Raw genomic sequence first — 64,611 nt, forward strand, 5'->3', positions numbered from 1 at the left:
CCAAGCAACACAACAACATGTGGACCGTATGTCATTGTACTAATTGAATGGTGTGCATGTTTTGTTTAAACTAACATTTGGACCTACTGCACATTTATGTTTACATATATGATGCTCAATACGTCCCCTTACGTGTGCGGACTGACTACTCTTTTACAGGCACCAAGCTATCAAAGAATATGTATCCAAGTTTCATCTTTAGCACAAAAGTTAGCTCAAGTTTAATTCAAGTACCCAATTAAGTTGTATCTACACCACAAAAATTAGTTCAAATTTAATTCAAGTCTCATACATTGACCCAAATTTCAATCCAACCCGAGATTTTAAGAAAACTTTAATTACGGAGAAGTCCATGAACCAGTCTAAATTGTCCAATAGGCGACGTACTCTCATAAAAGTCAAACTTGGAATCGTATAATTTTTAAATTGTCTAATCAACTTGGTTTTTGTGGGTTGGCCTGGATCTCAAGATGGAAAACTTTGTTATGCCTATACACAACCATAGATATAAGTATATATATATATATACACATGTACACTTCAAATGGATAGATGCTCGCGCGCTTCTGCATATATTGGTTGGCTTAGGATTACAAAGGGAAGGGAAGGGCACTCGAGTTTGGCTATGATGATCGTCGGCTGGTGATGCTTCCATGAATAATGTGTTTTTCACAAGTTTGATAGAGATTGGCCCCCACCAAAGTGGCTTCACAAGCACTTCAATTCATCATCTTTCAGAGACGAACGTGGGGTTTGGTGCTTCAATTGGCTCTTCTTTAATTAATAATCTACAACATACAATAATGCCCATCATATCATTGGCAATTCCACATTTATGTATACACAGACGACAAGCCTATCAGTCACTTCCATGTGCAAAACAGCCAAAGAAAAGTGCAAAGTATAATAGTAATTGTCATCAACACCAAATTAAAATTCTGGGTTTAATTTGCATGTATACATATATATATCATATATGGTCTGTAATAAAACCAGAATCTATCCCCTCTCGTGCGCTTGGAGCTTTTGTGATCACTCAATAATAAAAAGTGGATGAATATATGCCTTTTTATCCATTACTTAATTACTACTGCAATATTGTTTTTTTGCATGCCAAGCAAAGTCTTCCCCTTTTGCTGATTTAGTTCAAACAAAAAAAAAAAAAAAAACAAAACAAAACAAAAAACCTCAAGTCTTAAATGTAACATGTAAGATTTGATGTTATCATGGCTAGCTACGACAAAAAGAAAGAAAGGAAAGTTAAAAAATTGTTAACCAAGTTGGACCATCGTTATAAATTAAAGAATACAAGTCATTTTCGAATGCAATTGAAGGAATGGAAAGAAAAGATTTTGGACATTATTGTCGATAAACGACTTGATATTTTGAATGCTTAGGTTGATATCATAGTCATGACCATCTTTTTTTAATAATGAGGAAAACTCGTAACCACTACTCAAGTAAATCCTCTTAAATTGTCGAAGCCAATAAGTCATTCAAAAAAAAAAAACATAAGTTGTCAATAACTAACTGACTCAAACCAAAAAGTCGCTCAAACCAAGAAACCATAAACAATTAGAACTTAGAAGGTTTAACTATTTAAGTTACAAATATTTTGGAGTTTAAACATTATATTTTTATTTTAAATTGACTTTGTGGTAATTGGTATTTACTATTTAGCTATTTTTTTTTTTGAGGAATACTATTTAGCTATTCATTAGTGATTTGTTGCACTACTTTTATTTATTAATGTAATATTTTTAATTATGAATTAATTAATAATTACATATTAAGAAAAAATTATTTACAAATATCTCTATACTTTTTATATTTGCACGTTGAGAAAAGGGTCAAATAGACCCCTAAACATTACCCTAAAGGTCAATTAGCCCCCTAAACTTTAAAAAATGTCAATTAAACACTCAAACATGCTAAATTTGGTCAATGAAGCCCAAAAATCGGTAAATGACCTGTTTTTACCGGTCATTTTAATTCCGGCGACGAAATCCGGCCACCGGTGACGAATTCCGGCCACCGGCGAATTTTTCCGGCGGCCGACGAATTAATTTTCTGGCCGTCCGGTCGTCTTCCACCGGAGAAGACGACCGGACGGCTGCCTTCTCCAATGGAGAAGGCGGCAGGCGGCCGTCTGCCGCCTTCTCCAGTGGAGAAGACGACCAGATCTGGTCGTCTTCTCCATTGGAGAAGATGACCAGATCTGGTCATCTTCTCCAATGGAGAAGACGACCAGACGGACGTCTTCTCCATTGGAGAAGACGACCAGATCTGGTCGTCTTCTCCACTGGAGAAGGCTGGAGAAGGCGGCCGTCCGGTCGTCTTCTCCGGTGGAAGACGACCGGACGGCCGGAAAATTAATTCGCCGGCCGCCGGAAAAATTCGCCGGTGGCCGGATTTCGTCGCCGGAATTAAAATGACTGGTAAAAACAGGTCATTTACCAGTTTTTGGGCTTCATTGACCAAATTTAGCATGTTTGAGTGTTTAATTGACCTTTTATAAAGTTTAGGGGGCTAATTGACCTTTAGGGTAATGTTTAGGGGTCTATTTGACCCTTTTCTCTTTGCACGTTTCGTTTCTTATATTTTTTGTAATGGGCCGTTGATTTAGACATACTGGGCCCATCTGGTAAGACTAGTGGGTTGATATGAATGAAGCCCAAACTTAGAGTGCGTTTAGTTCAAACATGGCAAATTATGGATATATGCGCTCTGATGCAAAACGACGTCGTTTCATTTTTTTTTTTTTTTTTTTATAAAAATTTCGCTACTCTGTGTTCGCGATTAATTTTCTTTAAAAACAAAATTTCATGTTCAAAAATGTACATAATTTTATACTAGAATAAACATAATTGTATACATGAATGTACATAATTTTATACTAGCATGTTCATGAACCTTTAATAAACAAACACCTGCACATGTTCATGATCACAATTCGTTCGTGAATAAGAAATAATCTATGTTCATGTTCGCGAACATTATTAAACGAACACTAAACGAGCTTGTTCACGATCTCTTAGCAAACAAGCATACAATTGTTCAAGCTCTGTTCGTTTATTAACTAAGCTCTAATTTTTGTTTGTTAATGATTCGTTTACCTTAACAAACGAACATAAACGAACGCTTACCGAACTCGAACACGAACACGAGTAGTTTGTCGAAAGCTCTGTTCGCTAGCACCCCTAGATAATGGTAATGACTTTAAAATGGGCCACTTTGTTTGGTATTAAATAGAAAATTGAAATCAGAAAAAATAAATAAAATAAAATAAAATAATATTTGTATATATACTAAAATTTCATATTTAATACATGAACAATGACTTTTTTTTTTTATTCCATTGTTCAAAAATAAAGGAGTAAAACAGTAATTGATTTTGTAATTACTAAAAGATTTGAATCCAATAGTATGATAACAAAAATAGGTAAACAAACATAATAATGTGTATCATAACCAATAGTAGAGTGCAAAAGTCCCCAACCAAACATCACCGTAGTCCATCTAACAAACTTTTGGCAGTAATATAATTTTGGTGTTTTTTTCTTGTTATTCTTTGATATGGGAAAACAGTGTATGGCAGGAAGAAAAATCCCCCAAACAGAAATTCAAGGTAGCAGGAAGACCTAACAGTTTTGCGGGCAAAAACAAGATCTTATTAAGGTGCCATGAGTCCTTCAATTGTGTAAGAAAGTGACTTTGCCCAGTCTGCCTTCAACAGCACTGTCTGCAACGTCTGCATTACATCATAATCTGGATCAAGCTTCCGCTGCCAACCCTGCCCAAAACCATGCTCAGCTCTACTCATACCATTATATAACCTCAAGGCTCAAGCATAAAAATGTTTTAAAACCTCAAGATATCAGCAAATATAAGGCATAAAGAAAGCATCTTTCATTAACACGCTGACCCTGTTTGGTCACATAGTTAGCTTATCAGCCAATTTTGACTTATTTGACCAGCTGTTTAAGTGTTTGATTAATTAGCTTTTTTGTAATAGCTTATTGCTCCAAAACGCTAAAATTCAAAAAGCTAGTCAAAGCAGTTTTTTCTATCAGTATTTTGAAAAAGTTATTTTGCATGTAATCAGCTATCAAACATCTTTCTACAATCAGCTAATGTTATCAAGTAGTCAAACCCACTAACTCAATCAGCTAACGGCTATTTACCAAACGACTCTACTAAAGCACGAGTTTTTTGCACTTTTGGTCCCACGACTATAGTGGCACTATCAAAATTGGTCCACGACTTTCAAACCTTGCTATTTTAGTCCACGACTATTGTTTTTTTGGCAAAAATGGTCCTTCCGGTCATTTTTCCGTCAAAATTCCACCGGAAGAAAATTTCTTCAGTTTTAGGAGGACTAAAATTGCTAAATTTGCCTAGTACGAAAAGTGCAGAATATGCTTTTATATAAAGTGTATTGCAAACCTGGAGTATTGATGTTGTTATTGCAAGTGAAATCTCAAATTTAGCTCTCTTAAAAATGAAGAAATTTTCCTCCGATGGAATTTTGACGGAAAAGTGGCCGGAAGGACCATTTTTGCCAAAAAAACAATAGTCGTGGACTAAAATTGCAAGGTTTGAAAGTCGTGGATCAATTCTGATAGTGCCACTATAGTCGTGGGACCAAAATTACAAAAAACTCACTAAAGCACCAACAAGCAAAACCACAGCAGTACTTATCGGTTCACACGAGTGTGTAAGAGCAGAGGTGCGAGAGGAAGAAACTAAACTACCTCCAGGACTAAAGTTGTCACCATCACAGTTGTGGCATTCCCATCAATGTTCACTCTGTGCCGCCTAATTTGCTCCAGCAGTTGCAGCATGCACTCAGCAGGATGGACTGAGTCGCCTTCTGGACTTCCCCAGAAATCAAAAGACTCTTTCACTTCCTGTTGCACAATGTCATATTCAAACACCTTATCATCTTCTTTTTCCTATTATTTGAGTTCATATAACCTTTTTCAATCTTTCGGGGTAAGGGGATGGTGCAATTGGATTCTTGGGATGCCTACACACTAGATCAATTGGCAAAGGTAAACGTGTAGGATATTGAAGTATAAAGTTGCAGAACAGAGTTGTGTTGAAACTGATGTCGCAGACATGGGACTTAAAGAAAATAAAATTATTGCAGATGGTTGATGTTTTCTGATGCTTACTCACTTAAGCCCGTGATTACAAAGCTTGTCCTAAATACCTTTATATAGGTGTTTAAGGCGACTAGAAAGTAGGATCAAGGCACAGAATTAGAATTATGTTGGTCCAACAAAACGTGCAACATCTTGACTAATAGATTCAAGCTCTTGCTTCATTGGTGAAATGGGAAGGAAATAAAGAGAATAGGGTGCCTTTGTGATCACATATTTCTTGTTATCTGACTGAAAGAACTCAGGTGAACATGCAAGTTTTGAGCATCTAAAACAACAAAAAATGCAATATTATATTCCACCTGAATAAAGGCCTCTGGGTTAGGGCAGTTCTGTTTCTTTGATAACCTCAAAGTGCACTCTGCTGCAGTGCGGCCATCTCGATAAGCTACAGCCTTAAATAAGTCCAGTAGGTTCATCTGATCTCTATGAGAAAGCTCTGCAGTCATGCCTACATCAAGGAAAATAACATGAGGCTTTGATTTGAAGATACATTTCCATGAAGACTTGCTCGGGGCTACCCGAACAAGGATGTTTCCAGGATGCATGTCAGCATGAATGAAATTGTCCACCTAAAATAAGAAAGAATTGTAAGAAACCAACTAAGTCACATACTTCATGATCAAGCAGAACAATAAACGCAGATTATTGTTGGGACAACCAAAGTTGCAGTGCAAGACAAAGAAACAAAAAAGAATGTATATATGTATTACCAGAAGCATCTTGAGAAGTGCATGAGTGCCAATATGAGCAAGTGAGGTTTTAAGCCATTCATGGCCCTCGAGATCATCGACATAGTGTGAGACACTTTCCCCTTGCTCAAAAGTTTCCACCAATACTGATGGGTGTACTAGAGGATAAACAGGCTTTGGAAAAGAAACATCCTTCCATCTTCTAAAATTATAAATGAAACGGCTTAAATGGGCAGCTTCCCTTGCAAGGTCCACTTGGGACATCATAAAAACAGCAAACTGCTGGACGCTTTCATCCAATCTTAACCACTTAAGTGCAGGAAAAAGTGCTGATGCCTTTGCAACTAAGTTGATTATCTCGAAATCTCTTTTTATGGATTCACCAACTCCAGGATGTCTAACCTTCACTGCAACGACTACGGGGTTGGTCTCCTTGCCACTGTAACGGTTTGGCAAGGAAGCTCGATGAACTTGAGCAATACTTCCAGATGCTACCGGCTTCTCCTCAAAGTCATCAAAGATTTCAGAAATTTTGCGGCCAAAAGCTCTTTCAATAGTCTGTTTTGTATATGCAAAGCTATGTTCAGGAGCTTTTGTATGGAGCTTTGATAGTTGAGTGCATAAATCTCGAGGGAAGAGGTCTGGTCGTGTAGCAGCCCACTGGCCCCATTTAATAAATGCAGGCCCTGCCATTTCCAGTGTTTTGTGAACAACCTGAAGCCAGATTCTCCTATAATGAGGTCCAAGGACATCTGCAAAGGGAGCCATTACTATGCTCGGGAAAAATAGAATTGCCAAATAAAAGGCTCTTAACAGCAGAACAACACCATCAACCATGGACTCTAATGCCAAGCTAAAGAGAGTGTGCCCATCTTGAGCTCGCATATATAATGTATCATTTCGGTTAACAAAATCTTTTCCTTGCGGAGCTTGTGCCAGTGCTACATTTTTTCCACACGTTAAGGCAAATAGACCAGGAACAACTACATAAGAGCGGTTCAAAGCCAAACTAACCGCTTGAGCAATTCTGTTTATAGCAAGAAAAGTTTGTCCTCTATATATAACCCTTTGTGAGAGCCTTGCCCAAACAAGATGGGCATTTTGTGCAATTGTATTCCTGGTTGGAATGGCAGAATGACTCCTGTACAAGTAGAAATTCTTCTGTATTCTATACATTGTGAATGAAACATGTCCTCTAGTTGGAGATATATATTGCACATGATAGGGAGAACATATTCCAATCCTAGTAAACCATCCATATTTCACTCCTTGTGAATAGACAGCACACTGGCTTCTTTGAATGGATTGTGCAACTCTTTTAACATTTTCAATTGCCAAGAACCTGCAAACACTCACCAATTCAATTACCAACCATGAGGATATACCGTGAAACATCATCTTGCAGCCAAGAACACTCTCATACTTGAAAAGAATAGGAAAATGTGGAGTTCGTCCCAACCAAATTGGTTAGGTCGTTGACTTGGTAACCACAATGTTACAAATTTTACTCCCAGCAAGAGCGGTCAATTGACCTTCTTAATTTGAACAGGTCAACTATGATCAACCTAAATTGGTTTAACTCCTTTGCCGGCTAAAGTTACCCAGTACACATCATCAAGTAGTGGGCCGTAGGTTTCCTAATTCTTTGCATTTTCAAGTTAATAATGATGACTTTATGCTATCAACACAAAATCACTATTTGGTAACATAGGTAAAGCTATTAGCAAACCGTTAATTTATCAAACATTTTTCTACAATCAACTAATCAAACACACTAACCTAATCAACTAACAGCTAACAGCTATTTACCAAACACTTTGCAACTTTTGCCTAGAGAAAACAAGATTAAACACCTCCCAACCAGTAAAAGTATAAGATCGGGGGAAAGGGGCAAAAGGAAACAGATCCGTAAGCATAAAACCGAATTCGTATGAACCAAAGCAGGCAAAGAAAGAATGAGAGAGAAATGCACGGAAAGAGAGGACCTTGACATGGCGGAGACGATCACTGAAAGGGGATGTGAGCGGCGGCGGCGACGCCGACTAGCATTTTCCGGCGAAGGTGGTGGGTGAGTGGGGGGAGAAAAGCAGAAGGTGTCATGAATTCATAGTTTGAGCGTTTGTTACTCCTCCAACAATACAAAGCTTTGGCCTCCGGTTAGGTTGAGAACCCAACCGGGGCAAGAAAGAGTGCGTAGGCCATGACATGAGTCCCTGTGGTGGATAATTGAACACAAGGCCTCTATGTTTAATGCTCTGTTTTCGAGTCAACCTTTTTTTTTTTCTTTTTTTCTTTCCCGGATTAACGGAGTTGAAGCCTTCAAGTTTCTGTTGATGTACTAGGAGGCGGTTAGCACTTAGCAGCGGGTAAATGTTCTCCCAAAATCTCTAATCGTCTCCGCACCCGAGCATTTAAAAAGATATAAATCAGGGTGACTCAATGGCTCAACAGACACTGTCAAATGCCCGTACACATAATAAATCTGTTCACTTTGAACATAATCTCTACACTGTCACCACCAAATTTAAACATATATCTTTTCTCAAATACTGCTTACTAAACCATTGAATTAAGTAGCGGGCAAATCCCGACATTGCGTCTAGCACTCTAACATGCATAAAAGAGGGTGTTACACAAACTGTGTATTGAATTTTTTTGAACTGGTCAACAATTTAAATTAATTTATTCTTTTATGATTTTTTATTGGAGTCACAATATTAATTTCACCCAAAATATACTTTCGGGTAATTGTTAATGATTTCTTAGTAAATCAAATAGTATGTTGCACCCCATTCTAAATTTTTCATGACATTATCTAGTAAAATTATTTAGTACTTGATTACAAGTAGGTAGAGTTAGCTAATTTATGACATCCACCCAAGTCATACCACATTACCATGAGTGAAAATTAGGAAAAAAAAAAATTAGGAAGCAAAGAAAAATATATATTTTCCATTATAAAAAGAAATTTTTTTTTTTCTTTCATAATTTTCGTTCTTGATGTAGATTGTATTCACTATATGCCTATGAATTAGTTGATTTCATCTCATTGTAATCAGATAGTGCTATACTAATTGAGAGAAAATTTATAAGTATGAAAATTCATAAAAGTTTTTAAAATATAATATGAATATGTAAATCTATGATGCATTAAAAAAAATTGTAAATCTATGATTAACATGTGGTCTAACATTTCAAATAAAATCAATTTTCGAGGAATGAACTCAACCTAATACGAGGTTGGCCCAATGACTCACCCCAAAGTAAGCAAGTGCATTGAATTTTCAACCCATAAAGTCCGATTAGAGCAAATTATATTGTGCACCGCGGTGCCTAATCGATTATGCATCGCGCGTCAAAACAACGTCATTTTATTTAATAAAAAGAAACGTCATCTGTTTCGCACCGTTCCGCGCCATTTCGCAAAAAGTAACTCTGTAATTCAATTTCATTTTGTATACACTGTAGTTTCATTTTGATATAACTACAGTTTCATTTCAATATAACTACAGTTTCATTTCAATATTATAACACCCAAATATGTGAAAATGTTACGGAGTATTTAATTTTATTTTATGTACATCATAATTTCATTAAAACACAACTACATGATCATTTCGATACAACTACAGCTTCATTACATAATATACACTCAAAAATGTGAAATGTTATTCAGTTTCATTTTATATACACTGTGGTTTCATTTCAACACACCTACAGTTTCATTTCAATTCAATTGCAGTTTCAGTTGATAATATAAAAATAATATGTAGGCAGTGTCAGTTTAGATACACTGTAGTTTCATTTCAACATAACTACAGTTTCACTTCAATTGAATTGCAGTTTCAGTTGATAATATATAAAATAATACGTGAGGCAATATCAGTTTAGATACACTGTAGTGTCAGATGATAATTAATACACCAAATATGCGTGTTCCGTTAAGTTTAACGGCGACATTTTGACCGCGATGCACACAATATAACGACTGGCAAATTTTACTGTGGGCAATGCTACATGTAGCAGCATGGACCATAAAGCAAAACGACTTCATTTTAATTACATTTCAGTTTCATTTAATTAACAATATTGCTTTATTTTTTAGTTTATTTTTCACGCACACTAGTTTCATTATAGTAACACTAAAGTATTATTATTTTAATTATGCTACAGTTTCATTTGACAATATACATTATTGTATGAACTCTATTTTTTAGTTTAATTTTCCACACACGATAGTTTAATTATAGAGTTAATACCCAAAATCGTCCTCGACTATAGTGGTTTTTCTCAATTTCGTCCTAAACGACTTTGGTGACCTAATATCGTCCTAGACTTTTGTGTTTCGCTCAATTTAGTCCTCCATTTGTTATTCCGTCAAATTAGTGATAAATAAAGGGACAATTCAGTAATGTCAATATTGATATCTCTTTACTTTCAACTTGTGAAGTGCGAAATTCCTCTTTCTTGTACGAATTACACCCAGAATTACTCCCGGACCTGCAAATTAAATTTTATATTCGCAGTTTTAGGAGTAATTCTAGGAGTAATTCGTTAAAAAAAAGGGATTTCGCAGTTCACATGTCTATGAGTAAAGAGATGCCAATATTAAAATTACTGAATTGTCTATTTATTTAACACCAAATGGACAGAATAACAAATGAGGGACTAAATTGAGCAAAAACACAAAAGTCTGGGACTAAATTGAGCAAAACACAAAAGTCTGGGACGATATTAGGTCACCAAAGTCGTTTAGGACGAAATTGAGAAAAACCACTATAGTCGAGGACGATTTTGGGTATTAACTCTTTAATTATAATAACGTTGAAGTATAATTTTGATTACACTTCATGTTCATTTGACAATATATGTTATTGTATGAGTTCTGTTTTTCAGTTTCGTTTTTCCACACACACTAATTTCATTATAACAATACTAAAGTATCATTTTAATGTTTTCAAAAAAGTATCATTTTAATTATACAATTTCATTTGTCATTATACGTTATTGTATGAGTTATGTTTTTTTTTTAAAGTTTCATTTTTCACACACTATTTTAACATTACTAAAGTATTATTTTATCTCTACTAGATTTTCATTTAACAATTGTATTAGACCATGATTCACGCGTAAACTATGATCTACTGTATAACAACTTGTACGATTAATACATTTGAGTCTAAAATTAGTCGTTGTCACGTCTGAGAGACTTGAAATTATTATCAAACGTAGATTTGGGCTCATACTCAGTTTATAAATTGTACTACATATAAGTTGTATCTTTGGTGGCCAGGGCGGTGGCATTAATGACACAATATGACATAACTACTTGTAAGTTTTGCAACAATTAAATCTATTAATAATTTTTTATATTTAATTAACTAGTATTTGTCCCGTGCGAATATGACATAACTACTTGTAAGTTTTGCAACAATTAAATCTATTAATAATTTTTTATATTTAATTAACTAGTATTTGTCCCGTGCGATGCACGAAAAATATGTTATAAAAATATACATTATATGAGGTTTATTCATATATAAAATTTTTGTTATTTAATAATTATTATGTGTGAATTCCTATGATAAAATTATGAACATAAATATATTTACAATTAAAATAATATTTAAGGTGGGTGATTACTACAAATCTTAAACTATATTAAAATTTTAGTACATAGTATTTAATATTATAAATTTTTAAGAAGTTAGTAAACTACAATAGTAATTGAATTACAATTTTAGAGTCATCACAGATCAAAATTTGTACACCTTTGAGATTTCTAACTCTAGATGTAGCAACATACAATTGACCTTTAAAGACCAAAATCACAATCTTAGTTAGAACATTGATTTTTTTCTTCCAAATACTATCGAATTAAGTGTGTAATCAATAAAAGATGAGAACTAATAATTCGAGAATATAATCTTAATGTTACTAAGCCTACTTCACGTCAATTAAGTTGGAGAGTGTTGTTGGATAGTATCTGATGAATCCACGAATAACGCATTTTTGTCTCTGTAGTCCTCAATATGCACATCAACAATCTTAAATATTAAGCTACATAGCTATGCTATATATTAATTTCAAACTTATGAACTTTGGGGTTGCATGCATGCTTCTTAAAGCCATATGACTTTAAGATGTGAAAATTAAATGTTGCATTTAATTTTCACATCTTAAAGTAATTTTCACATCTTAAAGCCCATTTAATTTTCACAAGACTTTCACATCTTAAAGTCATATGGTCTTGTGAAAATTAAATGTAACATTCAATTTTCACAAGACCATATAGCTTTATTATATATAGGATATGTAAATTTCTTTTTCAGTAGTTATGATTTTCTAGTTTTTTTTTTTTTAAACACAGTTATGATTTTCTAGTTATTTATTGATATTTTTAAGCTCTTGATATACTTATTTGTTGATGGTAATTTAAATATAATTATTAGCTGATTTTTTTTTGTGTGTTTTTTATGATCAATAAAGTTTGGTCAAGTTTTTATATTGTGCCAAAGTTGTAACTTAGTAATGATAATATCATGGATTATCGCTGTTGCAGCCGCGTAGCTTGCCACAAAAGGAAAAGAGGCTCAAATTTTTCGGCATAAAAGTTGTAAAAACGTTTGAAATTAGAAGCATCCAAGAAATTTCGTATGATTTAGGAAAAATTAGAGAAATTTCATTGGGATAAAAATTGGATAAATATTCATATATACATTTCACAACACATTTCCTTAAAAAGTCTTATATTCACCAAACAAGAAAGCAGTACATGTTGTGTAATTAATACTACTTTTGGATATAATGGAAGTTAGTATAATGAATATATAATAAGTATGTTTAGAACAAATCTTAGATGATTATTACAATATATGAGGTTTAAATTAGAGCGTCAATAAGAGAATAATTTATTTATTTATTTATTTATTTGCATGCATTAGATTATATATATACATATAGGGATATAATTTTGTGAGAATGACTTCTTAGCAAAAAATTGTGAAGTGATCTTAGCTATTGATTCGGGAAAGATTGACACCCCTATGTCAAGGAAAAAAAAAAATTGAGAAAACATGGCGATATTTTAGTAAATATTTTAAAATTTAAAGTGAATTATGCATAACTAGAAAGTACATCTGATAATGCGTTTATATGCACTCAAAAGGTTGCACTTCACATATCAGTGGGTGCATTTTGTAATATTGTGCACTTTGTATTTTGCAATTTTTACATATGCGGTAATTCTCGTTTGAATATACATATTACTCAATCTAATATGTTCATCTAGGAGGATCAAAAGCAGGAAATTAAAGAGTGACATTTTCGTAATTAGTATGATTCATTCGCATGCAATCATTTGATAATGCATTTGCAGATAACTGACATTGAACTCAGAATCTATAATAGTGTATGTACTAAAGTGTATGCATTATTAGTTACATCTATTATTATGAAAATGTCACTATAATTTTTCTTATTTTATAGTCGTTGATAAACCCAAGATAAATCGATGAAATTAATCCACACTTTTTTATAAACAATTTATTCTCATATGAGCCTTCTGCATGACAATCATGCATGCAACATGTTGGATCAAAACATTGCTTATTTTCAACAATCATAACATTCATATATTAACGTAACCGTTTAGGTAATTACATATTACTATACACAACGTAACGTGTATCATGCTTTGATTTACGCAACATGTATCATGCCGTTATAAGTGTTGATATAATTAATACAATTCAAACTCAATATTAAGAGACGATTTATCACGTAGCGTGTGGACTTAACAATATAATGCATGATGAATAATTTCGATCAATCCCGGCCAGCTTTAACCGTAAGATCTTTGTGGTGTTATTTTGTACATTAATATATAGTTCAAAATCATTCTTTTGTAGTTTACCATAATAATTATGTTTACTTTTACACCTGCGATAGGATCAACTCTTCATTAACTTCGATCACAAAACTATAGCCATCACACTGTTCCATTGGGGGAAACGTGCAAGTAATTCAAACTCCACTTTCCTTCATTTTTCTCTAATTATACACCAAGGCCGGCCATCCTGCATGAAACATGCCATACACTCTTCAATAGTTACATATGCACTTCAATAGTTGAATAGTAATGGATTTAATTAATTAACTCGGGGATCCGAATTATTAAACCCGATAAATTTAAAAATGTGTAAATGGATAGGTAAAATAGGCAAAATAAGTGTTGTAGGGTCACGTCGCGGGATTGTAGTTGCCAAGCTATTACAAGATAGTGTAATGCTATTACAATAGTAGTTTAGGACAAAATAGATAGAACATGTCTAAAGACAAATACAAAGCCTCTTATACATAGCAAACTCCCTAACCGCCCCCCCCCCCCCCCCCCCCCCCAATGCGGTGGGAACGGTTACAACCTCCTTTGACCGCGTCCAGTCCGATCCTGAGACCGGACCTATGGATTGATCGGCCGAGGCCTCATCATAGCCGAGCTCTCATGCCCGAGGCTCCATGGTCGAGGCCCCATGGCTGAGGCCTCATAGCCGAGCCCTCATGTCCGAGGCCTCGCCCTAGGGCGGTCTGGGTTAAGCACGTGGCTCGGGCCCCGAGTCTGCTCAAGTCCTCCTTAGCCTGTTCCGTCTTCCCAGGTCGGTTTGCTCCATTTCTAATATATCCATCAAATAGCTTTACGATTTATCTTCTCCACTAAATTTTCAAGGGGGGAGTAGTGAAAATTCTCAAGATTTTTTTTTTTTTTTTTTTAAATCACTTTAGGGGCAACCTAGCTAGCTAAGTTGGTCGACGGTTGATTTGGTAACCATAATGTTACAAGTTTAATTTGACTCCCACGTGGTATATTCACTTCCTTAATTTGAGTCCATTAATTAGGTATAGCAAGTACCTAATTAACCTAAGTCGGTTTACGTCATTGCGCCATTTCGATTCTTTGTTAGCTAGGGTTACAAAGCGAGAATAGCCTAATGCATGCACACCCTCGAATAGTAACTACGAGTTTCTCTTGTCACTAAAAAAATCATATCACTTTAGATTACCCTATTAAATAAATCTGCACTTAATACATGGTGTATTTTTTAAAATTACATGCATGCATACGTACGTGAAATGATGATATAGCAATATAGGAATACACAAGTTTGTCTTATATGCTATATGATAGGAACTTACCTGGAAGGTTCTTGTTGGCACCTGGATCACAATACCAGAAATTAAACAACACTCCACGCTTCATTCTATAAATTAAGAATATCCAATCGATCCAGCCAATTCAATATCGATCAGATCATATATATCAGAAACTAAAGATCGAAATGATGATGGAGATTGAGGAAGTGAGGAGTTTCCAGCAGCCGCTGCCTCTTCTCTCACTCAACCATGTTTCTCTTCTGGTTAAGGATGTCTGGGATTCTGTCAGATTCTACGAAGATGTCTTGGGCTTCTGCTCTGTTAAACGCCCTTCATCTCTCAATTTCCACGGAGCTTGGTAAACCTACCTACCTAGCTTATTCAATTTCGGATTAATATATATATATGTACTAGGTACAATATAATAGTTATCGTTAAACGTTTGTACATACTATACATAGGTTGTACAACTATGGCATTGGCATACATTTGCTGGAAAATGAATCCCTCCAAGATTGTGACACTGCGAACCAGCCTCGTCCAATTAATCCCAAGGACAACCACATTTCTTTTCAGGTAAATTTTTTTTTTTTTGAAAAGGAAAAACCAGAATAATATTAAATAAGATGTTCAATATATAAAATAAAATCTATATTTTTGGTCTTTCAATTATACTCCATGTATATTTGGTTTTGAGTTATATGTTTGATTATCTTTTATCGATCCCGGATTGGAGCTGCAACTCCAAGGAGAATTGATCAGGCGATTCGTTAGGGTGGCTTGGTGTTTTGTTTGGGTATCCCCCTCCATTCAGATAAAAAAAAAAAAAAAAAAAAAAAAAAAAAACTTTTATGGATCCCCTATTTGTCAAGCAGTAATTGTAGTCTTTTAGGGACTATTTCTGACGGACTTATCCTTCAGGGACTAAACTCAACACTTTGATAATAAAATATAATATTCATAAATTATTCTTTAAAATATAACATATGACATTGTATCAAGTACATATTCTTTAAAATATAATATTCATAAATTATTTAGTTATAGAAATTGATGAAAAGATGGAGTTTAATTTATTAATTTGTTTGGGCATGAATTAAGTGCACGGATGTGGTGGTGGTGAGGAAGAGATTGGAAGAGATGGGGATGAGATACGTGACGGCGGTGGTGGAGGAGGAGGGGATAACGGTGGATCAAGTATTCTTCCACGACCCGGATGGGTACATGATTGAAATATGCAACTGTGAAAACATCCCAATGCGCCCTCTCGCTTCCGTCGCCTGCCCTTTCAAGATTAATAATCCCAACTTCAACAAAAATCCATGCGCCGCCATTGGCGGCGGGGCTACTACTGGGTTCGATGGTCCCTGCCGCAGGTTCATGGAGACAACTCTCATGATGGAGAGCTTGAGCATGGACATGCTCAACTTCTCATTTTAATTTCTCAAATTTAATTTAACGTTTGATTTGATCGTCCTAAGAAAGACCGCAAGATCAAACGTTAAATCACATGTTATGCATACATTAGAAACTTAATGTATGTATGTATGTGTGTGTTAATGTCTCTTGTTTAATTAAGTATTTATGATTTGCCCAGAAGAGTACAAAACGTACTCAATTTCGCATTCCAGATTGTATTGCAAATATCAAAGCTAGGGTGGTTTGGTATGTGTGTGATGGATTATTGCATATTGAATTTGTATAAAGTAATAAATTTGAATTGAAGTAAATAATATCATGTATTCATGTTTGCGTTTGTGTTTTTGTTTATTGTCTTTTACAAACTTAAATAGTTTTCTTTAAAAAAAAATCTTATTAATGTCGTATTATTATATTGTACGTATTTTCTCCCAATTTACTGACTTGGTTTGTATGGGTTCCGCATGCACAGCCCATATTTAATTTGGGGGGAAAAAATTAGGGCAAATTATATTATGCACCGCGCGTCTTTTTTTTTTTTTTTTTTTAATGAAAATAAACAGTGTTTGTTTCCGCCGTTTCGCACCCTTTTGCAAAAAGTAACTCTATTATTCAGTGTCATTTTGTATACACTGCAGTTTTAGTTCAACACAACTACAGTTTCATTTCGATATAACTATAGTTTCATTCGATATTTATAGACTCAAATATGTGAAAATGTTATTTAATTTTATTTTATATACACTATAGTTTCATTAAAACACAACTACATGATCATTTTGATATAATTACAGCTTCATTGTACAATATACCCTCAAATATGTGAAATGTTATTCAGTTTCATTTTATATACATTGCAGTTTCATTTCACTATAACTACAGTATCATTTTGATATAACTGCAGTGTCGGTTTAGATATACTGTAGTGTCTGTTGGGTTTAATACACCAAACAAGCGGACTCCGTTAACTCTAACGGCGGGCCGTTTCAATACTTAAATAAAACGACGTCGTTTTGACAGTGTCGGTTTAAACACACTGTAGTGTCTAGCGCGCGGTGCATAATCGATTATGCACCGCGGTGCATAATATAACGACCCAAAAATTAGTATTTAAAAATAGTTAAAATCCTGTATTTAAAAAAAAAAAATTAAAACCCAAAGATAATATTAAATCATAATATGCAAATATAATCAGGAGAGAAAGATTCTTAAACTAGATGATCCGACCGAAGTCAACCGCCTTTAATTTACCAGAGCATGGACAATTTGGTTATTCATTGATCTACGAATCACACTAAAATGGCAAGAATTAGTAGAATCTAACAACGAAACACAGTCCCGATAAACAAAATAATGAAGATAAGTAAAATCTCAAGTATTCCTAGTTAAGCTTCGGTAGGGGATCTAACAATCTCTTTCTACTCGAACATTACATAGCACATGCATGATAGTTTCTTCAAATAACTCGCTAACCCGAGGGTAAGCAAATGGTTGTTGAGAAGTTGGAACGAGGAATGAGTCTAAAGCCCTTGGACTAAAAGTTCTATAGTGGATACCCAACCTAGCTGGCACCTAGGTTCAATGGGACAACTAAATTATGGAACGGAGCGTGTCACTGTGGGGGTCTCGGACTCCCTATCACTCCTCGTTAGAAACAGCGACTCCCGCACGAGGCTAGCATGTTGATGCTTTAATGATTCGAATGTCAGTTGACATATGTGAGTATGCGGGATACTCAAGAAAGAATCACCTATGTAAGAGAGAAGTGAGGGTCGCCTCAAAGGAGAATTGTTGGGCACAATTCTTTAGAAACTCTCACAGAACAAGGAACGGTGACCCACGACCAAAATGGGCACACTTATGAGAACAGAGCATGGTCGGGAGGTTCCTGTGTGAAATATGTCATCGTCTACACAAACGGCAGTCGGTTCAAAGACATCGCGTTCTACCGTACAACCAGTAGAGTAAACATATCTTCACAAGGGAAGGTTCAAAGGGTATAGTGACTCCCTACCTATCCTATGCAAGGATCGACCGTTTGAACACAGTTTTTTCCGATTTCAAAATACCCTGAAAATCAATTTTTCATTCATGTGGGGGATTGTTGGAAAAATAGCATTAAAATAGCATTTAAGTGGCTATTTTGTGGTACAATTATCAGTGGGGTCCACTTCAGATTTGGGTCGGGTGAAAGTAGATTCGGGTTTTTCGTAGTGAGACGAAGAGATTGATATATTGTACGCTCAAAACGGATAATGGGTGAATGAGATATTGATTCTCAAAGTAGACCCATTGAGTTGGAAAAATGAAGGGAAAAGTGAGTTTTGTCCCACATTGGTTTGGAAAGAGGATTTGACCCCCCCCCCCTCCTTTATACAAGAGCTCTTTCGGAGCTTGTAGAATTGTATAGCATAGAGGTTCTCTTGCGCGGGGGTGGGGGGTGGGGGGTGCAAATCAAATTCCAATTAAAAACGAGATCAAACAGGCTTGATTCAAGCTCGTGTGCGTGGGCATAAGTTATGCCAACTTTCGGTATCATTTTTCCAACCACTAGCTACTTGGGTTGGGCCAAGACCGATTCGGCCTTGGGAGGCCGAAACCTAGATAGTTTCGGCCAGACCGAAACGGAACGGAGTAGCAATGTTTCGGCCTTGGGCCGAAACTTGGCAAAGCTGAAAGCTTCGGCTTAGGGCCGAAACTTGGTGAGGCTGAAGGACAACAGTCCATTAACTCCAGTTTTGAATTTTGAATTTAATTCTGTTAATGGGGTTGCTGTTTCAAATGTTACACAACGTGTAATTAATGTCATGATGAATGCTATTAAGTACTCCTCCCCTATATAAGAAGGGGTAGAGGGCAGAAGTTTTCAACAGACACAAGAAGAACAAGCACAAGAGCCTTACACGAAATTTTGTTTTCAAACTTCAAAATCCTCCTGCTTCTACTCCTTTCTTAAGCCTAACTGTGTTCAAGGTTTTGTTCTAGTTCGCCGGGTTCGTTCGTTTGGGTGCTCAAACGTCGAACCGTAGCGCGTTTATCCTGAGAAACCTAGGCCACGACGCTCCTAGCACTTTTGGGAGGTGTCAAATAAGGTTTTAAGGAAAGAGTGGCCTCTTGACTCACGCTAAAAACCCTATATACCCATACACGAGCCATCTTTCCTTCTTTCGATTTTGGATTATGCTTCTAAGCAAAAATCCTCTCCTTTTGATATTATAGTTTGGTTGGAATTGTAATCTGTGGATTATACGTTCCATTTGGTTGATATGCATATATCTTTTGCGTAGATATTCATGCATATGACCATGGTGATCTGATATATATATATATATATATATATATATATATATATATATATATATTCCAGATATATATCAAATAATATTTTATATACTTGTGTGTGTGTGTATATAAATGTTATTTTGCGATATAAAATCGATTTTGGTTCATTATCACCAACAATCTTAAAACCTTATTTTTTTGATAATGAACAAATCAATGGATTCCAAGAGAATTGGATACGTGAATGTTGCTGGAGGTGCACATTCAAATGGTCAGAACGGAAACGATGTTGCACATTCCATGATGCCAGTTGATTGACAGCAACGTTGAAAATGATATTTCCATGGAAGTTCACTACAAGAAAAATGCACATAGACAACGGTTATTAACCGTTGTCGTAGGGGTATACTTTCTGTTGTTGAAGCCGATGTTGTTGTAAGTCCTGCGCATAGACAACGGTTTTTTAACCGTTGTCTTTTCTAGAAACAACAACGGTTTTTTAACCGTTGTCTATTAAGTGTTGTTGAAGCCGGTGTTGTTGTAAGTCACGCACATAGACAACGGTTAATAACCGTTGTCTTTTCTAGAAACGACAACGGTTTTTTAACCGTTGTCTATTAAGTGTTGTTGAAACCGGTGTTGTTAAAAGTCATGCACATAGACAACGGTTAATAACCGTTGTCTTTTCTAGAAACGACAACGGTTTTTTAACCGTTGTCTATTAAGTGTTGTTGAAACCGGTGTTGTTAAAAGTCACGCAATAGACAACGGTTATTAACCGTTGTCTTTTCTACCAACGACAACGGTTTTTTAACCGTTGTCTATTAAGTGTTGTTGAAACCGGTGTTGTTAAAAGTCACGCAATAGACAACTGTTATTAACCATTGTCTTTTCTACCAACGACAACGGTTTTTTAACCGTTGTCTATTAAGTGTTGTTGAAACCGGTGTTGTTAAAAGTCACGCAATAGACAACGGTTATTAACCGTTGTCTTTTCTACCAACGACAACGGTTTTTTAACCGTTGTCTATTAAGCGTTGTTGAAACCAGTGTTGTTAAAAGTCACGTACATAGACAACGATTTTTAACTGTTGTCTTTTCTTTAAAAGACAACAGTTATAAACCGTTGTCTATTGGGTGTTGTTGAAACACCCATAAACTGTTGTCTTTTATAGAAAAGTCAACGGTTTCTAACTGTTGTCTATTGTAAAATAGACAACGGTTTTTAACCGTTTTTCACCTGCTTAAATTATAATCGTATAAAAAAACAATTTATCCATTCACCATATGTTGCAAAGTGTAGTTACATAATTGTGCACAAGCTAATAAGGTTCAAAATAACAAGTCAAAAGACTTCCATGACCAATTCTAATTATCATCCAAGTCATAATACTACTACACAAAAAACAATTCTCCGAACCAATTCAAGTCCAGATGATCACAACGTTCGAATGACCAAATCATACCTACTCTATATGACTTGATAGAATATCGGCCCATTCAGATCGCACCAGATCAATAACCTCTTTGTCATAATCAACTTGTTGAAACTACATGTAAAAAGTAAGAAAATAAATTAGTATAGATATAAATAATTTGCAATGAAATGAAACTGCCCTCTTACCCTCACCACATTCATACTCAAGCTGTTCATAACAAGATAATGAGTTCGCTAAAGAGAATCATAACAAGTGTAGCCAACAAGTAAAGAAACACACTTGAAAAAGCAATACAAATGCACTCCCCCCAAAAAATGTTAACAGATCAGATACACATGATTCAGGTTCTTGTCTTAGCCTTCAAGTCTTTGGGAGATTACTAGACACCCAAATTTGATAAACAATTCAGATAAAATCTCATGAGAATATAATGCATGAAACTTAAACACAAACGACAAAGAAATCCCTTATTAATTACAAAACATCAAGCACTAAAATGCCCTAAATTTCAAGCTTTCACACGCATTCTACACCCAAATCTCAGAGCAACAAACTTATTCTAAAAAATAAAAAATAAAAATCAAATTTATCATCAATAACTGTCCAAATCAAGTGAAAAAGAGAGAGGCTTAAACCCAAGCTAACAAAGCATTAAAAACCTACAACCATTCTGCAATTAAATAACAGCGAGAAACAAGGAAGAGAGAGTAGAAATGGAATGTAATACCAGTGCTTAAACAGAATTTTTATCATCGAAGTCTGGCATATTCTCAATTAAAGTTTTCATGTACGCCATGACAAAGAAACCGCATTGGTTACTATCCGGTTGACGAGGAGCCTACAAATGTTAAATAATATTTGCATTACAATTTAGCTATATACAAACACTTATATAGTTAAAAATATGAAATTACCTTGACAATTTCCCAAGCAGTTTTACTGCATCCTTTCTTTGCATTCGTAGTGGATGCATGAACCATTTTAATAGCCCTTCATATATATATATATATATATATATATATTGACAGGATAATGGTGCTGACTCCCAACCCGGATCATAAGCAGCACCTGACCCGACACCATATTTAACCCGACATCGTGTGGAATTTCAACTGGCAGAACTCCAACGGGCAGAACACCAACGGGTGGAAACATTATGGTCATTCATTGCATTGAAGGGAGAGAATTAAAGCTGAGCGTCTCATTCATGATTCTTCATGCTATTGCCGTTAGCCTCAGCTCCCCAATTATGACTCTTCATGTTGTTACCGTTAGGACTTAGCATAAATAGAACTCCCCTTAGCTAGCAAGGGGGGGGGGGGGACACACTGTACTTTCTGTACTGAGACAAAAGCAATACAACTATTGTTACTCTCTCTTTCACGTAACGTCATTCTAATATTATATTTCCGGTAACATTATTACCGTCATTGGTGCTTTCATTGAGAGCCTGAGTCCAATACTCAAGCAGGCTACGACACATACAACTCATTCCTCTTTCAACAGCAAGCTTGAAAGAATGGTGTCCCGCAGCTCCCACGGTTCCCGCAACGTGAACAATGACAATGCCTCAGGTGACCTCCGAGACCAACTCACCAACAATCGCGGATGAGACCTCCGAGAACAGCTCAACAACGGGAGGCCCGGGGACCTTCGAGACCAACTCAACAATGGAGGAAACCTTCGAGACCAACTCAACAATGGAGGGGACCTCCGAGACCAGCTCCACAATGGAGGGGCGAACCAAGTCGTGAACCTCCAGGCGACCATCCAGCAAGCGGTGGCGGCGGCACTAAACCAAGTGGCGGTGGGACTACAAGGCCAAGTGCCCCCGCCGCGGCCCCAGGAAATAAGGGTGGAGACCCAGAGAAGTGGACCGGCCAGACGACAACCAGGCCCTTCCCAATCTGCACCAGAACGATTGGGACAAAGGGCGCCCGTGCGGCAAAGATTAGGATCACGGGCCGAGGGATCCTCTACCAGAGGTCCTCGCCAACACGAAAACAGAGAAGCCGAGAGATCACCCACAGAGGAGGTGGGCGTGTCTCGGGAGCCGACCCCACGCCAACACGTTGATGAGTCGGCCTTACGTCGACACTTGGAGGAGCGACGCGTCGAAGAGCTGGCTCCGCGACGGCACTCGGCGGGGAAGCGACGCGTTGATGAGCGGGTTCCACACCGACACTTGGAGGAGCAGCAGTCGGCCCCGCGCTGGCACCCTGATGAGTCGGCCCTGGTCGAGAGGCTGCAGAGAAGAATCGAGGAGTTAGCAAGAAGGGTGGAGGCACGGGAGCAGTCGCCGGAACCCGAGGTACGGATGACAGCACCATTCTCCCCAAGCATCATAGACGTACCTTTGCCGAGGGACTTTAGGTTGCCCGCTATCAAGGAGTACACGGGGGTCACTGACCCACACGTCCACATGACGAGGTACAAGGCTGCTATGGTAATGATCGGGGCAGGAGACGCCATCATGTGCCGAGCATTCTTGTCCACCCTGGATGGAGCGGCCCAAGACTGGTTCAACACCATCCCTGATGGGTCGATCAAAAACTTTGGGGAGTTGTCCAAGAGCTTCCTGACATACTTCTCCGGTAGCATACAGCGTAAGAAACCCTTCTCTCACCTCTGTGTAGTGAAGCAAGATAGAGGCGAGAGCCTCAAAGACTTCCTGATAAAATGGAAAAAGGAAGTCAATAATGTCTACGACTTCGACTCCAAGGCGGCGATCCCGATATTTATCCATGCCTTAAGATCAGGGTATTTCCACAAGTAGTTGAACGCCCACTACCCCCGCTCTTACGAAGATCTGATAAGGACGGCTAGCCGCTATGCCGAAGCAGAGGACGTCGACAGGAAGAAGAAGGACGAAGAGGATGGAAGGAAAGGTGGGAAGCCTGGGAAAGCGAGTCCGCCCAGTCAGGGGGTGACACGCCTGCGGAAAGAAAGAAGTGGAGCCGGCAGCTATACGTGGGAGAAGTGGTGAGTCTTCCTAGAGAAAAGAAACAGAGACAGGAGGCCATCACCTTCTCTGATGATGATCTCCCAGAGGGCCCGTTACCCCATCGTGACGCCCTGGTCATTAAGATGGACGTCAACGATGTCATGGTCCACCGCATCTTAATCGACACAGGAAGCTCAGTCAATGTGATGTATTACAATGCCTTCACCAAGTTAGGGATACCTAGGAACCAGCTCAAAGAAGTACGTACCCCACTCTCTGGATTTACGGGTGATTCAGTGGAGACAGAGGGGTCAGTGGTCTTACCAGTGGAGATAGGCACGAGCCCTAACATTCGCAAACTTGACGTAGAATTCATCGTGGTAAGACTCGCTTGTGCGCACAACATCATATTGGGGAGGCCGGCACTGGAGGACCTCAATGTCATAGTGTCGGTGGAACACTTGTGTATGAAGTTCCATACTCCGAATGGGATAGGAGTCGTCAGAGGAGACCAGGGAGCAGCCTGCAGTTGTTACGTAAAAGCATGCAAAAAGATTGACAGAAAGGATCTACAAGTCCACACCATCTGCAAGGATGATCGATCGGGTATGGAGCTCAAAACATTTAGTTAGATATTATTAGTAATATTTTGTAGTCGTGGTCCGCCCAGACCTGTGAACAATATTTTGTAATCATGGTCTGCCCAGGTTACTTTGCTCAAATAAAAGGTTCTCAAAACCACATTCGATCAACCAAAAGCCCGCTGACGCCGCATTGTAAAAAAAAGATAAAATAAAAAAAGATAAAATAAAATAAAAAATAGAGAACCGAGTCCTCGGCCACGGGTTGGCCGAGACAAAACTCGGGTGACCGAGGCATGCACCTCGGCCACAGCTTCGGCCGAGGCAGGCCGAAGAGCCGAAGTCCGCCTCGGCCGAAGAAAAAAAAAAAAAAAAAAAGGGTCGGGCAGCGCCTCGGCCAGAGGGCTGAGGCCGCGCCTCAGCCACAGGCCGAGGCGCACGTCTAGGCCTTCTGGTCGAGGCGACGCCTCGGCCTTCTGGTTGAGGCGACACCTCGGCCAGATGGCTGAGGCGCGCCGAGGCGCACGCCTCGGCCTCCTGGTCGAGGCGACACCTCGGCCACAAGCCGAGGCGCGGCGCCTCGATCCAAAAAAAAAAAAGAAAAAAACCGCCAGGCGCACGACTCGGCCAGGCGCAGCACCTCGGCCACCGACTGAGGCAGCACCTCGACCGGGGGCCTGAGGCGCACGCCTCGGCCAGGCCAAGGCCCGAGTCTCGGTCACTGGCCGGGGCGGCGCCTCAGCCTGTCCGTAAAAAAAAAAAAAAAAGGCCAGAGCTCGCCTCGGCCACGATTGGTCGAGGCGACGCTTCGACCATGATCGGCCAAGGCGCACGCCTCGGCCACGGTCGGTCAAGGCGACGCCTCAACCGCGATCGGCCAAGGCGACGCCTCGGCCACGGTCGACCGAGGCACACGCCTCGGCCACGAGCGGTCGAGGCGACGCCTCGACCATGAACGATCGGCCGGGGTGCACGCCTCGGCCACGATCGGTCGAGGCTACGCCTCGGCCGTGATCGGCCGGAGGCACGCACCTCGGCCAGCCTAAATCGCAGCCCGTCTCGGCTAGGATTAAAAAAAAAAACATGTGTGATTTGGAAAATAAAATCACATACTCGGGATCAACCGTGATTCTGCACGATATCAAGCAAATTCAGCCTTACTCCCAAGTCAACTCAAACACATTCGTTGACTCAGGAGTAGGGGGGGACTGGTGACAGGATAATGGTGCTGACACCCAACCCGGATCATAAGCAGCACCTGACCCGACACCATATTTAACCCGACATCGTGTGGAATTCCAACTGGCAGAACTCCAACGGGCAGAACACCAACGGGTGGAAACATTATGGTCATTCATTGCATTGAAGGGAGAGAATTAAAGCTGAGCGTCTCATTCATGATTCTTCATGCTATTGCCGTTAGCCTCAGCTCCCCAATTATGACTCTTCATGTTGTTACCGTTAGGACTTAGCATAAATAGAACTCCCCTTAGCTAGCAAGGGGGAGGACACACTGTACTTTCTGTACTGAGACAAAAGCAATACAACTATTGTTACTCTCTCTTTCACGTAACGTCATTCTAATATTATATTTCCCGTAACATTATTACCGTCATATATATATATATATATATATATATATATATATATATATATATATATATATTTGTTGATTATTCAAATTATGTAATAATAAATCGAAAGAATGAAAATAAAAAAAATAAAAAATAAAAACTTACATTTCTACAACACGCTTCCAATCATCATCGAGAATGCGATGATTAAGAGGGTCCCACACATAAACTAAGTCCTTAGTGATGTTGATAACTGTCAGAATCCAATGGAAACTATGCACACACAAACACATAATTATATATTACATCAACACAATATATGAAATTGAAAGTAAATTGTAACCATTCTTACCCTATATTACATGGCACCAAAAGTGTTGCATCACTTGGAATGTCCAGCAGTATGTTTGCTAAAGCTCGTGCCCTCTTTCCAATTGTTTTTTTAGAAAATTTGTATCTGTTCTTTTCGTTGGCAGATGCCCTACAACACTTGGCTGCATAAATCTGAATTTCTCAAGCTTGTTCTCTTCCATCATCTTGTTATACAAATACCTGACATTGGAACGGAAACTGAATTAGAAGAACAAAGCATAGAAGTGATAAGTTATCAAATTGACTCGAAATATATATTAAATCATACCATATGTAGACAGTAATACACGTGTACAATATTGGCATCAATTGACAAAAAGGAGTCACATCTTCGTCGTGCACAAAGAGAGTACATTCTTCCCCGAAGACATTATTATCTAGCAATATTTGTAAACTCTCTCCATTCCCAAGTGCACGCTTGTAATAACAGTAAAGTAGCCATAATGACTTAGGCATACTTGAGGAGTCCAACTCAAGCTTTTTGACTTTCTTGCCCGCTTTCTTCTTAGATGGTTTCTAATTTGCAAAATATACGCATATTAGCTAGATAAATAAATATACTAAGAAAGTCATGTTTATTATATACATACTAAGTAAAATTTACCTCCAAGACATCTTCTTTGTCAATAAATTGCAGCTCATCATCATCGTCCTCAAAATCCAATTTTTGTTGAATATCACCAATTTCTTCTTCACTTTTCTTCGCACCCTTTGCATCCTTTGCAGTACAGCTGCCTTTTGCTTCAATCTGAATATTACAGCCAACATTTTGAAGTAGCATATTTTCTAACTTTGCTACTCTGTCTTCAACTTTGGCTTGTCTGCTTAGAAGAACATTTTTCTCATGAGCAGGCATCATCCCTCTACCCATTCTGAAATATGTTGAGGGATTGACATGTCCCCCTATAGCCCTCACCCGACCTCCATGCTCCTTAGATTCAAGAGCCTGTGTCAGGATGTCCTCATTTGGTCCTTGAAGTTGCAACAAACCATCTTGCTTTTGCTGAATATATTCATCCTGTAATGCATGACAAATCCATGATATAACCACAATCTTTAGAAATACATAAGAGGATAATACCAGTAAAGGTTTTGCTTACAATCTTTGTAAATTTTGTCTTCAAAACATCTCCTTGTATTTCTCCTTGTTTACTAGTTTCCCCTTTCTTCCACAGTATAGCTCTATTAACTTCGTCATCATCACACAACTCCGTCGACTACAGGCAAGAAGATTTATAAATGTCAAACTTAGGGTGAAAATGTGTTGAAGTTAATAATAGTGAAAGTGAAATAATAATTACTTACAATTTCACTAGCTAGCCGGGCATATCCTTTACGAGCAAGCCGATGTGGATAAAGGTTTTTCTTTCTTCTTGACTTTTGTAGCTCGCTCATTTTCTAAGACAAACATGATTAAATAAAAGCTTCACATTATATTTCTGCCATAGCACCATACATTAAGATAAAATTAAGACTTCTTGAACGATACTACATTGAAGTGCAAAATCAAACCAACAAAGAGAACTATATTGCAGTAAAACTGTAGGATATCCTAGAAAGTAGCTAGCGTTTTTCTTTACATTTTCTTTTTGCATATTGTGCTTTAGCCTTTATCTTGTTAATTTTATTGTGTTCTGTTTTCTTCAGTTTATGAGAAGAAATGGATAATGTAAAGCAATTTTGTGTGTTGCTAAACTGAATCTTCTTCTATCTAGATAAGTTTAGGACAAATTTTGGTTAAAGTACTTTGTTAATTTATAATGTCTGTTTGTGTCCTTTCATACCCCTGGAACATAATAAAAGGAATAAGAATCAGATGATGTAACACAAATTTAATATATTCCTTATTTGATATTCCAGAAAAAGAGCACTAAAATGGTGGTCCAAGATGAAAGATACCAGATTAAAACAACTTAATACTCAATCATATCATTTATAATATGAATCGGATTATGCTAAAACATACAGTTCACTGTCCTAAACTAATCTAGGAAGGTGAACAGATTATCAATAAAATCAAAACTAATATAAAGCCCAATTAAAGCATACAATGATACAAATATGTATATAGAGCATCCCAGTTGCTAGTTGCATGTTGTCTGTTAGCAAAAAGTTCATTTATGCACACAAGTCCAAGTGTCAACTATGCTTAGATAATTTTGAGGTTACCTTGAATTCTTCGGACATGCGGGAAATCACAAATTGAGTCCATTCATCTCCCATAATACCATATCCTGTCGGTGGTTTATGTAAGTTTTCTTCATCATCCAATCTTGAATAAATAAATTTATTCGTGAGTTGTGTCTTATATTGGCGCCACTTATCATTCGCTGAGCTCAAGCAATTTTTCTTGAAATTTGCCGGAACAATGAAGCTCAACTACATAGAACAAATTTTGTTAGCATTAAAAGACTAATATGTTAAATATCACAATTAATACAAGCTAAATAAAAGAATGAGAATTTGTTTACATTAACATCATCCCATATCTTTTCTTTAATATCTTGTGGCACATGTTTCCATGTCTTAAAATTCAACTTGACCTTTTCTCTTGCAAGGACACCAATGTAACTTTGCAATTCTGCAGCACTTTCTCCAATCGGTTGTACCAAAGCATTGAACTGTACTGCTTTCTAGGTTAGCTAAGGCTGTTGCAGGTTCTAGAACAAAAGAGAGAGATTTAAATACCACCATACATATTACAGACTTAAGAATACAGTAACTTCAGTAATACCTTGAAGTAAATCTGCATAAGTATACTCTATGTCATTCAACTACAATGTGTAGTCAAAGGCTCAAATACTCATATAACTACAAATTTACTTTCAACGACATGTGAATCCTTTCACAACAGATTAGGCAGAATAAATGAGAACACTTGAATTTCATTAAAAAGTATCAATCATAACCTTAATGTGGCAGTTACCTCAGAACAAATTAAGCAATATAATTCTGCAAAAACTAAGATTTCCTAGTGCCAATATCACATAGAATAGTTTGATTACCTCAACCTCAATAATAAACATGCCATGACAAACTCTAACCATTAAAAAAGATAACTGACCTATTGGAGCACTGGGTAACTGTCCGTCCTTCAAGGGAAGCAGCAACAACCTGCCAATTACTATCACCAAAAGCTTGCACAGCAGCTCTCAGTTTATTATCCTCCTCCTCAGTCTTCCCAGTTCAACCATCTGCAGAATGTTACAAACTAATTACATCAATTTCTATTACTCAAAATATTAATTTAATTACTCGAGTCGCTACATCCGGTCAATTAAAATAGAATCGGGTATATAGGTACAGAACACGAGATTCATAGATTTCTATAATGTAGATTCATAATTTCTAATTTAAACACACACATTGATACAATCAGACCTAGATGAAGATGTTCGCTAGATTATCATTATATTGTCAACTTTCTCTCTTTCAGCAGCTGCATGAAGAAGTGGCAACCATAGCAGACATAGCAGAAGGCACAAGTGAAACTGTAAGCAACTTCTGCTCTAAACTAATTTTCAATTAAGTTCAATTCTTCTTGATGCTCACTGTATTGCATATAAGCATATTGATTAATTGAATAAATATATTACCTATAGTTCATAGTGCATGCACACACAGAAACAACCCACATGATCACAAAAAGGAGGTAAATGCAATAATTAAGTTTATATGAGGATACATGGTGGGGAAACAACAGTGTACTTGGCTGCTATAGCCAGGTGTAAAACTACTGAAACTGATAAGGGGAAAAATGTTGCATTTCATATGCACTTATAGGGTCTGACAACCTCTTGAGAATCATTATCTTCACTCTCTCTCTATGTGAGAAAATGAAAAACTGAATATCTTTTATCAGATTTGAGTATGAACTAAAATGTGCAAACTGCCATTGGAAAGATGATATAAATAGAAGTCCAGATATGGCAGTTGCAGACTTGCAGATTACAAAAACTAAGAAGAAAACTCAGTTCCCCTGAATTAAGGAGTTGAAAGTAGCTAGTCTTAAGCTTCTAAATCCAGTCAAGGTTCTGTCTGATCAACTAGCACTTCCATCTCAAATCTATACTCCCCTTCTGTCTATGCCACCACCAGTTTCACTATAGCCACAAACCGAGGCTGGTTTTGAGATCGGGCATCGCGAATAAAGAAAACATGCTTCCCAAGTCCCTTCTACCCAATGATAGATTAAATTATTATTTGCATTCATTTTGAACTGAATATCGGTATTATTTAAAGTAATACTCTGTATCTGTAAATGGGTGGAAGGGATTTGGGAGGCACGTGAGAGAATTTACATTTCCAAGATTGAAAACATGCAGCAAAATTTTTGAGCAAATTTATTATTTTCAATAACAACCTCGATGATGTGATTCTCTTCTCTCCCTTGATGAATCTGGAGCTATAGGTCAACAGAACCCACTGAAAACCCAAGCAATACAGAAGATGAACTACCGGGAAAATTATTCTCAGAAGGAGATATAAAAGAAGCTTAAATCCACACAATAGTAATTGATGCTTAAATCCAAAATTTTGCACAAATTAAACACACACATTGATACAATCAGACCTAGCTTGGATGTATTTGACAGCTTTGCACATTAAAATAGAAAAGCTAACCTTAAAAGCTAAACCTCAGTTCTTCACGGTGGCAGCGGCTGGACCGACGGCGACACAGGATGGAGGCGGCGATGGCGGAAGAGGTTGGGCGAGGCGACGACGTCGAAGCTTGGACGCGGCGGCGGTAGGCGGTCGGCGGAGCTGGCTAGTGGCGGTCGGCGGAGAACACGGACGAGCAGTAACATAGGTCGGCGGAGATATGTCTGAAGCGGAGGAAATTTTGGAATTGTTACTTGTCTCTGCACAATTTTGTCTTAGAGGGAAGACAAAAATTTCATTCCCAATTTTGTCTTAGAGGGGAATTTTGTTTTAGAGGGAAATTTTAATTTGTCTTAGCTTAGAGAAAAATTTCGTAACAAAATATTATTTTAATTACCCGGGTCACTACATTCGGTCAATTAAAATAGAACCGGGTATATAGGTACAGAACACGAGATTCATAGATTTCTATAATGTAGATTCAAAATTTCTATACAGTATATTTCTAATTTAAATACAGTTGTATAGATTAATAATTTCTCTATACAGTAAATTCATAATTTCTATACTGCAAATTCGTAATTTCTGTATTGTTGATTCATAATTTCTAAAATGTATAGTTATCAACACTTGGGAATATGAACATCGCAAATTATAAACTCAAAGTTCTGTAATTGTGAATATAGATCAGAGTTATTCAATCATTATGAATATGCATTTCAATTCAAAAATTATGAATATATAGTTTGGTAATTATGAACATAGAGCTAATTAAGATCGTGGCAAAATAAATGGGATATAGCAAACTGTACGGCATCGATCAACTACTCTTTCATATCCATTCTCAATGTGTCCCAGGCATGCCGGAGGGGTCGATTACCAACAATTTCAACCTAGCTTGTTAGTCATGCGCTAGCCGGAAGGGTCGATTACCAACATATAGCTAACTTTAGCTTGTTAGTCATACGCTAGCCGTAAGGGTCAATTACCAACATATAGCTAACCTTGTTAGTCATGCGCTAGCCGGAATAGTCGATTACCAACCCCGGCCCCTATCATATATACCGCCCTTAACCCCTACACACCATACCGCACCATTATGAACACCACCCCATATTGTTTTTTATACTTGATAATTATTATTATTTTTTTGAATTCATAGATTGGTCTTAATTGTAATATAATTGAAAATAAAATTTTAATGAATTTACTTTGAAATTTTGGTGAATAATTTTATATTTAAATATGAACAAAAATAGAACTATTTTAGTAATATACTAGATGTTGCCCTTGAATATACAAGTGTTGTTGTGCCTTGGTGGGTTTAGCTTAGTTTATTGTGGTAGAGGTCTTAGGTTTTATTCTTTTTGGGGAAATTCTTTAACTATTTTCTAAAATTGTTGTCTTGGTTTTCACAAACAACACAGAAGCAACCCAGTTATATACCAGATGTTGCACCTTTAAACATAAGAATTTGTGTTGCTTAGTTGGTTAGATTATTTACTTATTAAGTTTGAGGTCATAGGTTCGACTCTTGTTGTTAACATCCTTGTTTTTATTTTATATGCCTGTTAAATAATGATGCGCAACGACAACGGTTTTAAAACCGTTGTCTTTGTAGTGTTGTGTATTCAAATACACTAAAAGACAACATGCCAAAGACAACGGTTAAATAAAACCGTTGTCTTAAACAAATAAAGAACATGCAAAGACAACGGTTATATAAAACCGTTGTCATTTTAGTGTTGTGTATTCAAGTGCGCTTAACGACAACACACCAACGACAACGGTTAAATAAAACCGTTGTCTTTTTTTAAAAAAAGAGCGCACAAAGACAACGGTTTTAAACAACTGTTGTCTTTCTATTGTTGTGTATTCCATTGCGCTTAAAGATAACACACCAACGACAACAGTTAAAAAAACCGTTGTCTTATTTAAAAAAAAAAAATGCACATAGACAACGGTTTTAAAAAACTGTTGTCGTTGTGGTGTTGTCTTTTCACAAAATGCACAAAGACAACACACTTATAACAACGGTTAAGTAAAAACCGTTGTCTTTGACAAAAGTGTTGCATCAAAGACAACGGTTTTGGACGAAACTGTTGTCTTTCTAGTGTTGTCTATGTGCATTTTTCTTGTAGTGGTTGCAAAAACACACGATGGTGCTCCGGAGAACTTTGGTTCACGATCCAGTAGACTAGTGGCTAATGGCACACAAGTGGTACCTATTGTGATGCCTAATGGATCGGCTAAAAGCCACGAAGGATCCAGTGTTTATGTGACCACTACATGATCTGAGGACTATGGTAGTGTGACCAATGACTTCAACCGTAATCGAAGGAAACGCAAGCGGAAGCTTAGCTTTCAAGAAGATTATGAGAAGAAGGAGAAATGCCACTATGAAGCGAACCGTCATCCTGGTGAAAAGGTTGAGGACAATTTCTCTATGTTTAAAACATGTGGATGGTTGGACGAGTGAGGTCACAACCGAGGTACCCCCGATGTGCGCTATGGACCACTCTTCGTGGAGTGGACGGTTGGAAAATGGAACAAGGCACACGGGTTGAAGGATTACTACGAGATAGGAATAAGGAAATGTATTTCTAATGTAATTTTCCTATTTATTTATTTTTGAATAAATGTTGTAGTATCCTTGTGATACATTTTATTGTTGAATAAAATGAATTGTTCCATTTGTATGTATTGAACTTTGTATATTTTAAAATATTCTTGTGTGATATTTTAATATTTTATTATATAAAAGATTCAATATGGATGCCTAGTGCATCAAGTAGCATTACGTGGAAAATGCTAAAATGGCTTAACGGCCGAAACAAAATGTAACAAGCGTGTTACATGTTTGAAATCCCGTAAAAGGACTTCGGTTCTGGTTCATGTAGAACGATAAGGATTTCAAGGATAATTTGTCAAAAAATGGGATAGCTATATAATCGTGAGCGTCACAACTCAATCGTTGAATATTTTAAATAATATTTTGAGTACGATTATATAAGTTTGATTCAACTAGTCAAAAATTTGGTTGATTTGTTTTTGTTAATTGTGTGATAATTAACTTGATCAAAATTCCAAATTATACTAGTATAAAATGTGATTTGAGACAAATTGTTGGGACGTCAAATTAAGCTTGAGCTTAACGTAAAATGCTAATTAATTTAGTATTGTTGAAGTGCTAATTGTAGTGCTTAATAGCACTGGACGTCCAAACATGTTGAATTAGCACTATGCAAAAGGCTAATTAAATTTAGCATTGTAAAAAGTGCTATGTGACTAGCACGAAAGGAGGTTTGGTTAATTGTGGAATTAACTAATAATCCTAGTGCTAAGTAGCACTGGAATTATAAATTAAGCAACTGAATGTTGCTGTGAGTTTATAATTTAAAGAAATAGAGATTGCTTTGGAATCGATGCGTTAGTTTAGAAGCAATGATTCGTGCTTGGTATAGAATGTTTCGTGCTTCATTACTAAGCACTGATTCGTGCTTCAATTTCGGAAGCACTAGTTAGGGTTTGTGGCCTTTCGGTCAAAACCGAATGGATTCGTACGTGCCGACTCATTCACACCTACGAGATGTGCTAACGTGTAGCACATAATTATTCTTTATAAGAATAAAAGAGAAAAACCAATTTAGTTGTGGATTAATGTGGTTACGAACGATCGATGTAGTGAATATGAAACACCTGGTGGTGATTTCTGTGTAAGCGTTGGTATCGTACTCGAGCGTACGACACGGTATTCACCTCAATCGAACGTTGTTACCGAACATAAATATCAAGACGTTGATAAGTTCGGATCTACCTCAAAGTATGTGGGGTGAGACAATACTTTGAACAAGTACCTTTTAAATAAGGTTACCCACATGAAGTTCTTACGAATTGTGGATACGTAGGAGATTTTCCTACTAATGCCTGAAATGTGGGAGTGTCTTGCCAAAGGTGTGTATTGGTTCTTAGTACACGAGTCCTAGAGTTTGGACGTACATAAGAACACGATAAATTGAATCTAGAAATTCATCATTCTTTGAAGATGTATTTTTGTGAAGGTTCAATAAAGGACCTAGCACGTTGAAAGGAACTTTCAGCGTAGCTATGGTTGAAGGGTATGAAAGAGAACCCGAGCTTGAAGCTAGACGTAGCAAGAGAGCTAGGATTGAAAAATCCTTTGGTCCATATTTTCTGACGTACATGTTAGAATGTGGTGTGCATATTCTAACTTGTTTATTAGAAAATAAATTGGATTTTCTGACATGGTTGTTAGAAAACGAGCCTCGAACGTATGTAGAAGCGTTGACTTTTACAAGTGGACCAACCCGAAAGAGGTTACCGAGAGTGAAGTAGATTCTATCTTAGAGAATCAATACTTGGAACTGGTTGTTCTTCCTCCAGGTTGTAAGACCTCGGGATCCTAAGTGGATCACTATTCGGAAGATAAAAACCAGTTGGTTATATTGAAGTAAAATGGCCGGGTTTGTAATTGTAGATTACATGCAACGCGTATGCCACGATTACTTCGATATAAATATTCTCTTGTGATGAGAATGAAATCCATTAGAATGATACTTGCCAGAGCTGTTTAGCGAGACTTGGAAGTTCATCGAAATGGATGTCTCGCTTTCTTAGTAGACATGGAACGACCTGAGGGTTTGTGGTTCCACGATGTGAAAAGAAAGTGTGTAATTGGTGAGATCACTGTATTGTTCGAAACAATTGCCTTTGAGATTTGGCATGTGAGGTTTTGATCATGCAGTGATGACCAACGAGTTTAGTATAAACAAAAGTGAAAGTGTGTCTACGTATTGCGTACGATAGACAGTGATATCACTATTTGTTTATACACGATAAACTCAACGTGGGTAGCAACGATCGAATGATCAATTCTACCAGGAACATGTTAAATTTGATATTTGACATGAGAGCTGTGGGTTCGGCAGATTTAATCTTCGAGATTAAAATCGTGAGAAGACCGTATGGTCTCGTGATTAAGCCAATCTCATTAAGTTTGACTGAATCCTTGTAAAGGATGATAATCAAGTGGCTTGGACACGTTAGATACTAACGTACAACTAGCCAATAATCACGGAGATTGTACTTCTCGTAGAGAATACATTCAGACTATTGGTAGTTTAATTGTATCAAATGGGTTGTACTAGGCCAGATATTGCCTTTGCGGTTGTTACGCACTAGAAGGCAATAGTGAGAGTTATGAGATACTTAAGGTATGCTCGTGACTTTGGACTGCACTACGTGGGATATCTAGCTGTACTTGGATAGTATAGCATGGATATCAAAGGACGCTAAGTCCATTAAAGGCTATGTGTTTACGTAGGCCAGTGTAGTTAGTTTTATGAAAATTCTCGAAACGATTTGTGATAGCTAAGATCCATGACGGGATCTATGCTGAGAGCCTTAAACACGTATCGCGAGCGAGTAGGCCGAATGGCTATGCCATTTTTTTGGGAATATTCCTAGAGGAAAACTCGTACCTCCAATTTGTGTGCGTTGCGAGAGTCAAGCCAAAAGTGGTAAGTACAGAGTTAGATGTGGAATGGTAAGTCTAGACTTATAAGTCGTTGACATAATACCATTAAACAATTTCTCACAACAGGGGTTATCTCTATTGACTACGTGATGTCAAAGGATAACGTAGCGGCCGCTAACTCGCTAACCCGAGGGTAAGCAAATGGTTGTTGAGAAGTTGGAACGAGGAATGGGTCTAAAGCCCTTGGACTAAAAGTTCTATAGTGGATACCCAACCTAGCTGGCACCTAGGTTCAATGGGACAACTAAATTATGGAACGGAGCGTGTCACTGTGGGGGTCTCAGACTCCCTACCACTCCTCGTTAGAAACAGTGACTCCCGCATGAGGCTAGCATGTTGATGCTTTAATGATTCGAATGTCGGTTGACATATGTGAGTATGCGGGATACTCAAGAAAGAATCACCTATGTAAGAGAGAAGAGAGGGTCGTTTCAAAGGAGAATTGTTGGGCACAATTCTTTAGAAACTCTCGCAGAACCAAGAACGGTGACCCACGACCAAAATGGGAACACTTATGAGAACAGAGCATGGTCGGGAGGTTCCTGTGTGAGATATGTCATCGTCTACACAAACGGCAGTCGGTTCAAAGACATTGCGTTCTATCGTATAGCCAGTAGAGTAAACATATCTTCACAAGGGAAGGTTCAAAGGGTATAGTGACTCCCTACCTATCCTATGCAGGGATCGCCGTTTGAACACAGTTTTTTCCGATTTCAAAATACCCTGAAAATCAATTTTTCATTCATGTGGGGGATTGTTGGAAAAATAGCATTAAAATGGCATTTTAAGTGGCTATTTTGTGGTACAATTATCAGTGGGGTCCACTTTCGATTTGTGTCGGGTCAAAGTAGATTCGAGTTCTTCGTAGTGAGACGAAGAGATTGATATATTGTACGCTCAAAACGGATAATGGGTGAATGAGATATTGATTCTCAAAGTAGACCCATTAAGTTGGAAAAATGAAGGGAAAAGTGAGTTTTGTCCCACATTGGTTTGGAAAGAGGATTTGACCCCCCCCCCCCCTTTTTATACAAGAGCTCTTATGAAGCTTGTAGAATTGTATAGCATAGAAGCTCTCTCGCGCGGGTGGGAGGGGGGGTGCAAATCAAATTCCAACTAGAAACGAGATCAAACTGGCTTGATTCAAGCCCGATCTCGTGTCAATTGGCTGGCCTTGCGGGCTAAGTTATGCCAACTTTCGGTATCATTTTTCCAAAGCCGCTTCGGCTTAGGGCCGAAACTTGGTGAGGCTGAAGGCCAACAGTCCATTAACTCCAATTTTGAATTTTGAATTTAATTTTGTTAATGGGGTTGCTGTTTGATAAGTGCATTTTTGTTTATATTTTTACCTCTTCTTGAACCCTTTTTATTTGTGAATTGCCTAAAAACTTGTGTGAATTGTGACTAAGTTATGTTGGTTTTATTTCAAGGTGCAATCATTCACAACAAGTGAGGAATTCAATGATTTGTGGGAAGATACGAGCAATTTTGGGACCAAGAGATCAATCAAAGAGTTTGGAATGCATTTAGGTATTTTCAGCAGCCTCGTACCCCCTTGCGTACGCCTATGCATCAGCCCGTCCAAGATCTCAAAAAAGAAGCAGGTGGCGTACGCCCTGCCATACGCCCGTACGCATGCCCGTACGCCCTTTCCAGTGAACCAAAATTAAATCGTACTGCCTCAGGGATGGCCATCCCTAAGGTAGTACCTTTGTGCTCTGTAAAATATTTATGCTATTTTCTTAGATTTTTGGAGAAGGGAGAACCCTAAATAGCTAGAACTCATTTCTCTTCACTTCCTTAGACTTCCTTAGCTTAGATTAGTCTAGTATTACATTTCTAACTCATCTAGCAAGCTTGTAAACGCGGATTGGAGTGAGATTCAACCACAAAATCTTCATCTTCAATAGAGAAGCTTCTCACTCTTCTTTTAAGCTTTTGTGCAATGTTTATGATATTTTCTTGTGCTTTATTGTTATTTAAGCTTATGATGTGTGAGTAGTCCATTTTTGGGCTCGGATTAGGGTGATATTGCCAACCTAGATGCTAAATAGGTGATTATTGCATAAGGGGGAAGATATCTAACCTAGGTTTCATTTGTTTGTGAAGGATTTATGTTGAATCTTGTTAATATTTGGTACGTAACTCTTATTAACTTGCTTTTGATAGTTTTTCTCCACAATGAAAGTTGGGGGAAGAACTTAAGCCTCTCCTTTCTCTAAACCCATTTTCTTTCTATAAAAATAGGGAAGAATTGGGGGCCTAAATGCTTATGTGCTTTAAGAGCTATGAATTGATACATCATGAAAGTGGGGCAATCCTTGCTCTAATCCTTGTTCTTTAGCTTATGAAAATGGCTTTAAGCTAGGATTTTTATGTGCTTTGCCCTTATGTTCCCTTGGTTGATGTTCTCCCCTAATCCCTAAGTTGTTAAAGCATCTAGAAGGCAACATCCCCTAATTTGAGCCCATCTTTTATCATTGTGTTTACTTGTGTTTAAATTGTATTGTCTTAACTAGATTTTTTTAGCCTTTAATTGTTGACATTACCCAACCATGAATTTGAATTTGCTTGGATTCTTGTGGGTTCCAATATTTTGGTGCCTAGAATTTTAGTTGTCACTCAAGTACGTGCCATAGTCCCAATCCCTTGCGGAACGACAATTTACACCCGTTACTCACCATCTCTTTCCCGTACATCACTGTTTCAGATGTTACACAACGTGTAATTAATGTCATGATGAATGCTATTAAGTACTCCTCCCCTATATAAGAAGGGGTAGAGGGCAGAAGTTTTCAACAGACACAAGAAGAACAAGCACAAGAGCTCTACACGAAATTTTGTTTTCAAGCTTCAAAATCCTTCTGCTTCTACTCCTTTCTTAAGCCTAATTGTGTTCAAGGCTTTGTTCTAGTTCGCCGGGTTCAATCATTTGGGTGCTCAAACGTCGAACCGTAGCGCGTTTTATCCTGGGAAACCTAGGCCACGACGCTCCTAGCACTTTTGGGAGGTGGCAAATAAGGTTTTAAGGAAAGAGTGGCCTCTTGACTCACACTAAAAACCATATACCCATACACGAGCCATATTTCCTTCTTTCGATTTTGGATTATGCTTCTAAGCAAAAATCCTCTCCTTTTGATATTATAGTTTGGTTGGAATTGTAATCTGTGGATTATACGTTCCATTTGGTTGATATGCATATATCTTTTCCATATATATTCATGCATATGACCATAGTGATCTGATTTATATATTTGTGTGTGTGTGTGTGTGTGTGTGTGTGTGTATATATATATATATATATATATATATATTTCGGATATATATCAAATAATATTTTATATACTTGTATGTGTATATATAAATGTTATTTTGCGATATAAAATCGATTTTGGTTCATTATCACCAACATGGAAGGGGAAGGAAAAAAGAGATTTACTAGGGTGCTGCAGTCCCTCTGGGCGCCCTTGTGCGCTCAACACACATGACTAGTATATTTCTATAGCTTTTCTCTTTCTCTCTCCTACAAGGGCCCACAAAAAATTATTCCTCCTGCAAATACAATTTCTCAGAGCAGATATTAATTTTAGTCGCACGAGTATTTACAAAATGACAGTTTTGGTCGACATGTTTAATTCTTATCAATTTTCATCCATGACTATTATTTTAGTACAAATTTTTATCCATGACTATTGTTTTAGTGCCAAAATCATCACGTCAGTCACTCATTCGTTTAAGACATGCCTATATATGAAATTATTAAGGGTATTTTCGTTATTTTCAAATTAAGATCCCAATTTGAGCATGAAAAAAGGATTTAAGCCCTAAGATCTATCTCAATTCGCATTTCACCTCCTCAAATTAAGGTAGGATGAGGAAGAGAACTGCTAATTGGGATCGATCTTAGGGCTTAAATCCCTTTATTCATGCTCAAATTGGAATCTTAAGTTGAAAATGGTGAAAATGTCCTTAAAATTTTTAGATTTCGCTATTTCGGCATGTCTTAAATAAAGGGGTGACCAATATGATGAATTTTGGTATCAAAATAATAGTCGTTGAAAATGGGTACTAAAACAATAGTCGTGGATGAAAATTGGTAGGAATTAAACATGTGGACCAAAACCGTCATTTTATTAATACTCATAGGACCAAAATTGATATTTTGCTCTAAAAAAAAAAAAACAAAAAAAAATCATGAAAAAACCACTATGGATACTCTTATATACAAACTTTTATATAAAAACTCACCCAAAAAAGTGTTGTTTTATTTTTGTTGGACTCATTCTTAACCTATCTTTTTTATTTTTGAAAGAATTAACTTATCTCTTTTTTGAACCAATTAATATTTTTTTGAACCAATTAACTTATCTCTTTTTTTTTTTTTGAAAACAACTTATCTCTTAATATACCTATATTAGATCAAATTTTCAAATTTTAAACAACAATAAACTTATAATCTCGTTAATTCGTTATTAAATGTTGTGTTTTAAAACAAATTAAGAAATCCTTTTATAAAGTCGGGATATGTGCCGGGGGCGAGGATTTCGCCATTTTTTTTTTTTCTAAAGTAGATAATATATATTCTCTGCGTCCGAGCCGTCAGGGGAGGACTATACATATTGGCCTGTGACAAGAAAAAGGATCATAAGCACTGCGATTTGAGTGGCTTAAGAAGAGGGACGATAATCAGATCAACATGAAGCTGACTGCATGTTTCTTCTTCGTCTTCTTCTTCCTGTCATTTCTGGCAACTTCAAACGGCGTCGTAGTGTCCAGTCTTCTCCAGCTATCCTCTGCGGAAAGCAGCAAGTATTTGACCCAGGATGAACTCTGGCTCAATCAAACTCTCGATCATTTCTCTCCTTATGTAATTACTCCTCTCTTTTTATCTCTCTATATCTTTCCGTGCATATTTGTGATTTGTGATGTTCTTCGCGTGCACGCAAAGTTGTTCGAGTAAATGGTGAATGATTTTACTGCATTTTTGGGATAAATTATGTTAGTTTCGATTTGTTATGACTGATTTGTGGAGCGCGTAGTCATTTTGACCCGTATGAATTATGCAGATTTATATGCTTGCAGAAATATTTGTCTGACGCCTCAAGAACAATTTGGAGACTCTATTTGACAAAACATGACTCACTTTTATTACAAAATGCTTATTTAACTATTTTATAGTGTTATCTTATTTTAATGAATTGGAAATTGGGCACTAAATTTTTCTTTGGATCAACTGTTTCTGTCATTGGGGAAATGCATTGAGGATGCTGGTGAACTCCCATATGAAATGAGACAATGTTGGAGTTGCTTATTATGAAAGTTATATAAGTTTGTATTTGCTATTTTGGAGTTGATTATTATGACAGTGATTTTATATTTGTATGGTTGGTTAAGAGAAAAATGGAAACCAGCTTAGTTGTTAAATATTCCTTAATCAATACCAGAGATAGTAGTGTCACTACTTAAGGTTCGGGAAAAATGTGTGTTTAATTGGACAAGCAAGTCTGTAACTTATTAGGTATTATAAATTAAAAATAAAAGTGCGCTGTATTTTATTTGGCAGCCATTTGCAAAACACCCTAATTAATTGAGGGAAAAGAAGGACAGTGTTTGATTATATCCTGTCAGACCAGACGCTGTATTTGCATTGTATTCAAAGATAATTATAACACTAAATCTTTCTGATACTTTTGCTGGATTGCAGGACCATCGTAAATTCAGCCAACGATATTATGAGTTTCTTGACCACTTCCGCATTCCTGATGGACCAATATTTTTGAAAATATGCGGGGAAGCTTCTTGTAATGGGATACCTAATGACTACATCAGTGTATGTTCACAAAACTTTTACCGACTTGATTCTTGTCTTGGGAGGTTTAGTTTTCTACCAAAATTTACTGAATATCCTCTTTTTGTTTGTGTTTAGTGTCATTTTTCATGGAGATGCATATCAATGTTACAGATGTTAATATCCAATAGATTTAGAATGTGGGGGAATAGAACTCATTATTTAACAATGTTTTAGCCAATATAATTTATATGTTGGAATATCCTGCCAAAGTTTTGAATTCTCATGCTATTTGATTTTCTTAGCATGAATCATTTCACAAATTCAAAGGTTCTTCAGATGATTTTTTTTTTCTTTTCCTGTAGCCCTGAATTCTGTATCCCAAAACTTCTAGACACTGTCCTTTTGGCTTTTGCCCGGATGCTGAATTTTTCTCATGGTTCATTTTCATTTAGGTCTAGTGCCGGCTTAATCTGAACTTTCTTTTAGTAATAATTATTATTGATAAATTGATAAATCTCACTGTCTGTAAATGACTATTAGCTGGGTTAAAAAACTATTTACTTCATGGTGTTGGAAAGTTAGAATAAATTCTGGTTATATGGGAATTAGTTTGGTAAACTATTCTTTGTAATTAGATGTGATTTCCTACTTTGTATTGTGATTTGTTGTTTCAGTAGTTAGGAGTAGTTTCTGAATCATGAAATGCCATATAGGTTTTGGCTAAGAAGTTTGGAGCTGCTGTTGTTTCTGTTGAGCATCGGTATTATGGCAAGAGTTCACCATTTAAATCTTTGACCACAGAGAACCTGAAATATCTTTCATCAAAGCAGGCACTTTTTGACCTTGCTGCTTTCCGTCAATATTATCAGGTACCTTGTTCTTTTGTAGCTTGTTCTATGCACTTAAGTGTAGGGTGTGCTATTGCCTTAGAAGATGTGGTATTGAGCATTTGATCTACTGACATATAATATGTGGTTCGTTGTGCACTTTTGTACTTCTATTGACTATTGACTATTGAGGCACTCATCCGTTTCTTTTGATTAATTAGCAAATATCTATCGTATCTAGGAAGGATGGGTTGCTTTCAAACTCAAACATCAGATTTAGATTTTTTCCAGCTTTAGATATATGATGAGAACATGGATGCTTATTTAAAATGATGGTTAATGGATGTACTATTAAAAGTTGCTATTTGTGTAGTGGTGAAATGCTCACGTCTTGATAATACTGCAAGAGAGTACTGTTATGCCTTGCAATTTTTGGGTCCAAATGTGTGCACCGTTAGAAGATATTTCATATTTGATGTATCATGTTTGTTGAACTGTGGACTTTTTCTTTCTTTCGCATTTTATTCTACGAAACAGTGGTGGTTAGAATGTGCTTTTCCCCCATACCAAAGCATTATAAAGTTCTTTTTGTTCTTAACCTTTTAAGCCTTAAACACAGCAAATATTAATTTGTGAGTGAATTTTCTTTTGTGATGTAGGAAACCTTGAATGCTAAGCTCAATAAATCTAATGCTGATAATCCATGGTTTGTCTTTGGCACTTCATATGCTGGAGCCCTTAGTGCCTGGTTTCGATTGAAGTTCCCTCATCTAACATGTGGAAGTCTTGCAAGTTCTGGAGTTGTTCTTTCTATATTCAACTTCACGGAATTTGATGAGCAGGTGAAAAGAATTTCATTGTCAGTTTGTCATATTTGAATAAGGGTGTAGCTTGTCCTTATTAAATTTCCCTATTTAAATTTCATGATAATTCTTGCTATGCATCTCTTTTTCTGTTTTGATTTCATATTGGCACATTTCAGCTCAGTTCCACAACTTGCTCCTGTATGAAGCTTATGATGAACTTTATTTGTTGAAAAATTTGGGAAAAAAATAGGAAATAAAAGTAAAGGATAATACTGAATTTTCCTGCTGCAGGTTGGGGAATCTGCAGGCCCTGAATGTAAAAGTGCACTGCAAGAAATTACTCAACTCGTTGACAAGAAACTTGCATCTAATAGTAAAGAAACAAAAGCCATTTTTGGTGCTGCTGAGGTATAAAATATCTCTGGTGCTTGGGTTGATTGTTATACTTGCTTTCCTATGTTACAATGTTACTTCAGTTTCTGTGGACAATGTCAACTTAGAAGAGAACACCTCAATCATCAGATGGATATATCTGGTTTTAAGAAATTGTTCCCATAATATGTCAGATATATTTGAGCTTCATGCCTTCATAATGGTTACTTGGCAGTGTGAGCTTGACAGGGAGCACTCCCATAGGAGTTGACATTTGATGGTTTCAAAACTATTCACCTCTTTGGGGATTTTTAGTTGATTGTCCCCATCCTGTTTGTTTTAAATTATAACTAAATATAAATGACCTAAATTTCAACAAAGTCTATTCTTTAATCTTGTGCACTTTGTATGGATCCCATAGTTCCATGCTATATTTTTGGACAGTTCATTGGATGTTTATTTCTTTACAGCTAAAAAATGATGGGGATTTCCTGTATTTTCTGGCCGATGCTGCAGTTATAGCGGTAAGTGACTAATTACTGCTTTGGATGTTTATTTGAGTCCATATTGTTTGTAGTCAATTACTATCTATACAAGTTTTGCCAATTTTCAGTTTCAGTATGGAAACCCAGATGTACTCTGTGATCCTCTCATTGAAGCAAAGAAGAATGGATCGGATTTAGTGGTAAGCTCTTATTGCTGCCATAACTTTGTTACCTTGGATTTCCCTTTTGTGCAGAGTGATGGTTCTGATGTTGAATCTGCCTGAACAATCAGTAAGAAAGATGAGAAGCTTAATTCTGGGCACATTGATGAATTAATTGAATGATTGTTATAAGTTTTGGATCTTTGCAATTTAATTTACTTAAAAGTTTAAGAAGATTGTAATTTAATTTACTTTTAAGTAATACCTCTCCGAATAATTAATTGTCTGTTTTCTTGCTTACGAACTTCTTTGGACATTTATATTGTACCAAGCAACCGCATATAATATTGTACGTGTTCTAGTCAATTGATTTCACATTTAATTGACTTTTTGGATTTTTTTTCCCTGCAGAATGCATATGCCAAATATGTGAAGGAGTATTATGTTGAGTATTTTGGTGTTAGTGTTGAAACATACAATCAAGAACATCTAAAGAATACCGCAGTTGAAGGTAATACTGCTGATCGCTTGTGGTGGTTCCAAGTCTGTACAGAAGTTGCGTTTTTCCAGGTGGCCCCTGCGAATGATAGTATTCGCTCCTCAAGGGTGGATACAAGGTATGCTTTATATTTTTGCATATTTATTTATTTGTTATATTTTGTATTATATTTTTGCATCTTGACTTTTGATATTTGTCTAATTCTATACCTGATGGTGATGGATCAACATGGTAAACCAAATTATTTTTTTGCAGCTATCATTTGAACCTCTGCAAGAATGTCTTTGGGGATGGAATATATCCTGATGTTGATGCAACCAATTTGTACTATGGTGGCACAAAAATTGCCGGTACTTTTTTGTTTTCTTTAAATTTTTAACTGTTGATGACTTGTATAAGCAGACTTGTATTAAATTTGTACTATTTGGCAGGTTCAAAAATAGTCTTTACAAATGGATCACAAGATCCATGGCGACATGCATCTAAACAAACTTCATCTCCGGACAGTAAGTTACACAATATCACTAATGCTTGTATAGAAATGGTGGGGGTGGGGGGGGTAGGGAGCGAGTAAATTTTCCATTTTGGCTAGGCGATAGAACAAACATATGCTGCATGAAGTGTTTTCCTGTTCCATTAGTACATCAAAAGATTGTATTTGAATATCAGGATCTATTGAGTAATTAACTGAAGCCTTCCTTTTAAATCTGTCAGTGCCATCTTACATTATCACTTGCCATAACTGTGGACATGGAACTGATATGCGTGGCTGCCCCCAGTCTCCTTTAATCCCTGAAGGTATGCATTGATTTTTGCCACCAACCGGGTCATTTTGAATCTAGCCGGTCTACCACTTGAAATAGTAGACAGCCTGGTGAACACAAAGTGGATCGAACCAGGCTCTAATACCATGTTATAATCTAAGATTAGGCCAATGTCACTCAACTGGGCTATAATGCACATGGGCCAACTACACTAAAAGACTGAATTCAATCAATTAGCTAGTCTAACCAATGGCCTTATAAACTCATATGTTCTCTCTTTATTTTTTCAATGTGGAATTCTTAACAATTTCCATTCCCAGGTGATGCCAAGAACTGCACCTCCCCAGACGAAGTACTCAAAGTAAGAAAACAGATCATAGAGCACATAGATCTTTGGTTGTCTCAGTGTCAATCTTCAGGTAGGAGCGCATGGTAAAAACACCGTGATATGATAACAGCTACTTTAACTTAGAAGCCTTTTTATGTCACTCTAGTACTCTACCAACTTCTAAGCCTGTTATAACCTTTGCCGACAGATGTTTAATTGATCGTCCATGAATAATGACGTATCTACAACTTCGTATGTGTATATCTCTTTTCATGATGACAGTTGTAATGATATGTGTATATTATTCCAATTTCCATGATAATTGTAATGTTGGATTTTGATGCCAGTGCTTATGGTATCTTTGTCAAGACTCGTCTTGTTGTACTATATCATTACACTATTGTAAGACCTATGGGCAATGGCTTTCTTGAGCATATTCCTTCTTTTCTGAGGAGGTTCATTTGTTTGGATTTCTTTTTGAGATGATGATATTATGGAACTTTTATGGGATTAATCCAAAACTACACATTCCAACATCTGAAAACATAAAGTGTTTCCTTGAAACATTGAAACCCCATTAAGTGCATGAACATAGTAAACCGCTAGAAGTACGCGTGCATTATATGAATACAAAAATTATGCAGTTTTTACTTTGCTACATTGCAAGTTGCTTATCATCCAGTGCCTGTGCAGAATTAGTAGGAATATCCTTTGACAAACATGCCTTCCTTGGCCTCCTCGGACTCGCCCTCACCGGTGTATTTGCCAAGCTGGGCAAGAGAGTTGGCCTGTGCTCTTAGGAGCAAAGCATCCTGAGCTGCCTTCACATTCTCTGGTCTTCCACCCCATGTCTTCAGGCATGTGTTCTGGAGGGCACGCGCATATGAGAAAGACACGTGCCATGGGTTGGGAGATTGGTTCATGGCATTCAAGTTGAGAGTAGCCTCCACTTCAGATTGCCCACCAGACAAAAACTATACAAACATGAAAAAGAAAACACTGATAACTTAGTTTACAACAACAGCAGAAACATAAGTACTAGGATTTCCATTTGTGTGTTTCTTGGATACTTGCCATGATTCCAGGGACAGCAGGAGGGATTCTGGTCTGGAGGAGCTTGAGGGTGTAAGCTGCAACTGTTTCAGGGGCAACTCTGTCTTTGCACTCGGCTCCTGGGGTAACCATGCTGGGCTTCAAGAGGATACCCTCAAACATGACATTGTTCTCTGCCAAGTAGAAGAAGACTTCAGCCCACACCTTCTTGGCAACCTCGAAGGTCCTGTCGATTCCATGTTCACCATCAAGCAAGATCTCAGGCTCCACAATGGGGACCAAACCATTGTCCTGTAAAAACAGATCTGTGATTCTCTTGTACGACAAACACCCTTTCCTAGATTTGATTTTTATGAATTCAGAAGTTACCTGAGAAATGGCAGCATAGCGAGCAAGACCCCATGCTGCTTCCTTGACTGCAAGTGCAGTGGGACCATTGGGAATGCTCACCACTGTACGCCTGTGAGATCACAGAGAATAGGTGAATAAAAGCACCAAATACCTTCAAGAATCGAATTCAGATATCAGATTTCAGATTTTTCATACCATTTAGCAAAGCGGGCGCCTTGTTGATAGTAAGCAGCAGAGCGGGAAGCAAGGCCATCAAGACCTTGGCACCAAGATTCATTGTTTGAGCCAGCCAAAGGCACAAGACCCTGCAATTTCCAGACATTATCAGATCAAGTAATACAACTCTGATTTTTCAATCTCACTTTCTCAGAGAACAAGATTCAGAACTGTCCTGTCTTGTATAAGGAAAAGAAGTCAGTACCTTGTCAACCTTAATACCAGGAACAATACCCTGTTCGGTAAGAACATCAACCATTTTCTTGCCCTCAACAGTGGACTGGTAGAGTGTCTCCTCGAAGAGGATGGCACCCGAGATGAACTTTCCAAGTCCAGGAGCTGAAACAAGCAGAGTCCTGAATGCTTGTCGGTTAGCCTCCGTGTTTTCTAGTCCAATGGATGCAAGACGCTTCCCACAGGTAGCATTCGACTCATCCATGGCCAATATTCCACGCCCAGGTGATGCAATTGTTTTCTATACACATATATACTTTCAGATTAGATATCTTTCTTTTATTATTCTTATAAATAATTCTCGATATCTATTAGGAACACTTTGGGCAATTGAGTTTACTAAATGACTGATACTGAAACACTGATGAGCATGCAGAAACTAGAATATAATCTTGAAAGTATAGGAGCTAGCCATAACCATGAAACATAGTTCAACAGAAGCAGACTGATGTATAAATAAGGAAAAACCATGAGAGTGAAATGAGTTGAGGGTTGAAATAGTACCGCGGTTTTGACAAGCTCATCAGCATAGGAAGCACGAATGCTGAAACCCGAGGAGGCTGCAGGGTGGCACCGGACGAGGGATACTGAGGGGTGGCGGAGGGCCTGTCCCTTCAAGAACTCAGTCTTGTCGAGAACTGGAGATGACTTGAGGAGAGATGCAGATGTTGAAGCCATCGTTTTGTTGCTTCTGTAGTAGGAACACCGAACGCTTGGTGAGGTGAGGACTGAGGCTTATCTTTCTCCTCTGCTCTACTGGCTAGCGTTTTTTGTGTTCAACACTGCAGGGGTATGCTCACTGTATTTATAGTTCCTGGGAGATATACCATCTGAGGCCATGATAAGCTGGCCAATCGCCCTGCGCCATGTGGGTTGATAACTTGCTTACTTGGCATGACTCTAGTCTCTAGAGAAGGTTTACAACTTACCCTCTTTGAACACAAATCAGTGGTTGGCTTTGAAAGTCTATGATCTCATTTTTCTTCTTGCTTACACTCAACCACATATTATAACATTTTACTATTTCAAAATTTTGGAACCAGAAAGTGAGAAGTGAGCATGGTGGCTTAAGAAACTCGCTACCAGTTTTGTGTCCAATTAATGCCACAGCATAACATTAGATCCAATGGTTGGCAAAGACCGAATGAGTTAAGTCGAGTATCTTGCCACTGTACAAATGAATGATGTTGCATCTTTGTTATGGACTATAAAACACTTGATTCTAACACGAACAATATCATTCAATAATATCAATAATTGATTCACATTTAACCCCAACCGCCCCTACGACCACCTTGTTATGACTTCACACCAGTCTTTCAAGTCATATTATGAACCCCAACTTCCAAAGGCATTTTCGGGGCCTAGCCTCCCTCCTTAAGAAGAATCAATGTGAAACATTTAGTAAGTGGACTACTAATGGTCTAATGTAACTGCAAGATTAGAAAATTGATTTTTATTTGTCGTGTGCACCATATATAAAGTAAGAGTCAAACACTAGGCGCAATCTTTCATTAAAATTGAGCTAAGATCATAAAATTTCCAAACATGAAAATGTTACACCAACACCATGTTAGCAACAACTAGTAATGGTAAAGCATGGAATTTGGCCAAGTTATTTGTATTTTAGCAAATATGGAAGAGGGCTAATCACAGCCTTTCAAAGGGAAGTTGATTTGAGGAGATTGATGTTTCCCCAGAATGATTCTATGAACAAGAGAGGAACAGCAAACACTTTCCTTTCAACCTGGGTCCTCCTAAAAAACTCCCAACTATCTGCCAGAATCCCCTTCTTCACAAATGAACGGCCTAAAAATAACCCCCATATACACCCAAACATGCAGTCCTTTCTACCACAAAAAGATCTCCCACAGTTTATGCTGACTAGAATTCAGAGAAAAAAGATGAATTTAGAGACAACGAAAGCAAGTCGCGTGAGTGGCCCAAAATCATTAATGCCAAATAAAGTTTCTCACAACCAATGACACAAACCCCCTCTAGTATGGAAAACCAATCTGACCAACACTTTGCCCCTTAATTGGGTCGGTCAGTGTGAGTATAGTACGGGCTTAAAGGTGCCTCTTACAGTTAGAGTCTGCTCAGTACACTTCATGGCCTGACCAAAAAAAGAATGACACGACCCATTCAATTGCATAGGCACAATCGACAACAATGACTAGTATAGGCTGTTGCCTGTGTAACAAAAACTTAAACACCCATTGCAGATCAAGAAACTAAGCATACAGATGTCCACACAAACACAACAATGCACCAACAATTCTTGATCATAGGTTAACTATGTATTGCCTTGATAATAACCAGAAAAATCGAGAATGTGCATTGTCGTTTCTAATCAAATGGGTGGACTCAGTTAAGAAATATATATTTATAAACTGCAAACTTACATTCTGTTTCAAATGTCAGAGGCAGTACCCCCGGTCTTACCTCTATCAACTTACAAAATTGGAAGAAAGTAACAGAACCCTATATGAGATAAGTGGAAGAAACCCACAACAGCACATAGGTTATCAGTGAAGTTGTAACCTCCAAACTCCTGGGGCCTCTAAGTATAGGTGGGATTACCGATACCATCAAGAACGTTCCTAACAGCCACGAGAAAATAAAAGCGCCAACCCTGCAACAAAAGGACATCAGAAACCAATACAGATAGAGGACTTTAAGGACTAAAGGAGTTTCAGGAAAGCATTTAGCACTATCGTGCTTCACAGCTTCTTTTCATAATTAATCATGTGAAACGAGACTTGCTATAATGTTATTACCCAGCGGTGTCAGATTATGCCATGCTAATGAGCAAAAACTCACACATGTGTTCACATTTGGCTTAGACAAATATTTACAGAAATTCAGCAAAGAGAGTATGATAATTAGCATACCCATAGAGAAAAGCGCGAAGTTTGGTCTTTAGCCGGTCATAAATGAAATACACGGTAGTGATCAGGGAAATGGCTACTTGAAGAGTTGGACCTTCATCAGTTGGAAAGAGAACTGTAATAGCTCCAAGAACAATGAAAGCAATGGAAGTTTTCATCAAGAAAGATGTTGCCGGCTCACGGAACCTGCTTGCAACCAACTGCACAGCCTTAGATTGAGTTACTTCCCTGACCTTTTTCTTAATATTTATTTTTGGGTTCTTCCTTTCATGAAACTTTTGCATAATTATCTTATCATGGGCTGATTCAATCGCATCTACACTTGGCTTATGACCAGCATATCTTTGTATTAGGAAGTTTCGAGCTGATTGGATTTCTTCTTCAGAAGCCTCCCTGCTGATTCCAAGTCGTTTGTATGGATCCATTACGTTGATCCTAGGAAAAACAGCTACACTCAAGAAAATTAGAAGGCAAAGGCTATTGACATTGGGTAATAACAAGCTGGAAAGTCACATCCCTTGAGAAAGACAAATCTAAAGCACAAAGTAGCCAAATCAAATATTTGTCCTTATGATTCAAAACCCAAACTGAACAACATCTTTCAAACAAATAGTATTAGTCAAGGAAAATGCTTTAAATCTAAAAGAATAGCAGAATCCAATTTACCAGCAGCATCGCCCATGGAATCACCATAGGAAGCAGACATTGAACACTTGATTAGAGGACTTCGTTGTATGTTACATTTCCTTGTAACGTCAGCCCAGCATCTTCATGATTAATGAGATGAAAACAAGCAGTTATAATATACCCAATCAATTGTAAACCATTTTTAGAATAAAATCATAATGGAGCAAATACCTAGTTCTCGATACATTAGGAAATACCAGGACCCTTTTGCTAGGCAAACCAAGACATCGCACAGGTAGATGAAGGTTGTATCTCAATGGGCTAGCAGTTAACCCAGACATATTCATTGCAGGTTACAAAGCGGTGAAACCACAGACACTATGAAGCTGCAATAAATTTGCACTAGAACTAATTAAAAAGCTGCAATAAGTAAGCAAAACAATAGCTAAACTGAAGGAAGCAAAAGTTGAAAAAGCCCAAAATCCTAAATATGAAGCTAAGTTCTATTAACATGATACTAGTATTTTTCCAACACTATGCAGGTGAAAAATCTCAAAATGGTAATTTGGTATTACCAATGAATACAAAAGGTAATTTATGAAAAAAACATTTTTGTTAAAAAAAGTGAGTAAATTATGCACAAGCAGTCACCCACTTTACAGGAATGGATCAACAGTTAGATAGAGTGATAGACCTTTTAGACCACCAAAAACCTCCTAAGTTCACAAGCATGTCAATTAGATATTAATCCACAGGAAAGTGGCGTTCCATTACAGAACAAGAATGGCTTATTAGTACTCTTACTAAATGGGTTCAGTAACAACTGATGTTCAATTAATTAACTTTCCCTAACTCCACATTCCTCCACCCTGTCGGCCCATCCCTCTACAACCACAGTATGAAAAAGCAAGAAAAATACATTCAAAAGATAAACTTTAATGTGGGTATGATCAATGTTGCAAAAGGCGCTAGTCAGGCGCCGGGGGGGCGCCTAGCGCCTAGGCAGTGCATAGGTGCCTCCTAGGCGGCCGAGTAATCCGAGATTCCGAGTATATGTCTCTACTTTTCCCACTCAGGGCTAGGAATTATTAGACTTTTATAATCCCCCAAACTAGCCAACTGCATATGTTAGATGATTAGTTGAGTACATGACTCGGGAAATATAGAAAAAGAGTAGCCGCGCAGGCAAAAAAAAAACACTCCCCAACTTGGCCGCTCAACTCGGCCAAATCGGCGCCTAGTTGGCCAGTTAATCGGTCAACCGACTAAAAGCCGCCTAGGGATGAAATCACCTCAGTCTAGGAGCGCCTAGCCCCTAGTCCGATTTTTACAACACAAAATATGTGTGAAGTTTCAAGCTACATTGTCTAGTGAATGAAAAATCTTGAATTGAACACAGAAGGCATTCGTGGAAAGCTGCTCAGTCATGAAATAATCTACAAATTACACAAAATATGTTGTTGAAACAGAAATAGCAGACATATGAAAAGGAACACCAATTTTCCACTACACTACTGACAGTGAACACAAAGAAACCAATTTAAAGTAGCAACCAACCATTTCAAAATAACATTCAACCGCACCAGAACACTGCTTCCCTTAGAAATTCTAAAGAAAACAGGAACAAGAAAACGCCCTTTGCTATGAAGATTTCAAGCAAAAATTTATTCATTGTTTTATGATTCGTTTAACTATGAAAATCGTGAAACTGAGATATGAAGAACGCGCATACGTTAAAGAAAATTAGAGCAAAATGATGAAAAGGAACCTGGCTCTGACTCGTTATGCTATGTTCTTCTCCTCTTCCTTCGACTCGCAACGAGCATTTCAACTTCAACAATGGATAGGACTTTGAGAATGTCTCAACCAGGGTTTTGGCGCTTTGGGAAGTTATTTTATAGAACTAATATATAAAAGAAAACATTTTCACCAATTTCCGTTGTAGTCTAGTTGGTTAGGATATTCGGCTCTCACCCGAAAGACCCGGGTTCGATTCCCGGCAACGGAAAAGTTTTAATCATTTATTTTTCTCATTCCGTATATTACTTACAAAATTCTTGAATAGCGTAAGTGGTTGGGTTATTCACTTGTTTTGTAAAATGTAAATATGAAACTCGCAAATTATGCTGTGGACCACATAAATATTTATTTTTAATATGTTAAAAATTTATTATATTTAAAAATAAAATTTCAGTACACAAACAAAAAACACTTAATATATTAAAAAGGAACATTTATAACTGATTTACCTGTAAGGCTTTTTAATGTGCTAAAAAATCATTTTTACATAATATACTTAAAAATAAACTTTCAATACACAAAAATAAGCATTCAATATATTAAAAATTAATTTTTAGTATATACTAAATATAAGTATATGACTCAAGATTTTGGGGTGTAGCTCAAGATTTCTACCGTCAGACATAGTGACTAATCCCCCTAAATTGTAAGCATAGCCCTTGACTTTTGGTTAAAGATGGATAAATCTCTTCCACTTAACCACACCCCACAGGTTTAAGCATACGACTCTATGGTAATGGTATAATGATTGTGGAAGTGCTAGTTGGCTGAATCGGCAAGTGACAGTAGTAGTTAAGGTAATCATAGACTCATAATAATTATGAATAAAGTCCAATGTATGTTTCTGTACGAAAAGATCATTTTCATTTACTAACTAAAAATTGGAAAACATATTTTTTTCGATGTCCTCTAGAAAGCAATCCTCGGTATTATGTTTTCTAATTTAGAACACAGTATCTCCACTTAGGTTATTCAAATTTTCAGGGAAAACATTGCAGCCACATCTCCAGTTCTCCACACTGATCGATTCTTCATTGTAATACACAAACTTGGGTCAGTTAAATCACAACAGCTTGGAGACCATACAACTACAACCAATGTGTCATTCCACATATGTACAGATTTAATCAAATACACAATTTCCCCAGTTAGGTGCTATGATCTTGGCATTAACTATACAATAGAAGAAAGCTGTATATATAGTATATATAGAGACACAGACACTTCCACCGCGATTGCAACCAGGACACCGGGCATGCTTTCTTCTGGAAATCATGATTTACGATTCCAACCCGAAGCCTGCAAACAATCGCAAGTAGCAAAAATCTTATATTGCAATATTTTCCACACAGTAAACAATGAAAGTTCTGCCTGTTTTATCAGACGTATATTATAATATAATTGTTTTTTCCTATGTAAATAAACCCACCATTATAAATCATGACTGAAAGAGCGTTACGGTAGCAATGTGGCCATTCTTCATCACCTGTATATACATCAGCGGAATCAAGTTCCCAGGAAGTTCAAACGTTGTTGGATGCGCATAAACAACGATACTAATGACAAGGTATTAAGTTAAAGTGCCAACTACTATGTAGTGTGATGGCACCTCTGTTACCATTCCAAATGAGTAGTCACAGGATCGAACCCCCAGGTGGGGGCATTGATTATTTGGGCTGAGAAAGTATAGAACAGATACTACCTTGTAAAGAATCATGTGTTTAAAAAAAAAAAAAAAAAAAATTAAGTTGAAGTGGTTCACCTCAAACGCAACATTTGGATAACCATACACAAAAGTAGACCCGAATGGGTTGCTCGTGGAGCCTTGTGTTTGAATAGCCGCTTGACCAGAGTCCCCGAGTATTTCCTGTATCCAAAACATCAAAATCAATGGACCGACTTATACATATAAAGTTTTGAAGCGAATGTTAAGGCCGGTTAAAGATACAAGTTTACAAGCCGTACCAACTGATCACAATAGAAGGATTTAAGATGGCACTAAAAAACTGAAGGATTCGGGCCATAACTATATTATATGAATTACTTCTCAAAAGGAGATTCTGCCTTGAAAAATCCAAACTATGGTTGAGAAGAAAATATTAAATATATAAACAAATGATTCACCTTAACTTGTTCCCACTTTGTGCTGGGTGTAATAGAGTTCTTAGAGTTCACTTCATGATCAAACGAATCCCCAACTGCAGGTAATTTGGAAGAAAATCACAAAACTAGTTCTATATATTCTATATATAAATATAAAGCGGGAGCAAGTTCAAGAAATAAACTTACAATCAGAAGTGTGGATAACAAAGTTGCACTTCATGTAAGAATTAAAATCTGCATGCCCGGGATAGTTGGAGTGCAAGACAAACTTCTTTATTTTATGAGTCTGCACAACAATTTTTTTTTTTTAAACATAACTATATATACTTGTAAACTTGCAATAATAGTTTGAGATCGTAATCTCGTGAAGGTACAAATATGAACAATAAGTTACCTGCCCATCGAATAAAATGTCTAATCCACGTGTAAAGTAATTATAAAAATAATCTCCACAGAGGGTAGTCCGAGGCCGGGGATCTGAAGCCGAATGAATCACCATTTGATCAACCTGTGGATCTCACAAAATCAATCCCCATCCATAGCAAGATCAACAAACCTCGAGGTGCAATGTCTACAGTTTCGAAAGGATAAGTTTGTTCATACCTGTTTTTGGTGAATTCCACAGGGTCGGCCTAATTCAGTCCATATATCCTGCAGAGAAGCAATAAAAGACAAATAACTATGTTTACATTCACCGTTGATCATAATATCCAAATTGGAGCAGATGACAAAATTCCAAACATTTCAAGTGGACTTTCAGTTTGAAATACATGCACAAGTGAAAATCAAAGGCCCGGCACAAAATATAGAAAACCATGAAGTAATCAAACGAAAGACGTAATACCTGTGGTGAAGCACCAAACGGAATGTGTTGGCCACCGACCGTAAACCATAATTCTTCCCCTAGCTGGGCACATCGAGAATTAGCGTGCTCAATTACTTTCAATGGGCACATTAAAGAGCATTTCTATCAAACAAATAACTAAAACTCAAATGGACTTTATTCACACCATGCATCAGGTTTGAGGTAAGACCTAAGTCCCAAGCCGATGTTTTTCAATTTTAAGACTGTTATGAACTAAGATTGGGCCAGGGTTACTCAACTGGGCTATAATGCACATGGGCCAAACCACACTAAAAGATTGAATCCAACCAATTAGCTAGTCTAACCCATGACCTTATAAACCCATATATTCACTCTTATTTTATCAATGTGGGACTTTTAACAAAGACATACAATTTAGCAAGACTAACTCCAAAATTTTCTCTTGGAAACTGACAAAATGCATATACTAGTAACAAAATAAATAGCAACATAAGTCCTGAAAAAGGAAAAAAAGGTTTTAAAGTAACGAACCTTAACACGCACTTCCTCCATATAAAGGCTTCCAGCGGGCAAAGGAGGAGCACAAGCCTTGTCCATCGAGGACCCCACACCGACTTTACTGCCCGTAGAACTATCGTATATCGAGACACGACATGTAACAGGAGTTGTGCCATCAGGGAATTCCAGAGGCAGTTCCGCTAAATATTTAAAAAAAAAAAAAAAACAGACAGATAAGCACCAGAAAGTTCCGTAATTTAACAAATTTTTCAAATAACCCGTCAACAAAACACCTTCTCCATCACGACAACATTCTGTATACTGTGAGGGAATTGGGAAAGCAAACGACAACCCCTGTAAATTATCGTCCAAGAAAAACCTCGTAAGTACATCGATTGACAGATACTATAAGATAGGAAAAGAATAAAGCCTCATTTCATAACTGTCATCAATACGTACCGGGTAAAATAACGTGTAAACACCTCTGTCTTTGTCATACTTGCCAGGATATGTCGGACCAAAAAGAGCATAAACGGCAACAAAAGTGGCTAGGGTGGATGGTCCTCTAAAAGAAAGATGAGAACAAATTAGACTTAGTTAACAGAATTGATCAAATATATATATATAGAAAAGGAGATAAAGAAAAACCTACCCAATCAAAGAGGTAGCATAACGCATTTGAAGCCGTTTCACATCAAAAATTTCAATAAGACGCAGTCTCTGACAGAGAACAAATTAATATCAATAAGTCGTGCTTTGATTATAATCCCATATCAGCCATTGCTATAAATGGCGATATCTTAGTTGAAAAGCTAAAATTGCCATTAAACACCTCAGATCTACATTGTCTAGAAAAAAACTCAACTGCAAAATATAATAGAGGATAATTTCTAGAAAGAGTACCTGTGACCAAGGATCAAAGCGAAGATGAAAGCCATGGTCCGGGAAGCTGATAACAATATCAAGTTTTAAAGGATCCTGCAGGAAACAAAAAATAAATGCCGGAAGACTGTTGAAAGAATTTTTAGATGTCAAAGGCATCACAGAGAAAGTTGTAACTATAGTATATGGTCTATTGTAGAAGAATGGATTTATTATATATATAAACTTAACCCCAAAAGATTCTCACTGAACCATACCTCATCGTAATGCTTCACGTGAACAACATCATAAATGTTAGGCTTCTGCTCTATTTGAGCAAAGGCCTCGCAAATCGGCATTCCTGCAAAATCACAGGCAATTAGTACAAGTCAATGAACAACTAAACATAAGCAAAATCCAGCAAAAACAATAAACAACTTCACTAAGCACCAAATTCAGCACTTTCCCTATCTATCACCTTGTATTATTATTACTTGAAAAGGAAAAAAGTGTTAAATAGACTACTTGACTTTTCGCTTTTGTGCAATTGGGTCACTGAACTTAAAATGTGAGCAATCAAACCATCAAGGCATCAAACAAGCAAAATATGTACAATTAGAACATTTTTCCGATTGCTTTTAATGCAATTTGAGTTAAAAACATTTCAATCTTTACTCTCAACTAATATGGTAGACCTAAAAACAACTCTTAGTGCATACCATATAAGCATATATGATCGGAAAAATTGCAAAAATGTTCCAATTGCGCATATATTTTTGTAGTTCAATCACTTCAATGACCTATTTCACACTTTTTCATTACTTCAACTATCAAATTAAACCCCAAAAAAAAACTATTTAGTTGTTATCGAGTAATTTAAAAAAAGGAAGAGTTATTGAGTTATTGTACCGAGAGAGAAGGGACCGATGCCGGCGCCGGGGCGGAGATCGAAAACGATGGCGCCCATGGCTGTGCCTTCGCACCTGCGTCTCGGTCTCTGCTGCATCATTATGAAGGACTTATTGTTATTATTACAAAAAATACATATATCGATTGAATTGCGATAGCTGATAGTGATGTCCAATTGAATTTGAGGATGAAGAGATTTTTGCCACTCTTTGGCAGACGATTATAGGTGAGATGAGATGAGATTGATTGCTTCAAGTAGACGGAGACGATGTGGTTGGAATTGGGAAAGGCAGAAAGCGAATCAACTTAACCGGGGGTCGGGGGAAATGCCCAGACACCGCAACAAATTTAGTTTTGTTCGGATTTGACAAACGTATGCGTAACACAAAGGTGGTTTTTTTCAATACGAGATTCATTTGTTTGCAATTGCCGAGATTGCCCTCGGACTTTTTCCATGCGGCTGAAACCATAATTTTGACCCTCTTATTTTCAGTTTCGGACAATTTGACCCATGTGTTATGTTTTTTCTTTGGAAATATTACTCATACTTTCAAATTTTATTTTCCCTTACAACATTACATATTCATTAAGACCCATGGGATGAAGATAAGTAATTACTGATTATCACAAAAAATATAAATGAGGGAGTAAAAATAAAGAGCACATGTAATAGATTTTTTTTCTTATTCAAAATTATTACAAAAGTTGTCATAGTTAACTTTTTTTTGGACATTTTATTTTTTTATAAAAAATATATACTTATTTTTTACGAGTTATTACATATGAATAAAATTTATCGATTACACACTTGATAGTGATTGCAGATTTTTCTCGTCACAACAAAAAATTATATATATTCAATAATCTACTTGTCCCAAATATTACATATTGAATCAGTAAGTTAAGTCTATGCGAACAATTAAATGATTACTATGTATTTATATTAAGAGAACAACGAATCAAGTTGCCCATACATTAGCTAAGACAGTTGTCTCTTAATCTGACTCTCAAACATAGGACATTGTCCCTCCATCTTGTATTTGTTCGTTTTTCCATAATAATACTTCGTTTTTTTTTTTTTTATAAACAAAAAAAAAAAAGTTTGATTACTAATAATTAATAGGTAATTATGTCGACTACTTTTTAAAAGGGATTATAATTATAAATAATTGATGTGTTCACAACTTGGAGGGTGTGATTGAGCGTAAGGGACTATCCATCTATACAACAAAAAAAATTGATGTGTTTACATACTAATACATTGGAATCCTATTCCTGACTACTATTCCACTTTTGTTTTTTATTAGCACTTTTGTATCTCATTCATCTGTTTCGATTCAAATCGCATATGCATGTACCAAACACGTTTATAAAGAGAATGGAAATATTCTTTCATACTTCAGCTTATTGCATAATTAGTTAAACAAATACCTACATTGTTTTTTAATGTTACTGGCTCTATTATAATGTTATTGCAAAATTAGAACCAATAAGGCCTCCGATGAGGCTCGAACTTACAACCTTACACCCTTTCAAATGGAAGTCCAACCCGGGTACCATTAGACCACATAGTCTTGATAAATACCTACATTGTTATTTGATCATCTTTAACAGTTTAGTTATTAGCTTAGTACTAGTATTTGCACCCGTGCGATGCACGGAATTGATTTGTTGTAATATATTAAGAATATATGAATCGATATATAATTATTTAAATTAGAACATCAAATATTATATAGTGCAATTAAATATATGGTTTGGATCGTTTATATATTTTGATGGTATCATTGCTTGAATTTGTGCAAATAATTGCTCAAATTAATAGCTAATGTCTAGATGTACGCATACGGTGCTATAACATTGAAGATTTTATTTATCATTGTTTAGAATTTTCATAAATTAGTAAAATGTGCTCGTTCTCTAACAACTCAGTTATAGAAATGAATTGGTATCCTTATTCATTTGTATGGAAGATATATTTTTTTGTCCAGATATATAACAATTTTTTCATTTAAAAAAAACTTAATATCACCGATTATATTTACACATTATTGAAACCTCTTTGTAGACGACATTGGTAGTGACAACACAATCCTATTCATCTTCGTCTAGAGCTAACACCTTCAATCCATCATGACGGATTACTTGGATTAAAATATATAATGGTAGAATATTACTCGATTAGTTATCCTTTTATATTTTCAATCAATTAGTGATATCGGATTCATTTTCAGCCAATTATTCTTTTTTATTTTCAGTCAATTAATCAATTAGAATATCAAATGTAGTGATATTTTTACCTAATTTTCGTTCCATTTTTAATTGATGATGTAGAATTGTAGATATTATTATTAAAATATTTCCGTTTCATTTTTAATTCACCTTTACTATTGTTTAAAATATGCATTTACTATTGATAATGTAGAATATTATTATTGAAATATTTTTCTCCAATTTTTAATTTTCATTCCATTTTTAATTAAAATGCAATGATCTGGTCATTTTATTAGCTTAGTATTGTCTCGATAATGGCATTGTTATATATTAATGGGGTGTTTGGTTGGCATGAATTGCATTGACATTGAATTGCAATTCATTGAAATGATAAACTACATTGTTTGGTTGGATGGAAGGAAATTGCAATTCCCTCAATTCATTGAATTGCAATTCATAGGCCCCTATGAATTGCAATTCAATGAATTCATCCATACAATGAAAAGGAAAAAATGAAGGAAATGACATATTTGCATTGAATGTTATTAATAATATTAGGAAAAAGTGTCTGGCCCCCTTAAGTCGACCGGATAGTGCAATTGGGTCCCTAATTAAAAAAAAAAAAAAAAAAAAAAAAAAAAAAAAACTTCATTCAGATCTCCTAAACGTGTAAAATTGTTTAATTAAGTCCAAAGTGACTTGTTTAACAGGTTAAGTCTTCACATTGTTGACACGTGTCATTTAAAAAAAAATATTTTTTTTAAATTTTATTTATTTATTTATTAAAATATATATTATATTTTTGAATGCTACCAATAACACTTCCACTGAGGCTCAAACTCACAACCTTCCAAATGGAAGTCCAACCCGGGTACCATTAGACAACATAGTCTTGGTAAAAAAAAAAAAAAAATATATATATATATATATATATATATATATATATATATTATATAAAAAAATAAAATTAAAAAAAAAACAAACAAAACAAAACAAAACAAAAAAAAACAAACAAACAAACAAACAAAGCTGATTTTTTTTTTTGGAAAACGCACAAAGCTGTTTAGGTGGCTGTGTTTTTTTATTTATTTTATTTTATTTTATTTTATATATAATATATATTATAATAAATAAATAAATAAATATTTAAAAAAAAAACAAAAAAAATATTTTAAAATGACATGTGTCAACAATGTGAAGATTTAACCTGTTAAACAAGTCACTTTGAACTTAATTGAACAATTTTACAGGTTTAGGGGATCTGAATGAAACTTTTTTTAATTAGGGGACCCAATTGCACTATCCGGTCGATTTAGGGGGCCAATTTGACGCTTTTCCCTTAATATTATTACACAAGGGTATTTTAATCTTTATATCACTTCTCCCATTTCCATTATTTCTACATACCAAATAATGTAATTGTAATTTTTATTTTATTCCCACCGAATTATAATTTCTTTCCCCCCTAATTCATTCATTCCAACCAAACACTCCATAAGAATCAAAATAATGATAAAATGTAAGCAAGTATATTTATGGTTGTTCAATGATTTGAGCAACATGAGATATTCAATTCATAACTTTAATTTACTATGTAATTTGATGTGACATTATTTCATAACTAATAACTAATTTATATATTGTTAAGTATTTAGACATAATTAATTCTTACAAACCGAGACTATTAACAACAATTTGTGTGAGAAGGAGCATTTGGTGGATCGATGTTCTGGTCGTTTTGTATGCTATGTGGAAATTCAAGAACATGGAGATTCAGGATGTCAAAATGTGCATTGCCGAGAGTTGTTAAGCAAAGGACATTGTCGACGTTGCAGGCGTGGCTAGTTGTTGGCAACGGGTTCCCAAAGTCGCACCATATTCCAGGTGGCGGTGCACTAGTTGACAACGTCACCCTTTAGACGGAACCAACCATATATGCCGTTTTGATGTTCGCATTTCACTGACAACAGGGTACAGGCTCTTTACGAATTTTACTTGTTTAAGAATGACGAGACTTTCATAATTGTTGCGAATAGATTTTTCAATAACTTGTTTCAAAATCTCATCAAATGTATTTCCTATTATCTTAGACAATTATAGTATATATATAACAAGCGCTATGATAACTATTGTATTGATCATCTTTAACCCCCTTATATCTGCATGACATATAGTTGCAATATCTCCATCACATTTAAGTGCACGATACTTATAATATGTATTTAGAATATAACATATTACAACATTAAAATAGGTATTTGATTATACTAGTATTTGCACCCGTGCGATGCACGGAATGAATTTGTTGTAATATAGTAAGAATACATGAATCGATATATAATTATTTAAATTAGAACATCCAATATTATATAGTGCAATTAAAGATATGGTTTGCATCGTTTATATATTTTGATGTTATTATTGTTTGAATTTGTGTAAATAATTGCTCAAATTAATAGCTAATGTCTAGATGTACACATATGGTGCTATAACTTTGAAGATTTTATTTATCATTATTTAGTATTTTCATAAATTAGGCAAATGTGCTCGTTCTCTAACAACTCAGTTATAGAAATGAATTGGTATCCTTATTCATTTGTATGGAAGATATATTTTTTTGTCAAGATATATATCAATTTTTTTCATTTAAAAAAAAATAAAATTAATATCCCCGATTATATTTACACATTATTGAAACCTCTTTGTAGACGACATTGGTAGTGACAACGCAATCTTGTTCATCTTCGTCTAGAGCTAACATCTTCAATTCATCGGGACGGGTTATTTGGGTTAAAATATATAATGGTAGAATATTACTCAATTAGTTATCATTTTATATTTTCAATCAATTAGTGATATCAGATTCATTTTCAGCAATTTTTTTTTTATTTTATTTTCAGTCAATTAGTCAATTAGAATATCAAATGCAGTGATATTTTTACCTAATTTTCGTTCCATTTTTAATTGATGATGTAGATATTATTATTGAAATATTTCCGTTCCATTTTTAATTTACCTTTATTATTGTTTAAAATATGCATTTACTATTGATAATGTAGAATATTATTATTGAAATTTTTTTTCCTCAAATTTTTAATTTTCATTCCATTTTTAATTAAAATGCAATGATCTGAGCATTTATTTGTCTTTTTTTTAGTCAATTATGGATCATTTTTTATTTGCAGTCAATTATTAATATTCATTTCATTTTATATTTT

At 36.5% G+C, this 64,611-nt stretch overlaps 6 protein-coding genes, 1 non-coding gene and 1 pseudogene across 12 annotated transcripts; 3 read left to right on the forward strand and 5 right to left on the reverse strand.

The window, feature by feature from the left end:
• Positions 1 to 3,333: 3,333 nt before the first annotated feature.
• LOC109167469 (probable serine/threonine-protein kinase abkC) lies at positions 3,334 to 8,160 on the reverse strand. 2 transcript variants are annotated; one of them, XM_019316473.1, is made up of 6 exons: positions 7,843 to 8,160; positions 5,879 to 7,199; positions 5,468 to 5,737; positions 4,755 to 4,910; positions 3,665 to 3,793; positions 3,334 to 3,527 (listed from the first exon to the last, which is right to left on the reverse strand). In XM_019316473.1, exons 1-5 carry the CDS (start codon positions 7,848 to 7,850, stop codon positions 3,674 to 3,676), a joined length of 1,875 nt encoding a protein of 624 aa, XP_019172018.1. In that variant the 5' UTR covers positions 7,851 to 8,160; the 3' UTR covers positions 3,334 to 3,527; positions 3,665 to 3,673. The 2 variants fall into 2 exon arrangements, with proteins under 2 accessions (XP_019172018.1, XP_019172017.1); XM_019316472.1 differs by having other exon boundaries at positions 3,370 to 3,793.
• Positions 8,161 to 15,149: 6,989 nt separating this feature from the next.
• Positions 15,150 to 16,763, forward strand: LOC109167495 (virulence protein STM3117-like). The gene is made up of 3 exons (XM_019316517.1): positions 15,150 to 15,365; positions 15,469 to 15,583; positions 16,109 to 16,763. Exons 1-3 carry the CDS (start codon positions 15,193 to 15,195, stop codon positions 16,445 to 16,447), a joined length of 627 nt encoding a protein of 208 aa, XP_019172062.1. The 5' UTR covers positions 15,150 to 15,192; the 3' UTR covers positions 16,448 to 16,763.
• Positions 16,764 to 21,046: 4,283 nt separating this feature from the next.
• Positions 21,047 to 29,453, reverse strand: LOC109167543 (annotated as a pseudogene).
• An 11,893-nt stretch (positions 29,454 to 41,346) lies between these two features.
• Positions 41,347 to 47,220, forward strand: LOC109167605 (probable serine protease EDA2). 2 transcript variants are annotated; one of them, XM_019316649.1, is made up of 13 exons: positions 41,347 to 41,644; positions 42,482 to 42,607; positions 43,282 to 43,437; positions 44,055 to 44,237; positions 44,493 to 44,609; positions 45,044 to 45,097; positions 45,187 to 45,258; positions 45,631 to 45,836; positions 45,974 to 46,068; positions 46,150 to 46,224; positions 46,433 to 46,516; positions 46,803 to 46,901; positions 47,019 to 47,220. In XM_019316649.1, exons 1-13 carry the CDS (start codon positions 41,474 to 41,476, stop codon positions 47,024 to 47,026), a joined length of 1,446 nt encoding a protein of 481 aa, XP_019172194.1. In that variant the 5' UTR covers positions 41,347 to 41,473; the 3' UTR covers positions 47,027 to 47,220. The 2 variants fall into 2 exon arrangements, with proteins under 2 accessions (XP_019172194.1, XP_019172193.1); XM_019316648.1 differs by having other exon boundaries at positions 41,348 to 41,644; positions 46,803 to 47,220.
• A 121-nt stretch (positions 47,221 to 47,341) lies between these two features.
• On the reverse strand, positions 47,342 to 49,461 carry LOC109167607 (fructose-bisphosphate aldolase 1, chloroplastic-like). Its single transcript, XM_019316654.1, has 6 exons — positions 49,169 to 49,461; positions 48,636 to 48,905; positions 48,410 to 48,519; positions 48,233 to 48,323; positions 47,885 to 48,154; positions 47,342 to 47,784 (listed from the first exon to the last, which is right to left on the reverse strand). The coding sequence occupies exons 1-6, from the start codon at positions 49,340 to 49,342 to the stop codon at positions 47,506 to 47,508; spliced, it is 1,194 nt and encodes a 397-aa protein (XP_019172199.1). The 5' UTR covers positions 49,343 to 49,461; the 3' UTR covers positions 47,342 to 47,505.
• Positions 49,462 to 50,989: 1,528 nt separating this feature from the next.
• LOC109167608 (protein CHAPERONE-LIKE PROTEIN OF POR1, chloroplastic) lies at positions 50,990 to 54,038 on the reverse strand. Of its 2 annotated transcripts, none has more exons than XM_019316655.1 (5): positions 53,951 to 54,038; positions 52,414 to 52,568; positions 52,222 to 52,322; positions 51,559 to 52,003; positions 50,990 to 51,299 (listed from the first exon to the last, which is right to left on the reverse strand). In XM_019316655.1, exons 2-5 carry the CDS (start codon positions 52,527 to 52,529, stop codon positions 51,149 to 51,151), a joined length of 813 nt encoding a protein of 270 aa, XP_019172200.1. In that variant the 5' UTR covers positions 52,530 to 52,568; positions 53,951 to 54,038; the 3' UTR covers positions 50,990 to 51,148. The 2 variants fall into 2 exon arrangements, with proteins under 2 accessions (XP_019172200.1, XP_019172201.1); XM_019316656.1 differs by having other exon boundaries at positions 53,915 to 54,018.
• Positions 54,039 to 54,117: 79 nt separating this feature from the next.
• TRNAE-CUC lies at positions 54,118 to 54,190 on the forward strand. The gene has a single exon. It is a non-coding gene; the product is annotated as a tRNA-Glu (tRNA).
• A 769-nt stretch (positions 54,191 to 54,959) lies between these two features.
• LOC109167606 (UPF0183 protein At3g51130) lies at positions 54,960 to 59,553 on the reverse strand. Of its 3 annotated transcripts, none has more exons than XM_019316652.1 (15): positions 59,180 to 59,553; positions 58,549 to 58,631; positions 58,313 to 58,387; positions 58,062 to 58,129; positions 57,869 to 57,974; positions 57,703 to 57,763; positions 57,443 to 57,609; positions 56,930 to 56,992; positions 56,689 to 56,736; positions 56,480 to 56,593; positions 56,273 to 56,371; positions 56,107 to 56,187; positions 55,745 to 55,849; positions 55,412 to 55,468; positions 54,960 to 55,281 (listed from the first exon to the last, which is right to left on the reverse strand). In XM_019316652.1, exons 1-14 carry the CDS (start codon positions 59,277 to 59,279, stop codon positions 55,421 to 55,423), a joined length of 1,218 nt encoding a protein of 405 aa, XP_019172197.1. In that variant the 5' UTR covers positions 59,280 to 59,553; the 3' UTR covers positions 54,960 to 55,281; positions 55,412 to 55,420. The 3 variants fall into 3 exon arrangements, with proteins under 3 accessions (XP_019172197.1, XP_019172198.1, XP_019172195.1); XM_019316653.1 differs by having other exon boundaries at positions 56,107 to 56,180; positions 56,272 to 56,371; positions 59,180 to 59,552; XM_019316650.1 differs by having other exon boundaries at positions 56,107 to 56,180; positions 56,272 to 56,371; positions 57,688 to 57,763; positions 59,180 to 59,552.
• Between the last annotated feature and the right edge of the window lie 5,058 nt (positions 59,554 to 64,611).

The sequence above is a fragment of the Ipomoea nil genome, unplaced genomic scaffold (assembly GCF_001879475.1).
Source record: "Ipomoea nil cultivar Tokyo-kokei standard unplaced genomic scaffold, Asagao_1.1 scaffold3169, whole genome shotgun sequence".
Lineage (NCBI taxonomy): Eukaryota > Viridiplantae > Streptophyta > Magnoliopsida > Solanales > Convolvulaceae > Ipomoea > Ipomoea nil.

Coding starts and splice junctions, on each gene's coding strand:
- LOC109167495 (XM_019316517.1), top strand. CDS start 15,193: ATGATGATGGAGATTGAGGAAGTGAGGAGTTTCCAGCAGCCGCTGCCT. Junction 15,366..15,468: donor CTCAATTTCCACGGAGCTTG/GTAAACCTACCT, acceptor TACTATACATAG/GTTGTACAACTATGGCATTG. Junction 15,584..16,108: donor ACAACCACATTTCTTTTCAG/GTAAATTTTTTT, acceptor GCATGAATTAAG/TGCACGGATGTGGTGGTGGT.
- LOC109167606 (XM_019316650.1), bottom strand. CDS start 59,279: ATGATGCAGCAGAGACCGAGACGCAGGTGCGAAGGCACAGCCATGGGC. Junction 58,632..59,179: donor CATCGGTCCCTTCTCTCTCG/GTACAATAACTC, acceptor GTGATTTTGCAG/GAATGCCGATTTGCGAGGCC. Junction 55,469..55,744: donor ATCCAAATGTTGCGTTTGAG/GTGAACCACTTC, acceptor ATGTATATACAG/GTGATGAAGAATGGCCACAT.
- LOC109167605 (XM_019316648.1), top strand. CDS start 41,474: ATGAAGCTGACTGCATGTTTCTTCTTCGTCTTCTTCTTCCTGTCATTT. Junction 45,259..45,630: donor AGAATGGATCGGATTTAGTG/GTAAGCTCTTAT, acceptor TTTTCCCTGCAG/AATGCATATGCCAAATATGT. Junction 46,225..46,432: donor ACAAACTTCATCTCCGGACA/GTAAGTTACACA, acceptor TAAATCTGTCAG/TGCCATCTTACATTATCACT.
- LOC109167607 (XM_019316654.1), bottom strand. CDS start 49,342: ATGGCTTCAACATCTGCATCTCTCCTCAAGTCATCTCCAGTTCTCGAC. Junction 48,906..49,168: donor ATGAGCTTGTCAAAACCGCG/GTACTATTTCAA, acceptor ATATGTGTATAG/AAAACAATTGCATCACCTGG. Junction 48,155..48,232: donor GCTATGCTGCCATTTCTCAG/GTAACTTCTGAA, acceptor CTGTTTTTACAG/GACAATGGTTTGGTCCCCAT.
- LOC109167469 (XM_019316473.1), bottom strand. Junction 5,738..5,878: donor CACTTCTCAAGATGCTTCTG/GTAATACATATA, acceptor TTCTTATTTTAG/GTGGACAATTTCATTCATGC. Junction 4,911..5,467: donor ACCCAGAGGCCTTTATTCAG/GTGGAATATAAT, acceptor ATTGTGCAACAG/GAAGTGAAAGAGTCTTTTGA.
- LOC109167608 (XM_019316655.1), bottom strand. CDS start 52,529: ATGAATATGTCTGGGTTAACTGCTAGCCCATTGAGATACAACCTTCAT. Junction 52,323..52,413: donor CCTAATGTATCGAGAACTAG/GTATTTGCTCCA, acceptor TTAATCATGAAG/ATGCTGGGCTGACGTTACAA. Junction 51,300..51,558: donor CTTCGCGCTTTTCTCTATGG/GTATGCTAATTA, acceptor CTTTTGTTGCAG/GGTTGGCGCTTTTATTTTCT.